The sequence below is a fragment of the Eumetopias jubatus genome, unplaced genomic scaffold (assembly GCF_037043125.1).
Source record: "Eumetopias jubatus isolate StellerSeaLion01/CBP00866 unplaced genomic scaffold, mEumJub1_p1.0 scaffold_12, whole genome shotgun sequence".
Classification (NCBI taxonomy): Eukaryota; Metazoa; Chordata; class Mammalia; order Carnivora; family Otariidae; genus Eumetopias; species Eumetopias jubatus.
Window position 1 is genome coordinate 58191017 of NW_028274818.1, and position 64832 is coordinate 58255848.

The following is a 64832-nucleotide window of genomic DNA, read 5'->3' on the forward strand; positions in this document are numbered from 1 at the left end:
GCTGAACCCGAGGGTTAGGTCTGTCATGTCTCTAGATTCCTGACAGAAATGCCCCATGTGCCTGGCATCACCCCACAGTAGCCCTGTAACATCCAGAGTTTTAGCATTAGCTACCGGGTGTTTGGTGCAAACAGAAATTTAAAAAATGAGTCTACCTCTCTTTAAAGTACCATTAAGTTTCAACCTGAATTCATAGCTGCACTCTTAGCCAACACTGAACAAGAAGCAAGAGCCAAGACTGGCCTTAAAAATTAAATGCAGCATATATACAAAAACATAACAGATTATAGGGGCGCTCGGGTGGCTCAGTGGGTTAAGCTTCTGCCTTAGGCTCAGGTCATGATCTCAGGGTCCTGGGATGGAGCCCCACGCCATCGGGCTCCCTGCTTCTCCCTCTCCCTTTGCCTGCCACTCCCCCTGCTTGTGCTCTCTCCCTCTGTCAAAGAAGTAAATAAAATCTTTAAAAAAAAGTAACAGATTATAGGTAAAGCCATAAACTCCTAGACACATCCTGGAAATAATCATTTGCTCCCTTTATTACTTCTGTAGGCAGTGCCATAAAGAGTTGACCCTATTAGGGTTTGCTAAATAGTTCTTCTAGACTAACCAACACACGCCAGTATTTATGCTCTATTTATAGACTCGACATTAAACCTACACTGTCTGCCCAAAGCAAAATGCTCCAAAAGTTAGTATTTGAGAGGGCTTTAGAGGCGAGATGAGACATCTCTGAGAGCCAGCATTTTACTATCATAAGCATTCATAAATTTTTAGAAGGGTAGCCAGAGTCGTGTACTCAATCATTTGGTTAACATTTCCAGCCAAAAACAGAGCTAAGTTTGGGGACAATTAGGGACAGGTAAGGCAGACGTATAGATAGCCCTTGTCAAGTGGCTCAGAGACTTGTAACAAATCAATGTAATAAAATGCTATCTGTGCTGTCACAAAAATATATTTGGGACATACAGAGTCCTATATGAAAGAAGAGGTCATTGTTCTGGGTGGGGGTGGGGAGAGGTAACGAGGAGAAGATTTACAGGAGTGGTGATTTTTGAGCCAAGTCCCCACAAATGAGCAAGAATTCACCAAAATGAGGGGGGTAGGGCACAAAGGGAGAGATACAGATGGGGCAGCATTCTAGGCAGAGAAATTAGCCCCAGAAGAGGCACAAAGACGTTTGGGGAAATGCAAGAAGGTCGGCCTGGCTGGGGAATGGAACTGGGCCTCTCCTGCATGCATGCACCTGTGGCGGAAATGAGGTACTGCTAGAGAGTGAGCCAGGGCTGTAACCGAATGCTGAAAATGGCCAGGAGGGACACGAAAGGAGACAGAGAAGCCAGCAGAGGAATCCTGTGGTAGTTCAGTTGGGAAGTGATACGAGCCAGAGCTAAGAGCAGCTCAGGTATCACCATCTCTAGAAAGCCCTCCCTGGCTCCCTGGGTCAAATCTCGGCAGCTGCCCCTCCCTGAGCACCTCTTTCTCCATGCCCTATTATATTATCAGTTCACATGTCTGTCTGTCTGGCCGACCAGTGAGCTCCACCGCGGCCCCAACGTCTGTGCGTGCTCAGAGCCCAGCCCAGGGTGTGAGCAAGGCTTAGTCACTGAGGACGTGAGTCCCATGGTCAGGGACAATAGCCACAGAGACAAAGAGGAAGGGGCCAGGAAGGGGTGGGCACCAAGCCATGGTGAGTAATATACAGGGGCCGGGGCTTGGACACCCAGCACTCTGAGGCCATTGACTGAGATACAAGGGAAGGCGGCGGGAGAGGAAAGGTCACGGAGTTCAGGTTCCAGGGGGCCATGTAGGCCGAAGTCAGGCCAGCACTCCCAGCTGGGAGCAGGACTGTTGCTGTCTGCACACAGTGTGGCTGAAGCATGAACTGCACTTGATCTGGGCTATCCGTGTACCTGCAGCATGCAAAACGGGCTGCCACGGTTCCCTTATATGTAAAACCTCAACAGTAACTTTATCCCAGGAGATTTCAAAAATAAACTAAAATAAGGGCGCCTGGGTGGCTCAGCTGGGTTAAACATCTGCCTTCGGCTCAGGTCATGATCTCAGGGTCCTGGGATGGAGCCCACACGCCTGGGCTCCCTGCTCAGTGGGGAGTCTGCTTCTCCCTCTCCCTCTGCCCCTCCCCCCATGCTCTGACTCTGTCTCTCGCTCTCTCAATAAAATCTTTAAAAAAAATAAAAATTAAAAAAATAAACTAAGATACAAAAATACTGGGAGGAGTGGGTGACTCAGTCAGTTAAATGTCCAACTCTTGATTTTGGTCATGATCTCAAGATTGTGGGATCGAGCCCTATGTCGGGCTCTGCACTCACCTCAGAGTCTGCTTGTCCCTCTTCTTCTGCTCCTCCCCACCCACTCCTCACTTGCCCTCTCTCTCTCTCAAATAAATAAGTTATTTATTATTTACTTAGAGAGAGAGTACACAAGCAGGGGGAGGGGCAGAGGGAGAGAGAGAAGCAGACTCCCCTGCTGAATGGGGAGCCTGACATGGGGCTCAATCCCAGGACCCCAAGATCATGACCTGAGCCAAAGTCAGACACTTAACTGACTAAGCCACCCAGGCACCCCAATAAATAAAATCTTAAAAAAAAATACTAAAACTTTTTTTTTAAAGACTTTATTATTTATTTGACAGAGAGAGACACAGCGGGAGAGGGAACACAAGCAGGGGGAGTGGGAGAGGGAGAAGCAGGCCTCCCGCTGAGCAGCGAGCCCGATGCGGGGCTCAATCCCAGGACCCTGGGACCAGACCTGAGCCAAAGGCAGACGCTTAACGACTGAGCCACCCAGGCGCCCCCCTTTTCAGTAATTTTTAAAGAGGAAATTTTTTGAAAGGAAATTTAGCATAGGGTTCTTAGCATTTACCATTCATTAACTTTATATGATAAAGTTGGATATGATATATTTTAACTACATTTGGTGAGAAACCAATCCTTAAAACTATTAAAGCATCCTCCTTCACCTCCCTCAAGCACAATCCACACCCATTTTCCCATCTAGTGATTGGCTATGGTTAAATTAAAAAAAAAAAAAAAAAAACACCTGTTACCTCCCAATTGATGCGATGTTACCAAAGGTATAAAACACTGCAAAGAGGTATAGTCCCTTCCTGGGCACCCAGAGCAGAAGAGTTCCCTGGAAGATAAAGCACAGGGCGTTTGCACAGAGGACCCCTCCTACAACAGTCTACAGCCAAGAGTGCACAGAGACACCCAGTCCCCTCCCCACCCTCCTCAGCACCTCCCTCTCTCTCTCATCCATGCATCCCATGAAGAGCAAGAGAAAAGGAGGTGGACAAAAGGGGAAAGACAGAGGGAAGGAGGGACAGGGTGGGGAAAAGACAGGGGAGGAGAGGGACATCTTACCAGCAGTGAGCAGACAATTCCTGTAGCAAAACATGCAATGAAGCCTTTTATTCTGGTACCCCAGCTTAATGAAGATGCCTCAACAACCTGAAATTTTTAAAAAAGGGATTACATACACGTATATGCATGTTTAAGCACCAGAAACAAGGGAAGCACATAATTAGATTGAGCGTGTGAGTTTGACCTGTGGAAGGCAGGAACAAGAATCCGACTCACTCATAGCTACAAGAGCCCTCCTGAGTCATGGAATCCGGCTCCTTATCCATCCACAAATCCCCTCTCTGGCAGCAGATAAGAGGTTACCGAGCCTCTAGGTGAACATCCCCAGAGGTATAAACTCTCCACCTGAAGCACACACCATTTCACACACAGCACAGCAAGGCAGTAGACCCTAGAGTAGCCCAAGCCCTTACACAGCCCTGGCCGGACAAGGACAACCAGGAAGCCATGAGCTCCGCCAGGCAGGGACCCAGGAAACGGGGGCCGGTCGGGGGCCGGCACTCAGGGGGCTGGATCCACCGGGCATGGTCTCCTACATCAACCAGCCCAACTTGGGCAGTAGCTACTCCTATCGGCATCTCTGAGATGCCGAAGGACTAAGGCTCTCATCTGTGTCAGGGCCCTGAGCTAAATCTATTCATGCCGTGCTTCGAGGTGCTGGCATCAGCCAAGTCACGCAAGCATGAGACAAATCCTAGGTAATTCACTACAGCCCTACTCATCTGACTCTCCGCTACCATAAGTAACCCCTCCCAAAAGTAAAGCTCCGAGGATGCCAACTTTTCCCAAGACAACTCTGCTAGAACAGGAGAGCCTGCAAGTAGCTCCCAAGGGTTTTTCCCCCGTGTCAAAGAGGACAGCCCGGAACTTACGCCAAAGACCTTCCTAGTCTGTCCACATCATGAAAGTAGCCACAGCTGCTCCAGGCTGGGGACAGACAGCTGCCACTGAGACCAAAGGCCCTGCCTCCTGCCCAGGCAACCCAGTGTATTCACACCAGGCTCACCTCGTGTGGCCAGCACAGTCTCCCTCCCGCAGTGGGGGAAAGCTGCCAGTAACATTTCCACCCCCTGATGAACGAAGGTGGTGGCAGAAGCTGCAAGGGACACCGGACTGACAACTCCTTCGGCCTTGACTGCTCCCAGCTCAGGGACCTGTCTTCAGCCCTGTCTCCAAACTTCCAGTCAAACCAGACCGCCTGGAAAGAAGGAACAGCGGCTCTCCCAGGTATGGTCAGCATTGCTACAGAGGGCTTGATTTCCATTCAGGAGAAAGGCAGTCTTAAGGGCAGGTTATCAAAAGGGGTTTTCCTCCTCCCGCATTTATTCACACTTTTTATTTTTTCTAGAGAGGGAGAGGGAGAGAATCCCAAGCAGGCTCCACACCCAGCACAGAGCCCAACGCCGGGCTTGATCTCACGACCCTGAGACCATGACCTGAGCCGAAATCGAGTCGGACACTTAACCGACTGAGACGCCCAGGCGTCCCTGTTCACACATATCTAAAGTGGGCTCGTAACACTGCAATCCCCCACCACAAACAAAGTACTTGCGGAAACACAGGGCACCGTAGGACACTGCACAGAAAGGCGCCATCGGGGATGGTAACCACGCCGTGGGCACAGGGTGTCAGGACCTGACAGATGGACCACCTGGTTCCGTGCTGAGGCACAGCGCACCTCCCAAATGAGCCACGTGGTGCTCTGTTAGCAGGCTGCACTGGCAGCCCCCACAATCAGGTCAGCCTTCTGACTAACATGTTCAACCTCCCACCAAGAAGAAAATAAAATCAGAAGCCACCACTCCTCCTACTCACGCAAGAAACAAAGAACTTACTTTGCCAGGTAGAAAAAAAGAAGTGAGCTACACGCGGGGAGAAAAGTGTCGGAGCAGAACCGGACCGGATTCATGGCTTGAGCACTACTTGGCATCAACAGGGGTATTTTAAGAGATTCGACCTTTTTTATTTTTTTTATTTTTGTGTGTGTGGAGAGGATAACCCATAAGGTTAAGTGTCAAGTGTGAGCTGGCCTTGGCATTTACAGAACTAAATATGGTGTCCACGTCCCAGTCCTCGTAAAAATCAAACTCATGGATGAGAGGACATAGTTCTGGTTTCTTTCTTCGGAAAGGAGAGTGACGTGTTGGCTCTACAAGTCTCTCAAGCTGAATTTCCACCCAAATGTCACCCTAGTTGGCAAAATGGGGGGAGGGGGTGCAGATAACCTTTCATCACTGTGTCTTCCCACTCTGTGTCATCACACTTCTTTTACCAGCTGGACTCAGTGAAGGCTAAGCCCTTCTTTTTGCCAATTTATAAAAACGAACTCAGTTGATATAAAAGGCCTCTCTAAATTCATGGCTGCTGGGGCACCTTCTGGAAATCAGAGTAGCTAAAATAGTCCCTGGCTAGAATTTACAGGCGATCTGCACCCAAGCTGTCTGACTGGCAGTTAGGAACAAAGGTCCCTTTGACTTGGGGATGTGGAGAGAAGAAAGGTGCTTGCCAAAATGAAGTAAAGCTAAGAACTGTTGGAGGAAACAGGGCTGGTAACCAGAAGAAGGTGAGAAATGAATACTGCTTCATACCTGTGCTTTCAAACCAGGTACCACTCATCCCTTCCTCATCCCGGGAATCCTCTATGAAAAAAATAAAACCTATACTTTAAGAAATACGCCCACTAAAACTAAGGGTTGAAGGCGGATTTATGAAGGTGAGGTATCAATTAAAAACCTCGTCAGGAGGGTATTGGTGATTAGGCATTGCCAAGTAGTTTTTATACCCAGTTTCATATGTAGGAGAAACAGAACTAGCCATGCTTTTATTGTTTACATTAAAAGGATATAAACTTGAAAAGCACTCACTTATGGTGACCTCTGACAACTTAATTTAATTTGAAAAGCCCATAAGGCCACGTAGTCCAACTTACCACACAAAACAGAAATTTCAGCACACAATTCTCTTTGCCAGCTTCAAAGCCATGGGAAATGTGAAACCACTCAATACCAACATTTTAAAGCCCTTCACTGCGTCCAACGCAGGCAGGCACCACTGTAGGTAAAAACAAACTCAGCGTTTACATCTTCAATCCACACTAATCATTCACTCTTACGCGTCTGCTTCATGGATTTTTTTCTAAATATATATCTGCATCATCTCGCTGTCAACACTCCCCCCCCCCCAAGAGGCCTCAGGATGATAAAGTGTCTCCCTCTTGAACCCTAGCTGCTTGTAAAAGCCTGATGACAGTCCACAGGGCATAATGCTTTTAGATCCACATGACTTGTCAACTACCTGGGTATTCTTAGGCCTGGCCTGGGGTTTGACTTCAGAAGCCAGAAATCAAAAACAAAGAAATGCATGAAATTACTCCTGAGCTTTGACCAACTAATAAAGGCAACCAATTAAAAGGAACCCACAGAGCTGTTTTGAAATGTCAAAAAAATAAAACCCTATGATACTCAATTCCAATTCCTATAATGTTGCTTCTTCAAAGTGAGGATTAAGAGAGTAAGCTTTACAAGTTCTGAAATCTCACAGAGGGGGTACCAGTATCACACAAAATGCAGAAAAAAAATCGGCAACCACAAAAGTGGGTGAAAGAAGATGCTGAGAACAAACCACGAGAGACACTGATTAAAGTTAGAAGGAAAACGTGGGTTTAGAGTTCAAAGAAGCTGTATTCTCTTGTTCAACACCCTCACTTTATAGCTGGGGAAACTGAGGCCCGTGCAATACACACCAAAAAGTAAAATGTTATTCTGTCATCCAGAAAGGAAAACAAAAACAAGAGCGAAAAAAGCACTCGAAACAGGAAATGATCATTCTGTATGGCTCTAGAAGACAGGGCCCGAGCGCCCAGATTCCCGCTCGACCCAGCCTCTCTAGCGAAACAGTCACACAAACACGCGCGGGCAGTCCCACGAGGTCCTGGGTGTCTACAGCGTCTACGGACGGCCTGGGGGCACAGAGAAACAAGAGTGAGCCCTGCCCTCCGGGAGTTCACGGTTCCGCGGTGGAGACGCGTCACAACCCCGACAGGTGCCCAAGGTCGGGTGGGAGTGTCACACCGACAACCAAGCCCCGCCGTACGGGGGCAGCGAGCAGGGGAATCTGCGGGCCCCTCGCCAGGCCCAGGCGACCTACCCGGACGCGGGTTCCCTCCGCCAGGCTCTCGGGGCCCGCCCGCCCTGCCCGTCTCAGCCCCGGAGCTCGGGAAGGCCGGCGGGGCTGGAGGGACCGTCCGGGACGGCGCGTGCCCCCGCGGGCGTTCCCCGGGTTCTGCTCCGGCTCCGCCCTCTCGAGTGGGCCGCTGGGGCGGGGAGGGCTGAGGGGGCGCCGGGCGACAGAGCACTCACAGGCCGACCGCCTGGAGCCGAGGGCCCGGCGCGGCACCGGCAGGGGCGCGGGGAGCGCGGGGCCCGCCGCGGGGAGGACGCACGGGCGCGGCGCCGCTTTCCAGGAAAGCCTGGAAGTCCCGCCCGGTTCCCGGGCACGCTCACCTCGGCCAGGCCGCCCCGGTCCTCGGTGTCCTGGCCGCTCAGCACCTTCTTCAGCTTGTCCATCCCGGGACGGGTCCACACGACGCAGCCCCGCTCGGCCGCCTGTTGAGCTCGCTGAGTCGGCGGCTCTTCCGGGTGCCGGGCCCGCCGCCGCCGCCCGCCAACCGCGGCGCGCTCCGCCCAGGTACCTGCCCACCTGGCGGCCGCCCGCGCAAGCGCCCCGCCGCTTTCACCAGCTGGCCGCGGGGGCGGGAGGCGGGAGGCGGGACGCCCTGGGGGCGCGGGGGTTAAAGTCCGCCCAGCCTCGCTCGGCGGCCCGGCCTCCTTCCCGCGCCGGGGTGGAAGCCGGACCCGCCCCCCTCCCGGCCCTCCTGAGTTCAGTCAACAAACGCTGCGTGCCTACCGGGCCCAGGAGTGTTTTTCTTGTTAATGTTGCCACAGAGCTTGTTCTAGATGGAACTTATTCCGGATGGTCTCAAGTGGAACGATTTTTTTTAAAATTCACTTGTAACTTCAGTCTAGACCAAGCTACTGTGATCCCAGCTAAAAATGCTTCTAGAGGTATGATTTGGGCAAAAACTCGAGGAAAGAGTAGAACTTGGATGAGGAGTAGAGAAAGGCATAGTAGCTTGTTGGGCCGCCCTCAAAGCGGATTCCAGCGCTAATGATTTCCGGTTGGAGAATCCGTGCAGCCCGTTTAAACCCCAGGACGGGGCCGGAGACACATAGGCTCACATCTCGGACTGCTGCCTGGGAAATGTTTGAAAAGCTATCTTCAAGATTAGATCGGCTCAGAAAAGCAAATCCACAGCGAGGTTGTGCGGAGCACACACTGGAGAATCTCCCCGCTGTCTCCCTCACCGCTCCCTTCTCCAAGAACACTTGTGAAAGAGTAGGACTGTGTGTCTGGGCGGAGAGAATGTAGATGTTACCTAGAACTTGGGCCTCTTGGGAATTATAAATCAACCAGCAAAAGGGATTTGCACAGGACCCTATTCAAGTTAGTCAGATGGCTGTAATTATGTGACCTCATCTTTATAGATACTCAAACATGCTCAGCCATAATTTTAGCTTATGTCTCAGATCTCCAATAACAAATGCTGTTGTTTTTCCCCTGTTGCTCTTACGCCCTTGTTCCACTCAGGTAAATTCCTACACATCCGTCAAGACTCCTAATACCAAGACACGGTGGAAAGCTCATCCATTGTGAAGTTAGGAAGGTCTGGGAGGTGCAACTCTAGAACCATCACTTACCAGCTATGTGGCACTGAACAAGTTACCTAACCTTTCTGGTCCTCAATTTTCTCAACTGTAAAATGGACATAGAGTACCTCTGAAAGATTTTGTGGGAAGTACACGTGACAGTATGTGAGGAGAGCCTGGAACATGGCAGGCATTCTGTGGCATCTATGGAAGCTAGTATTTACTCCACCATCTCCTCTGAAACCTCCTCTAGCCCAGTCCACACTGATGTGGCAGTTGCTCCTTCCTCCCACAGCATTTTAAACCCCACGCTATTGCCATTATTCATGTTCAAGTCTGTCCCCTATACCTCGTGAGTCCTCACAGTTCCATTCATTTTTTACTCTGCCAACCCAGAAAGGCACCTAGAAGATAGTGCTCAGTTAATACCATTAAGTGAATGAATGAATGAGTAAATGAGAGACTTTGGGTCTGCCTTTTTTTTTTTTTGAAGACTTTATTTATTTATTCATAAGAGACAGAGAGAGAGAGGCAGAGGGAGAAGCAGGCTCCCTACTGAGCAGGGAGCCTGATGCAGGACTCGATCCCAGGACCCTGGGATCATGACCTGAGCCGAAGGCAGATGCTTAACCATCTGAGCCACCCAGGCGCCCTTGTGTCTGCTTTTGCGATAGTGTGAATTGTAACAGACAGATGGGCAGATGGGCAACACTTAAAATGGCCATGCTGGCAAGTCAGCAGATATAGATAGGCTTGTTTTTGTCAGCCAAGTAAGACAATTGGTCTGCCCTCCTCCTTCACCTCCACTCCCTGCATTCATCAGAGTAAAAGAGGTCGTTTGTTTATTTGTTTTAAGATTTTATTTTTAAGTAATCTCTATACCCAGTGTGGGACTCGAACTCACAACCCGGAAATCAAAAGTCTCACACTCCACAGACTGAGCCAGCCAGGCACCACCCCTTGTCACAGTAAAAGAGGTTTTGTTCAGAAAGGCCTTATCTGTAATCTCAGCTCAAGCGTAAGAGCAGTATTTCTTTCAGAACTGGGCAGGATGGCCTCTCCTCTCGGCCCATGCTTGTAGGGGAGCCTGCAAATCACACACACACACACACACACACACACACAAATGTGTGAAAGAACACATGGCTCTTCTTTTACTTGAGGTGTGGCACCAGCACCAGGATGCCCCCTCTCACAAGTAACACCGTTTAGACCCCAGGGCACTCCTTCTCCATGTCTCCTGCCCTCTGCCCTTGAAACAAAAGGCATGTGAATGTGTGGGGGTTGTGGGTTGTGCCACTACCAGTGCCCACACACTGCTTCAGAGGGCCAGTGGGATAGGAACTGTGGAGGTGATTCGGTACAAGACAAATCCAGGGGCGCCTGGGTGGCTCAGTTGTTAATCATCTGCCTTCAGCTCAGGTCCCGGCTCCTTGCTCCATGTTGGAAGCCATCTTCTCCCTCTCCCACTCCCCCTGCTTGTGTTCCCCTTCTCCTGTCTCTCTGTCAAATAAATAAATAAAATCTTAAAAAAAATAAAATAAAAATAAAAGACAAATCCACCTGTCACATCCCTCCACTGAGACACCTTGATTGCAATAGATCCTTAGGTAACGACATGCCATTTCTGCCAGTGCCAAGTCTCCATTTTCCTGTTTCTCTAACACAAAATTCCAGAGGGACTCCCAAAAATTAGTGCAGTAAATGCAACAGTTCACGTGGAGGCTAAGGCATATTTTTCATCATGAAACAATTCATATTACTCTCTCATGTGTATAGATGTATGTCTAGGCATAACATACATGAAACATGATACTAAGTCAAAGACATGGAACACTAGAATCACAAATAACTTCTTCATAATCATGTTTAATAAGATTTCATTACATTCTCAAAAAGTCAAGTAAAAATTTTAACTGTAAATACTTGAAATTTAATTTTTCACAGGTTAATTATCAATTATATGTCTTTCCTTTAACTTTTGTAGATAATTTTGAATATTTTAGAAAAATAGCTCTTGAAAGCATAAAAAATATTTTGAACTGAATTTATTCAATTTATTTTGAAATTGAAGTTATTCAATTCATTTTGAAAATGAATTTATTATTACCATAATATATTCCAATTTTGTAATAATAATTGAATTTAGTCATCTTTGATATTTTGCCAACTTTTAGTCATATAAAAGCCATAACTGTACACCTATTTGTCAATGTAGGAGGATCAAACATAATTTATTTAACAACTGTTTGGCTTGATTTACAGCTTTTAATATTTAGGCATCTGACTTAGAGGCTCCCATTTTCTGTTTTCCAGGCCCTGCAAATTTTGGGGTACACCTGCCTGTAACTACCCTGGTCAAAGGACTTGGGTTGCCTAAGTGGAAATGCTAGATTGATTCAAGATGTAAAAATACAGGGATTTTCTGCAATAAAAAGGAATGGAATAATGACATGGATGAACCTTGAAAACATTATGCTAAGTGAAAGAAGCCACACATAAAAGGCCACATATCGTATGATTTCATCTGTATGAGATGTCCATAATGGGCAAATCCAAAAAATAGATGGGTGGTTTCCATGCGTTGGGGGCAGAGGAGCATGGGAAGTGATGGCTAATGGGTACAGGGTTTCTTTTGGGGTGATGAAATGTTCTAAAATCAATTGTGGTGATGACTGCACAACTCTGTGAAAATACTAAAAAATGTTGAATTGTATGCTTTAAATGAGTGAATTCTATGATATATAAACTATATTGCAATAAAGCTGCTTAAAAATGCTTAGCACAGTGTCTATGCATATTTCCCAATCCATGAATGTTATTTATTATATAATGTAACAGGAGTCCACTCTTATCTTGCCTAAATGTGTCTAAGTTTGAACCCAGAATATCGGACTCCTAATTTATCTACAGATACATTGGCCAATGTATGGGTGACTCATTGTGACATTGTTTATAATACCCAAAGATCGGAAACAACCTAAAAGTCCATTGGTGGGAAGAATGGTTACATAAATTATGATACATCCATTCATAAGAATGTAAAGCAATCGTTAGAAAGAGAAGAAGAAGGAAGCTCTTTACATACTGATATGAAACCATCTCCAAGATATGTTAGGAGAAAAAAAATCAGATCCAAACAGGTAGATGACAGATACATGACAGACAGAACATGTGTGTAGACATATCTATATTTACCTATATATGCATAAAACATATCTGGGAGGACAGAAAAACAAAAATAAACAAAAACTACTGAGGTTACACTTTACCTCAGCGAGGGAAACTAGGTGACTCTGCAGCAGAGTACTTTTCACTGTGTATCTACTGACTTTTCAGTTATGAACCTTGTGAATGTACCTGCTCTTCAAAATAAATAGACACACAAAAGGTTACATATCATGTGATTCCATTTATATGAAATATCTAGAACAAATAAATCCATGGAAACAGAAAGCAGACTGATGGTTGCTAGGGGGAGGGAGGACTGGGGAGAAACTGGTCAAGGAGATGAAAATAGTTTGGAACAAGGTAGAGGTGGTGGTTGCACAATACTGTGAATATATTTTTCACTTTGAAATGGTTAATTTTGTGTTATGTAATTTTCAGCTCAATAAATTATTTTTTGAAAGAAAATGAGGGTGAGGAAAAGGAAAAGAGGAAGAAGGAGACAGGAAAGGAAGGAGAGGGAGGGAGGGAGGGGCGGGAGGGTGCAGAAGTTCCATCCCAGAGCTGCAGCTGGCCTGGAGGGTTTTAAACAAACAGCTTTGTATGCAGAGGCCTGTGCTAAGTAAGGAATTGAGAGAGGAGACAGTTGTCACAGTGATCAAGAAGTGGGAGTGAGAAGACCAGGCGCTGGCTTGGGCACCAGAGCAGATGGGTGCACGCTTCCTTCTGTCTCCTGGGCGCTCCCCTCCGATGTCCAGAGCCTTTGTTTGAACTACGGGCTCATCAGTCGGAAAGTATGAAAGTACTTCGGCCTCCCTCCACCTGCCACCGCCATCCCCATGCCAGGGCCATCGAAGGACCCTTCCCACCTCCGCCCCTCCTCGGAGCCACCCTTCGTGGGCTGAACCCTCACCCACCCCCAACCCCTCCGGCACTTGCGGCCACTGCCTGGGGCTGCCTACAGCCCCGTCCTGCCCAGGCAGCCACTTTTAACAGTTAACGCACAATAACGCTGATTATTGCCCCAGGACCGTAGGGGTGGAGCCCGATGGGACCCCCAGAACTTCCAGTCCCCACAAACATTCCGCGACTCACTCCTCCCAAGGCCAGCAAGGCGGCTGACACCCCCACCACCAGGGCAAGAAAAACCTGCAGTGACCCTGCCTGCATCTCTCCCAAGTTGTGTTGTTACAACTCTGCCATCTGCCCTGTGAGCCTACCCTGTCCCACACTAGCTCTCTGAAGGCAGATTCCCTGCAAGTTCTCTGCCCTCCATTCCACCCGCTTCCATCCCCACCACCTCACAGACGGAAAGCTGCACTGGCTTCCTAAGATGGCCTCCCTGCCTCCGCCATGCTTCTCCCTCAAACCCAACGGTCCACTGCCACAGCTGGGATCGCCTTCATGCGCCCTGCTCATCGGGTCACACCCCTTACTCCCACGCTCCCACCGGCTTCTCACTGCCTTCACCCTCGAGTCTGAAGGCCTCACCCGTCGCTGGAGACCCCTTTAAATGGGGCCAAACGGACTTTCCGGTCTGGTCTCCTGACACAATCACTCAAGCCCCGCCATCTGCACATAGCTGCTTAACTAATCTGTACTGATTGACTGGAAACACCACGCTTTTAAAATGAAAAATGCAGGGGCGCCTGGGTGGCTCATTAAGCGTCTGCCTTTGGCTCAGGTCAGGATCCCAGAGTCCTGGGATCCAGCCCCATGAGGAGTCAGTCTCCCTGCTCAGCGGGGAGGCTGCTTCTCCCTCTCCCTCTGCCTGCTGATCCCCCTGCTCAGATGTGCACTCTCTCTCTCTCTTTCTGTCAAATAAATAAAATCTTTTAAAAAATTATTTAAAAAAATAAAAATAAAATGAAAAATGTATTATTCCTGCTAAATATGTATGAAGTTTAGAGTCTAACATCACTGTCAGGCTCTGAAAGTCCAGGAGAACATTACTGGTAGGTGATTTCTGCATTGGAACGCAGCTAAAACATCCCACCAAGAACCTGGAATTCTGTCAGGGCCACACCCCATGCCTGTCTTTGAGCTGACTGGTTCGCCAAGCCGGGTCAGAGGCCAGTGGTTGAAATGTGCCCCATCTCACCGTTTTCGAGTCATCTGTGCTCAGGAGCCTGATTCCAGAACGCGAGTCAGAATCTGCATGCTTTGTGGAGGACTGCTCATGCACCAGTCACCTGGCATGTGTCATATTTTGCACACTCCTTCCGGCAGGCCCAAAAGGTAGGCACAGCTGTGATAATCCAGCTTTCACAGATGAGGAAACTGAGGCTTGGCATCACGCAGTCAGACTCCTGAGTCCCTCCCTGAGCCCACCCCCCAGGCTGCCCCCCTGGCTAGGCATGATCGCTTTGAGCCACCGGTCCACCGAGCTGTGTCCACCGAGCTGCGTCCACCGAGCTGTGTCTCACCGGCTTCAGTAATTGTTCCTTTAGATGCGCCCCACCACCCCCTGAAGGATCTTTGTGAACTACAGTCTACTGAGTTGTTGCCTTGCTTAAAGTCTCCCGCAATGTGGAAAACTGAAAAATGACCCCACAAAACATTCGTGTCTAATCTCCGGAATCCAAGAATGTTATCCTATATGGCAGGGGAAGAAAAAGGCGTTTGCCGATGCGATTAAGAATCTTCCGACGGAGAGATTATCCTGGTGTATCCAGGCTTCTTCTGCTTCTTTCAGCAGAAGAAGCTGAGAAAGAATTCTCCCCTGGAGCCCCCGCAGGAGCGCAGCCCTGCCAACACCTTGATTTTGGGCTTTGTGGCCTCCAGAACTGTGAGATTGCATTTCTGGTGTTTCAAGCCACCAAGTTTGTCGTAATTTGTTACAACAGCCCCAGGAAGCTAAAGCTTGTGGGTCCACACAACGTACAGATGAATTGTGACTGACTTCTCGACGACACGTACCTTCTTTTTTGGACTCACCTCTCTGCTTTTGCTCGCACACCCCAGCCTCCAAGCATAAGAAAATGTAGTTCTTGAACTCATTCCCCACCTTGTCCTCCTAGAAAACACCTGTTCTCTTCTCACCCTTGTCCCTTCCCTTCCCCCGACACACAATCACCACACTCTTACCTCTATCCTAACAGGACAGTACGCTCTGGTTGTTCATCCGCTGTTTCTCCCATTCATACAAAGGTCCCTGCAGGGCACGGACCCTGTCTTATTTCTCTTTGCATCTCCCAGCACCAAGCACAGTGCCTGGGACGCATAGCAGGTGCTAAATAACCTACTCTAGTCGCTGCCTGGAATGCTTGCTGTTAGTCATTCTCCTCGCTCCCCACTGTGCCATGAAGAAGCAAACAGGTCCTCCAGGCTGAGCCACGCACCCCTGCACAGCTTTTCTGCACATCTCTCTTGCCAAGGTGGACAAGCAGGCGGCTTTTGATGAAATTTTATGCGTGCCTTGTTAAATCACAACCTCCCCTCAGCAAGAACTTAAAATGGTTTTCGGAATCTCTAAGGAGTCTTTAATCAGAGAGCAGGAAACAGGGTGGTCCTGTGAGCATTAATGCATGAAATTAACATAGAAATAACTCAAGCAGAGATACGCATTCTTGGTGATTTTATTTTATTTTTTTTAAAGATTTATTTATTTATTTTGAGAGAGTGAGAATGAGAGAGAGAGAGAGTACATGAGAGGGGGGAGGGTTAGAGGGAGAAGCAGCCTCCTCGCTGAGCAGGGAGCCCGATGCAGGACTCGATCCCGGGACTCCAGGATCATGACCTGAGCCGAAGGCAGTCGCCTAACCGACTGAGCCACCCAGGTGCCCGAATTCTTGGTGATTTTAAAGAAAAAGGCCTTAAGATATCAAGATTGAATGTCTTAAGAGGGAGGGAGGGCAGGAGAGGGAAGTCCTCAGACTGGTTAATCCTAGAGGCTAGAAAAAGGAGAGTCTAAGGCACTGTTGGCAAACCCCAGTTACTCACAGAGCAGGTAAGATGGGATTCGGGTGCCCAGGTTCCACCTGAGGCAGGTACATCCCCATCACAATTGTGAGAGCCTAGGGCTGTCGACTGTACAAATCCTGAACTTTATTCCAATGTTCTGATCTCTTGCTTCCCAAGCAGCCTCCTGCACTATAACCTGTTTCCAGGAGGATACCAGTCCTCTGCATTGTCTCAAGTTAGACCTTGGACGTGTGGCGGGACTATGGAGGACTCCTCAGGGTTGTGCCACCCGGTGGGGATTTGTCTGGGCAGCCAGACTTTCCTCTCTCTTTCCAATGAGTATTCTTGCCTTGTCTCGAATCTCCCACATGAAGTTAATAAATACAGTAGGAAAGGGGCCCTTGTTTAACCAACCAGGATAGTGATTCTTACTCTATTTTGGTGTCACAGACCTTTTTGAGAATATGATTGCCATAGAGCCTCTCTCCATGTGCCCTCATGCAGAAAAGTTACCTAAAATTTGAGGGGGTTATGAAGACCAGAAGTTCAGCCATTGACTGTGGATCCCCGATTGAGAACCCCAGGCTTAAGGAAAAACAGACACCTACCACCTGTCTTTTTCTCTAAGCGCTAGATTGCTTTGTGTGTTCACTTGATTTTAAGGGGTGGTGTGAGAGTTTAGATAATTTTTCCAAAAGCTTTCTGGGGAGAGGCATGATCCCTGAAAGGTAGGAAAGGCTCCTGAAGAATAATGGCTTGATGTCTAATTATCAGTCTTCGGGTCTTTTCCCTACCCTGTAGGCCCTTCAGCAATTACAATCCAGCTTGCTGATAAAGGGAGTTATGTGGACAGAAACCGAAGAAACCATTAGTGTTCAGGAGGACACTGAATTGAGTCTTCTGGTCATCATTGCAGGGGGATACCTTTTGCAATACATAAATTTGGAGGTTGTAACATGGGCTGTGTCATGATGCCCCACCTCATATTCCCTTACCTACCTGAGTCCACCTGCATCTGTGGTAGATGGTAGACATCCTCAAGCACCTTCTTGTGTGTGTGCATGTGTGTGTGAGTATTGGGTGGGGTATCATAAGGGAGCTACCATCCTGGCCCCCGGATGGGGAAATAAATGGGATGGGAGTATACGTGGCCCAGCCTCCTCTTCTCCGGCGGGACAATCAGAGGCACGGTCCACACAGTATCTCAGAAGTCTCCAGCAATATTAAGCCCGGGTGATCACAGCAGAACCCCTGCATGCAGTACCCCACCTTTTTGCCTTTTCTCCTTTATCTCTTCCCCACTTTTCTGACACGTTCCTCCTGAGATTACCTTCCGAACTACTTGCCTCCTGGAGCTTGTCTCAGGACAAGCTATGCTTTGGAGGGCATCCAAATCCAGCCAGGCGGGGCACTTGCTATAATGGGCTTGTATTTCTACCCGTGCCGGATTCAGGTCTCACACCCGTACGGAGGCCTGTCACTGCAACACGAGGTCCAGTCTTCAAGTCCAACTAGGTGTTTCCTCTGCCAGTGGCCTAAATACGTCATTACTAGGAAAACCCACACACCTGAAGATGTTGACTGGCGACAATACCAGGACAGGCAGGTTTTCCACGAGCACCTCCTGACCCTGCAGTTAGAATGCAACTCAGTAAAGCCCGAAAACAAGAACAAGCCTGGCGTTTACATGAGGATGAATGCCAGCAACGGCGAAGTGTGCCCTCACGGGAAAGATTGGAGAAAGCATTTGGTGTCTGTGAATCCCTCAGCGAAGCTAGGTGGACAGGCATGTAAGGAAAGAAAGGAGATTATTTCTGGTTTGTGGAACCTTGTTTGGGTAGACTTAGAAACAATTCTTCACGGGGCGCCTGGGTGGCTCAGTTGGTTAAGCGACTGCCTTCAGCTCAGGTCATGATCCTAGAGTCCCGGGATCGAGTCCCACATCGGGCTCCCAGCTCAGCGGGGAGTCTGCTTCTCCCTCTGACCCTCTTCCCTCTCGTGCTCTCTATCTCTCATTCTCTCTCTCTCTCAAATAAATAAAATCTTAAAAAAAAAAAAGAAAAGAAACAATTCTTCACAAAGTTACTGTGAGAAATGGTTGACAATCATGAAACATGAGGCTTTTAATTCCCTTAGTTACAGTAGCACTGCTCACTTCACTGGTTATCCCCTGTCTTGAAGCAGCCCTCTGATCCCTGGATGGTCCTCACAACACCCCAGCTGCCAGCCCGGTCCTATTGAAACTCCTATCTCCATGTTTGGTTTACAGGGCCCCATCTGGCCTCTCCTGTCATGGCACATGCTGCCCAGAGAAACTCTGTCATCTTACCTTAAAGCATTCAACACAGGTGATGACTCCTTTTTATATATTTTTTAAAGATGTATTTATTTGAGAGAGAGAGGGGTAGGGAGGGAGAGGGAGAGAAAGTCTCAAGCAGACTCCCCCCTGAGCATGGAGCCCGACACAGGGCTCGAACCCATGACCTGAGGTCATGACTGGAGCTGAAATCAAGAGTTGGGCGCCCCACCGACTGTGCCACCGAGGCGCCCCACAACTCCTTTTGTAATCTTCCCTTGGCTTCCATGACACCACATTCTTCTGGTTTCCACCTACCCACTGGCAGGTCTTTCTTTCCTCTCTGCTCAGGGCTGCTGCCAACCAACGCCTTCTTCATTTCCTTAAAAAAATTCTCAAGGTGCTCCCATTCACTGCTGTGACTTTCAGTGGGACTTGTGACCAGTTTTTTTCTTCAGGTCGGACGTCTCCTGAACCGCACACTCCATTACCCAGTAAAGTCACATGAGACACATCCACATTTCCATGTGGATGGCTCATAGCCATTCCAGGCCCATTGTGTTCACACAGAACTTACATTCCCCCCAACCCGTCTCTCCTGTCTGTCTCCACCCACACCTCCCAACTTGGGGAGGCAAAAACCTAAACATCCTCCTTTATCCCTCCCTTTCCTTCATTCCTCACACTGAATGTATCAGGAAATCCAATAAATTCAGCCTTCAAAATATATTTTGAGTCTAGTTTTCTTCGTAGGCAGTGCTGCAACCCTGGTTCAAAAGGCATCACCTGGCTGTCCTCCCGCCTCCTCCCTTGATGCCCTGCTTCTCCTCCTAACACCTTCCATCCATCCTCATGTTGCAGCTAAAGTGAATTTAAAATATAAGTCAAATCAATTGCCCCCATGCTTACCTTCTCCTTGTTCTTCATTGCATCAAACTCTGTCTTCCTTAAAAGAGGGCCAGAAACCCCTCAGTGGGTCTCAACTGGCCTCAGCTGGTTCCTTTGGTCTCATCTTATGCTCCATCCACTTCCGTGAAAATGGCCATCTGTCCTGCCTTGAGGGCTTTGCTCATACTGCTCCTCTCTTTGAAAGCCATTCCCACCCTGAACTGGCATGGTTCGATTATTTTCATCCTTCAGGTTGCAACTTCACTGACATGTTCTGACAAATATATATGGTTGTATAACCACCACCAGATAAAAATATAGCATATTCCATCACCTTTCCCAAATTTCCCTCCTATCCCTTAGTGCTCAGTAACCTCCCCTCCTCTTGCCACCACTGATCCTGATCTGAATTCTGCACAATAGTGTTGCCTTCTCCAGAAGGCTATTGTGATGGTTAATTTTTTGTCAGCTCGACTGGGATGCAGGTCGCCCAGGCACGTGGTCAGACATTATCCTGGTTGTGTCTGTGGGGCTGTTTCTGAAAGAGATTAACATTTTGAACCTGTCCGCCCAGTAAAGCAGATTGCCCTCCCTCCCGTGGGTGGGTCTCACCCAGCCAATTGAAGACCTACATAGAACAAAAAGTCTGAGTGGAAGTCAACTCTTCTTGCTTGTTGAGCTGCAACAAGGGTCTTTTCCTACCTTTGTCCTTAAACTGAAACACTGGCTCTTCTTGGATCTCGAGCCTGCCGGCTTTCCGACTGGAAGTCCCATCATTGACTCTTCTGAGTCTCCAGCTTGCTGACTGCAGATTGGGACTTCTCAGGATATATGTGTATATATAACATATATACACACATACATATACATATACATATGCATATATACATACGTCTAGGGAGGAGATACATACATTGGTTCTGTTTCTCTGAAGAAGCCTAATACAACTATATAAATGAAATCATACAGTATGAATTCTTTCATGTCTCACCTTTCACTTAGCGTGATGGTTTTCCGATTCATCCACTATTAGCAGTTAGTTCCATTTTATGGCTGAGGGATAAAAATGTACCACAGTTTATTCCTCTGGACATTTACATTGTTTCCAGTTTTCAGCAATTATGAATCACTATAGTTGTTATAAACATTTGTATACAGGCCTCTGTGTGGACGTATGTTTCACCTAGGGGTAGGATTGCTGAGTTGAAAGGTAAGTGAAAGTTTACCTTTATAAGAAACTGCCAAACTGGGGCACCTGAGTGGCTCAGTCAGCTAAGTGTCTGCCTTCGCCTCAGGTCAAGATCCAGGAACCCTGGGATCGAGTCCCGCAACGGGCTCCCTGCTCAGCAGGGAGTCTGGTTCTCCCTCTCTTTCTACCCCTCCCCCTGCTCGTGCTCCCTTGCGTGTGTGCACTCTCTCAAATAAATAAAAATCTTTAAAAAATAAATAAACTGCCAAATTGTTTCCCAAAGTGGTTGAATGATTTTACATTCTCACTAGCAATGTATGAGATTCCAGTCGTTTTACACCCTGACATTGATCTTGTCCAGTTTTAAATTTTAGCCATTATAATGGGTGTAGGGGTATCTCATTGCAGTTTTTATCCGCATTTGCCTCATAGCTGATGATTTTGAGCACCTTTTCATAGGTTTATTTATCATCCACAACTTTTACCCATTTTTAAATTGGGTTATGTTTTAGTATTGTGTATAAGAGTTCTTTATGTATTCTAGATACAAGTCCTATGTCACATACGTGTCTTGGAAATATTTTCTCCCAGTCTGTGGCTTATCTGTTGATATTCTTTAAGAGTGTCTTTCAAAAAGTAGGAGGTTTTTTATTTATTTTTTTAATTTTATTTTTTTAATGATTTTTTTTAAAGATTTTTTTTTAATGTATTTATTTGAGAGAGAGAGAATGAGAGCACGAGAGGGAAGAGGATCAGAGGGAGAAGCAGACTCCCTGCCGAGCAGGGAGCCTGATGCGGGACTCGATCCCGGGACTCCAGGATCATGACCTGAGCCGAAGGCAGTCGCTTAACCAACTGAGCCACCCAGGCGCCCAGGAGTTTTTTTATTTTAATGAAGGCCATTTTATCAATTTTTTCTTCTGCTTAGGGCTTTTTGTGTTTTATTGGAGAAATCTTTGCCTTCCCCAAATGCCTAGGATTTTCTGGTTTACTTCCACAACCTTTTTAAGTTTTACATTGAGGTCTCTGATTCATTTTGAGGTAATTTTTGTACATGATATGAGGTAAGGTTCAAGATTCACTTTTTGCATGTAATGTCTAAATGTTTCAGGACTATTTGTTGAAAAGACTTTCTCCATTGAATTATCTGTGTCTTGTTCAAAATCAAACATATATGTGTAAATCAATTTTCTAAGTTTATTCTTAATAATCTCTATATCCAACATGGGACTCGAATTCACAACCCCAAGATCAAGAGCTGCATGCTCTTCAGACTGAGCCAGCCAGGCGTCCCAGTGTAGGCCAGTTTGATTCACTATTCTGTTCAAGTGATCCTTATGTCAATCCTAACACAGTTGCCACACAGTCTTGATTACTGTAGCTCTAAACTAAATCTTGAAATCAGGTAATTTGAATCCTCTAACTTTTCTCTTTTACAAAATTGTTTTGGCTACCTAGATTCTTTGGATTTCCATATACATTTTAGAATCATCTTACACGTTTCTAATGAAAAGCCTGCTAGGATTTTGAATGGGATTACATTGACTATAGATCAATCCAGGGAGAATTGGCATATTAACATCTTGAGTCTTTCATTCTACAAACATGGTATTTGTCTCCGTTTACTCGTTTACTTCCTTAATTTCTCTCATGGTAAGTTATTTGGGATTTCCCAGATGTCTTTCTGTTACTGGGTTTTACTAGTTTGTTAGGGTCAGAGGACAAACTTCATATGACTTCAAGTGTTGTCTGGCCTAGAATATTCTCTCCCTTGGTGAATGTTCTATATACACTTGAAGACAGTGTGCATTATACTGTTGGGCGAATTTCATGCCCACCCCACCATAGGAGCAGATCTTTTTGTTATCCATGTAGGATCCTGGGCCCACGTTTTTCTGTCCCTCCTCCAAGGTTGGAGGCTATTTGTACTTCTTCTCCAGCAGTAATGGTTCTTTGCCTGTGTCCAAAGGCAGAACATTTCCTACTCCCCGGAGGCAAATGGATTTTGTCTTTATTCCTCCCCTAGAAATAATAGATTTTTGCCTGTGCCCTGGTAGGGGTGATATGATTTGGTGCACCTCCCTCAGCAGCCTAAAGTTTTTACATCCTTCAAGAAAAGGGTCTGGGGAAGGGGCAGGGTTTCCTATCTACCTATACATCAACAGTAGCCAATTACCTCCTGCATGACTGAACCACTGACAGGAACTTTCTGGTCCCCTGCTCTGCACCCAGGGTTTCTTATGAGCTCTTGGTGTAGGCCATTGGGAAAGAAGTGTGTGTGTGTGTGTGTGTGTGTGTGTGTGTGTGTGTGTAGTCCCCTTATTTGAAACTCTCAGCTATTCCAAATTCTTAAATTCCTTTAGGAATCCCACATTCTAGATTATGTTTAGTTGCTTGTATAGTGGCCACTTGTGTCTTTAGTGTTCTTTCTAAAATGAAACGTATATGTCCCACCTCCTGTTGGGAGGACTTATCATGCTTTGGGATTCAGTTTGCTTTGTCCCCCAACCTCAGTTCTCTGACATGGTCAACAAAAGCTGTAACTTTATAGATTCTCCAGTTTTCCTTGTGAAGTTAGGAGTGACAGTCTCTTGCAGCTTTCTACACCCTGTTCAGAAGCAGAACTCTGACTACCTCTACTAACGGTGATTTTGTTATTTTCTGAAATCGGTATTATTGCCATCATTATACTTATTAAAATTTGTAATTATTTTTACTTTGTCTCCTCCATTAATCTTTAACTCTGTGAAGACATATACTATGGCTCTTCGTTACTGTAATGCCTTCTGCCTAGTGCCATATTGGACACATAGCACTTAAAACTAAATGGAATGATATTAATGGCAGGTATCTCTATTTTCAAAAACACTAACTCATCATACAGCAAACACTGGCTGATTAAAACATCCACAGAAGTAGTGGGAGGAGAGGGCTGAGAAAGAGGAACAAGAGCCCAAAAGCCAAACTGGGGGATTATGTTCTGGACTATCTTTAGATTTTCATGATAATCTGCCAGCAGAATCTGGCTATAATGCTGACCAAGTTCAAAACAGAGCACAAATGAAAGAAGTATACCAAACCATTTTTTTAATTAAGCTTCAGGAAAAACGGAAATAAATGAAATAGCAAAACATAGATCAGGAATTCCTTATTGTTTATTCTTTTCTTACAAAAAGACACTTGAAACAAATAAATATAAAATGGCATATGTCTTATTTAGCAAAGGGCAAATACAGGTTTTCTGGGTATTCTCCACAGAAATAAACTAAAGGAGCTTCCAGAAGTACACTCATCCTATCAACTTCCCACCCTCTATAAAAAAGGTCAATTCTTTTAATTTCCCACAATTTTTAGCAATAGATTCTGAAAATAAGTCATCTAAACCGACTCAGAGACTAAGACAACTGATTCAAGTTAAGAATATATATAATGATGTTGCCCAGAAACTTCAACTAATGAATATTCTTACAAGTTTTTCATTTCTTATATCTAGTATGAATAGTCTATTCTGTTCAAATCCGCAAGGCAAATAAAATACAACAGAAGGCTGAGCACAATATATACACTTTTCTGTCCTAAGAGAAAACATTAAATACAGGTATATTTAATATACAGCGAACATGCCATGTATTTTCTTAAAGCCAACAAAATCCTGATTTCCTATACCTTGCAGGTGATGTAGCAGAAGGCAAACAAATACCAAAATCACTTGTGACAAAATTTAGCTAATAAAATTAGCTAGACAACAATACAAATTCAATATCCAAAGGATTTATTCATTCCAAGGTTGCATGGAAAATGAAGTAAAAAACATCAGTACAAGTAGAACCACACATAAGAAAAAGCACCTAAAGATGGAGGAAGGACAGCTCTGACATCCTACCTGTGGCTGGCAAACCATGTTCAGGTGTGTCCACGGAGAGAACACCTTCAGTTTCCCAAAACCCTAGGTTATTTAGTTCTGTGTCTGAAATTTTCTCAAAGGCTTCAAAAGCCAATTTAAATTTAGAGGGGAAATATTTTTTTCTTTAATTTGTGGGTAAAGATCATTAAAGTACAACACCAATTTCCTAAAAGGCAACTCAGGACTCTCCATAAGTACGAATAAACATCAAAAAGCCCAAAAGTAAAGAGCTGGTACATTAACATGCACGATCAGGAATCCCGTGAAAGTCACAAGGTGCTGTGATTCTGTGATTTACATTAACCTCCTCATGGTAGAAGACAGTGTTTCATGATGGATGCAGATTATGCCCACTGCTCATGAGACATACACACATCACTACTAGTGAGATCCCACTTTGTAATAATTCAGAAATCCAAATTTAACTCCAGAAAATATAAATCTGGAATATGAATTTGAAGATAGACAGTACAAACAGCAGCTGAGTGGAACCTGCCTGCAACAATCCTTTATTTTTTTTCCTTTAAGGCTACAGAAAATCTGCACATAAACAAGGCGATTAATTCTCATAATAAAAATACCCCCTCCAAATAGCTAAGGTCTCCAGTCAGATTCCATGGTGAGTATATGTTGTATCACATTCTATCCCACTAGTGTACTTTCTTGTGAATCTGCAGGGTCAGGATCAATTCTTTCTGGAAATAGTAGCTTCTCGCAAACTGCCTCCTTTATCGGTAAATACTGTGATATTTCATTAGGTTCCGTGAAGAGGGAAGGTGAAACATGCTGGGAAACACATAAATCATATTAGCACATATTCACTTATCTCATTGGTACCTTTTCGAAATGCTTTGGTTCAAGTATTCATACAGCAAACCAATTTTATTCTATTTTTTAAAGAATTATCTATTTATTTCGGAGGGGAGGGGCAGAGAGGGAGGATCTCAAGCAGACTCCATGCTGAGCACAGAGCCCGACGTGGGGCTTGACCTCAGGATCTGAGAGCATGACCTGAGCCAAATCCAAGAGTCAGATGCTTAACCAACTGTGCCATCCAGGCGTCCCAACACACCAATTTTAAAATGAGCTGTAATATATGTATGTGAGGAACATCATAAGGTGTTTCTAATGGTAACAGGTATCTCTTGTTACCGAATTATGCAGCCCTCTTACTGAATGATTTCCTCAAAACTCACAGGGATATGTTATTTATAATGCTATCACAGATGTATTAAGAATTTAATACATCTTGAGGTGCCTGGGTGGTTCAGTCGGTTAAGCATCCAACTCTTGATCTCAGCTCAGGTCTTGATCTCAAGGTCATGGGTTCAAACCCCATGTTGGGTTCCATACTTAAAGAAAAAAATTTACTCCATCTTAATCTAATCCCCTCGATGTTTTTGTACCTTGAAAGCACTAGCTTCAGATAGAGCCAGGCTGTGTTCTACAATGGATTCTAAGTAATGTTTCTAACCCACGTATACTCTACACCCACATAGAAATAAGCACTAGGGGTGCCAATCTCTCTAAATCACAGTGATATTTGCAAAAAGGTATCACTTTTGAAGCAACCTATTATAGAATCCTACAGATTTGCAGAAGCCCTTTACAAGTCCCAGGGGAGCAAAAAAGAAAGAAAATTAGGCCAAAACAAGGTCTGGTACAAAATTACCACATTTTAAGAAGGAAAAAGTAGACTGGGTAGAAAGAAATTACAGGGTGACAAGGTGCTAAGTGAAAAGAACAGTTGCAGACCCACCACCAAATAGCTCTGTTACACACACCTCTGGGTCTGTTTTTCCAGAATAAAAAGTGGAAATTAGATTAGATGATGGCTCTGGTACCTACAACAACTTTAACTGGTTTTGTATTTGAGGTGAGCTCAGAAAAGTTACGCTCCAGTAGGATTTATCTTTTAGAGGCTTATTAGGTGAATCGATAGATTTAGGGATGCAGATTTGGGTAGAAACATACCAAATGAACATTAAAAGTCAACTTCTAAAAACTGATATTAAAATACTGTACCATTAAATTAGCAATTTTGCTCTCTCGTGATGTATATTCTCGTAACATGTAGGTCTTGTCGGCCTATGTTGAAAAATAAAAAAAGGTTGCAATAAATCTATTTCTATTGTTACAAAAGCAGCATGAAGTCTGACAAGAATATCTCATTCTGCAATGAGATAACAAATTCTCACCAAGAATTCTTAATTATTAAGGCGAATCTCTATAAATCACAATGATATCATATGTAAACAGATTTAATAATTACTGTGTAAGAGAAATACAAGCAAAAGTTTTACTTTGTGTGAAAAAAATATGCATATCTGCAAATGATATGTGCAAGAGATTTTAATATTACTTCATGTTTGGAACTACATCTTCTCCTTAAGCTATGTTATCATCTACCTACATAACCATGGCTACTCTCATGTTTAAAAAAAAAAAAAGCTTAAATTTTATTCTCTCCCATTTCCATAAAATTTTTTTTTAAGATTTTATTTATTTATTTGACAGAGAGAGACACAGTGAGAGAGGGAACACAAGCAGGGGGAGTGGGAAAGGGAGAAGCAGGCTCCTCCTGAGCAGGGAGCCTGATGTGGGGCTTGATCCCAGGACCCCGGGATCATGACCTGAGCCGAAGGCAGATTCTTTATGACTGAGCCATCCAGGCGCCCTCCATAAAATTCTTGTCAAATTGCTTATCTAATAAATCATACTTTTAGTGCTTTAACTTCTCCCATTTCAAACTTTTTAAAGTTAGGTTTTAGAAAACAATTTATTACAATTTTTTTTTTGGTGAAACATTATTCAATAAAAGAAAAATCACACAAGAATAAACTCCCTTAAGAAGTTTAATCTTTTCTATTAATAAATACAAATTTTAATCTTAAATCAATAAAAACAGATTAATGCTCACTGAAAAAAAAATCAGATAATATAGAAGTATAGAGTGACCACTGCTTCTATAGATATCACTATCCTTAACATTTAGAAATCTCTATACGGGGGCACTCTCCCACTCCCCCTGCTTGTGTTCCCTCTCTCGTTGTGTCTCTGTCAAACGAATAAATAAAATCTTTAAAAAAAAAAAAAAGAAATCTCTATACAAAATCTTATATATGTTCATACTCACTTTTTAAAATTCAACACTGAGATGCATACCTTTACACATCAGTTCAATGTAACTCTCTGCCACTCATTTTAATTTTAATGGATGTGTACTTTTCTACTATATGGATGTAAATTAAATAATTCAAATCAGTGCCCCTGCAGTGGGCATTAAGCTCCTTCCTTCTCTTTCTGCGATTATAAACAACAGCATTACCACAGACGTCCATCTATATACATAAATATATATATGTAAATAACTCTGTACAACTGCCTGATTAATATTTGTGGATCACTGTACATGAGAATATTTTTAGGCTAAATTCCTAAGAAATACTGTTGATTTAAAGCATAAGCATTTTTAAAACTTAGATTTCAACTTTTCTGAGGCAGAAAAATGCAGTCTATCTTTAGTACTTTGCTACCACTTTCAAAAAGAAAAAAATCATAGTTTTTCCAGGAAAAAAACCCACCCATCCTTAAGTGCAGGATTTGGGAACCAACTCCATCTTACTGGATTCAAATCCCACTTGCACCACTATTAACTGTAGAACTTGGGCAAGTGACCTAATCTCTTTGCTGTAATAGCCTCAGCTATAAACAGAGATAATATAGCACTTATTTCACCGGGTGGTTGTGAGAGTTCAGTTATTACCATTGCCCTACTGATTACTGGCGGTCTCTTCTCTAATTCACCATTCTACACAATCACAAATCAGAGGTTACAAATCCATTCCAAAAGGACAGGCCGCTATAAGCTACTAGAGGAATTTCCATGATTCAAGTTAAGCCTCCCCCTTTTCCAAACACTTTTTTGAAAACCTTGTATGTCAACAGTTCCTTCAGATGGAGTACAGAGCTTTCAAACTTTAGAACAACTGTCAAAATGATTATGTAATACAAACTTTCAGGAGGCCATGTGATTGGTATGTTTAATATTAAGACATTATATAAACAATACATATGATAAAGCTAAGAGTTAAGGGACAGTTTTCTTAAATACAGATTAAGTACACATGAGGGTTTTTTTAGAAGCATCAGACATCCCCCACTGGGGAGTATCTTTTAGAAAACATTTTTAGCTACCAGAACTTTCAGAAAAGATGTCCTGTTTCGTTAACTGTGCAGTCAACAGTGAATGCAGAACACCCAATCTTAAAGGCTAGAAGGACTGCCATAAAATATAAAGCATTATTTCATTTCAAATTCTCAGACAATGAAGCAACATGAACAAGCCCAACATCAACTAGTATATTCATTAAATAAGAACAGATACCTCGTGGTAAAGTCTTGTGTCATTCATTCTGATAAGCACCCCATCGATTCTCAAGAAAAATCGCAACAGCAGGAAAAAGCTAGAAGGCATTACTCTCTGAAAAAAATAGTAAGGTAATATTTTAATGAAAATTAAATATGTTATTACTTTGCTAAAATAAAGTGATTTTTTTTGAAAATAAATTTTTTTAAACGCATCAGGGGAAGGCTGAATTAGCAGTATACTGAAATCTCTAAACTAGAGGTTCTCTGTCATAGCTTCAACTAAGGCACAATATATTATATTATAATATAAACATCCTGGCTTTGGGTTTCCTACAATAGAAAAATATTTTTTAGGTCAAAAGATATTGAGGTTAAAAAGACTTAAAAAATACCTAAGTAATGTGAAAATTACAATGTTCACTTTAAAAATTGACAGTACTTACAGTAGATGTCAACATCAGTAATACCAAAATGAAAGAATAACCTATTTCTTTGTTGTTACTTGTCTCTTATTCACTTTACCTTAAATAAAGAGAAGAGACCTTAAATGGAATGGTTTAACTCAGTGCAACGAATTAAGTACTATCTCATACTGCCAGAGACTGGTTTATCAGATCATTATAACATGTTCTTAACATCTTTCATCTGCATCACCTACACATTCTCCCTCAGCAGGGAGCCTGCTTCCCCCTCTCCAACTCCCCCTGCTTGTGTTCCCTCTCTCATTATCTCTGTCAAATAGATGAATAAAATCTTAAAAAAGAAAAAAGACACAATCCCAATGGTCAGGAAGTTCATCAAAGACGGAAACAGAGAAACAGGATGTGGTAGCTATAGTAATGGGGGGATGCACAAAGCACTCAGAGAAAGAAGTATCTCATCTGCTGAAGAGAGTCAGAGAAGGCGGTGGAAAGCTGACCATGGGAAGAAGAGCTGGGGGTGGGGAAGGAGAATTCCAAGAAGAGGAAAGAGCATGTATAAAAAGTTCTGAGACATGAAATAGCAAGATATATTCAGGGAACTGCCTGCAATTCCATACAAGCACAGAGCAACATTAATGAAGAGTGAAGAAATAACAAGATAACCCATTAATAACAGTGGCTTTACTGCCTAGATTGTCAACAGCCAGGGGCCAAGCTCTCCTTCCTTAGCACCATTTTTTTTTTAAGATTTACTTATTTATTTGAGGGGGGAGGGAGAATCTGAAGCAGACTCCTCACTGAGTGCAGAGCTCGATTTGGGGCTCGATCCCAGGACCCTGAGATCGTGACCTGAGCCAAAATCAAGAGTCAGACGTTTAACTGGCTGAGCCACCCATGTGCCCCCTGCCTTAGGACCTTTACACACCCTGTGGCCAGACCTAATGCTTACTTGTCTTCGGATCTCAGTGTAAATGTTACTTCTACAGATAAGCCTTTCCTACCATTCCATAATCACAGATTTCTCCTGTTATCTTCTCTCCACTCCCTTTATAAGCTAACAGATTTATAATTACATCCATTTATGTGTTTACTTGCTTAAAGCCCATGTCCCTCCACCTGACTGTAGGCTCCATAAGAGTGAGAATGAACAGTGAACAGTGTTTTGTTCATCACTGTGTGTCCCTACTGCCTTGACAGGTAGCTGGCATACAGTGGGTGCTCACTGAAAGAGAGCCTAGCACTATCTTTGCTGGAGAAAAGGCTCACAGTCACATTGCAAACTGATGGGATTATCAGCAACAGACTTAAAAGCAAGACTTAGAATAAAGAAAAGCTTGGAGGAAGAACCTGACCTATGACAACATGCTGTGTCACAGCAAACTGACTGGGAAGCACATCATTACTTGACAGAGTGCTACTTGTAATTACTGAAAAGACTGATTGGCAACATTTTTTCAAATTTCCAAATTAATTATTAACACTCACACTGGGCCCAACACAGGAAGCAATCATTTCAGCATGGCAGAGGGGAGACTAGGAATTAGAAGACCCAAGTTCTAGTCCCAGTTGCATAATTCAACTGTGTGGGGATGTTTGGAAATTTCTGAGGGTGTTTTTCTCACAATGATGAGCAACTGCAATATTTAGCAGTTGGAGACCAGAGATGTTAGATGTTCTATAATGCACAAGACAATACTACACAACAAAGTCCAATCCTGCATCCCAGAAAACTTCCAAATATCTTACTTGGCATTCACATGGCTTAAAACAAAACAATTTATATCGATCTGACCTTAGAACCGAATTCTGTTTTACATATAAATGCAAAATTCACTCAATTCCCAGGAACACAATTACTTTGCAAATGAAGGAAACATTATACTTTGCTTCACTTGGAACTTAAGGGCTGTCCACCATTTTTGAAAAATTCCATCACCGATGGCAGTCCTGATCGTGTCACCGGAGTCCTTCACTGACACCCGGCACCTCTGCCAGCCCACGTCTAGCTCTAGCTGCGGCTTCACAGTGAGTCAGTATGCAAATATATGTACCTGACTACTTCGTTACGTCTTTTAGTGCAGTCATATCATGCACTTACATACTGAAATACCTATTTTATTCTAAATCAATGTCCTTTTTTATTTTATAATTAGGACATTATGTTGGTTTATTGGAAAGAAGATGGGTTACATGATCTATGAATTACATTTCAGGGTAGTAAAAGGGAGGGGATGCTTAAAGTATTTGGTAAAAAAAACAAACAAACAAAAAAACCAATGGCGCAATGTGTATAATTAGGTTGAGAACCACTAATTTAGAGCAAGTTACTAAACCACCCAAGGTCTCCTTCTTCATCTATAAAAATAGGGGACGTGAAGAAACAATTTCTTAGGCTCTGTCTCTGTAAAATATGGCATTTCAATACGACTACATTTCAACGAAAGCTACCTCTGCACAGGCATTGTGGGACATTTTGTCCCCAGAGATGAAAGATATGTTCCTACCTGGTATACTTGGACTCTTAAGTAAAACATGGAAGTAGAAGGTAGACAACATTCACTCCTGACTACTCAGAATGGAACTAACCATTAGCTGTAAAAACCATTACAGAAGATAACAGCATTGTCAGTATTTGGGAGATAGGGAATTTATTTCCTTTGAAAGCTAAAAACTTACATATTAGCATGAAAATAGGTTTCCTTTAGATCTTTGTCAGAGGAGTCCTATCAGCTGTAAACCCTACCAAGGGCAGTATATTAGAACACAAAATCCTAACCTAAAAACAAACATTGCTGAAAGAATCTAATTTAGAAAACAAATCAGAGACCCCTGGGTGGCTCAGTCAGTTAAGTGGTTGGCTCAGGTCATGATCCCAGGGTCCTGGGATGGAGTCCCGCAAGGGGCTCCTTGCTCAGCAGGGAGCCTGCTTCTCCCTCTCCCTCTGCAGCTCCCCCTGCTTGTGTTCTCTCTCTCTCTCTCTCTGACAAATAAATAAAATCTTAAAAAACAAAACAAAACACAAATTAATTTCTGAAATATCCTGTAATTAGATATAGGTAATGCTACTCACACAAAATTATCAAAACTCCGAAACAAATCCAAAAACCACCCAGACCTCATGGTGCACAGAGCTCTAAATCTACTCTTTCTTCCTGGGGATCTGTGCCATAGGAAACTTTCTTTTTTTAATTAAAACTGTCTAGGTTTAGAATTAAAAATTAAGATGGTAAAAACACTTCAAAACCTGAAACAAATAAATTAAAAGCAACCTAAAAGGCTCTATCTAACAGTATCAGGAATCTAAAGTAAATTACTTTGTTTATATAAGCAGCTTCCACATTGCAGTATCATTTCTTTTGAGTGTTTTATAATTATTATGGAAACCAAAAAACCAAACATTCATAAACAACTAGATTTACAATTCTACAGACCTTTTTAGCAGTTTTCTGGCCAAGATTAAGATACCAAGTAAAGGCAATGAATATTATTACCATTATCCCAGATAATTCCAAGAACGTTTTGAAAGTGAAAGAAATCTATACAGTTGTCCCTTGAACAACATGGGTTTGAACTGTGGGAGTCCACATATGCTGATTTTTTCCGATAAATTTTCTCTTCTCTATTTTCTCTGCCCTATGATGTTCTTAATAACATTTTCTCTTCTCTAGCTTACTTTATTCTAAGAATGCATTATATAAAATTTATAAAATGCAAACTATGTATAATCAACAGTTTATGTTATCAGTAAGACTTCTGCTCAACAGTAGGCTATTAGTAGTTAAGTTCTGGGGGAGTCAAAAGTTATACAAGGATTTTCAACTTTTTTTTTTTAAGATTTTATTTATTTGAGAGAGAGAGTGCGTGTGCACACAAGTAGGGAGTGTGGCAGAGGGAAATGGAGAAGCAGGTTCTCCGCCAAGCAGGGATCCCAACGTGGGGCTCGATCCCAGGACCCTGGGATCATGACCTGAGCTGAAGGCAGGTGCTTAACTGAGCCCCGCCCCCAAGGCACCCCAAAGATTTTCAACTTCTGAGGGAGGGTTATTGGTACTCTTAATTCCCACACTGTTCAAGAGTCAGCTGTTTATTCCATACCCCCAATCAAAGTCCTAGCCATGGGGAAAGATATAAGGTAGTCCTTAAAATTTTATACTTATTTTTAGAAGTTCCTCAGAGGGCTCTGTTAAACTAAAAATAATCTGAGACGGTTCACATTTTATCTGAAAGCAATTGGGAAAAATGTAAAGTCAGAAAATGCTCTAAATTAAATGGCCTCAAGTGAGCTTAAGTGGAAAGGGCCCAGCAGGGGCTCCGGGATGGTGGTGGTCCTTCACACTCAGGCGCAGGCTGGTGACTAGACAGCCTGTACTACTGGCACAGATGTCACAAAGAGCCCGCCCAGAAAATACCTCCCTGTCACTGTGTTCTACCACCAGCCCTCTCTCTGGCCTGGCTGGACAAACTTACACACGTAGAACTCAGATCAGGACCACCTCCTCTAAAAAGCCTTTCCTGCCCTATTCTCTCCATTCCCATGTGTCTAACCCAAGTGTACTATGGATAGTCAAACAAGGAATATTCTTTGTCCCATTGTGTTAAGAGATAACTAAATCTCTAATCTGCCTACGTAATTCTGCTAAAACTCCAGGTTTGGGCATCACTGGACTAGCGGTAGGCTTACCTACATCCTGTGCCCCTTTCCTCCTATCACCACGGAAGAAGCATCTCTCCTGTCTAAGGCTAATCCTTCCTACCATGAGCTAGATCCTAGAAGATTATGAGCAGAGGCAGAGTCAGACTGATCCACTGTGTGACTGATCTCGGACAAGTTAGTTAATATCTCTGACCCTCCATTTCCTCTCACTGTGTAGAATTTCCCCAAGGATAAGAAGATAATATAGACAAGTATCTAACATGGTGTCTGTGAAATAATAGAAAATATATATATTGGTCTCTGTTTCTGGTTCCTGACAGAGGGCTTCTGAAACACTTGTAAATTCCTAAGTGATAAGAGCACTTAGGAACATCTTTTGTTCTAGTGAAGCAAATCTGGATGGGCACCTGGGTGGGGATGGTCCCCAGAAAGACGAGGCCATGATTAGAAGCTTGGATTTTCAGTTCCAACCCTCATTTTCCAGAGAGAAGAGAGGAGCTGGAAATGGAGTTAATAACTGACCACGCCCATGTGAGGAAGCCTCCATAAATCCATAAAATCCTAAGAGTATGGGGTTCAGAGAGTTTCCAGGTTGGTGAACACCTCTATATACCCCAGGAAACGGGGGCCGGTCGGGGGCCGGCACTCAGGGGGCTGGATCCACCGGGCATGGTCTCCTACATCAACCAGCCCAACTTGGGCAGTAGCTACTCCTACCGGCATCTCTGAGATGCCGAAGGATTAAGGCTCTCATCTGTGTCAGGGCCCTGAGCTGAATCTATTCATGCCATGCTTCGAGGTGCTGGCATCAGCTAAGTCACGCAAGCATGAGACAAATCCTAGGTAATTCACTACAGCCCTACTCATCTGACTCTCCACTACCATAAGTAACCCCTCCCAAAAGTAAAGCTCCGAGGATGCAGAATTCTTGGTGCGGGGGATAAAATCTACACATCTGATGTCAGAAGCATTCTGAGTGTGAGAGTAAAGGAGAAACCTAGGAGGAGAAGACTGGAGTTCTTCCGACCCAGTGTCTCACAGACAGTAAAGGCTCAAAGCCCTCCCTTCCTCCCTGCCTCCTCATCCTCTGAAACCTCACTCCATTCATTTTTTTCCCCTCTCTGTAAAATTGACTCCTTCCCGTGAGCACCTGAACCTGCTAGTCTTCCCCATATATTTTTTAAATATTTTATTTATTCATTAGAGAGAGAGTGAGGGGAAGGGCAGAGGGAATAGCAGACTCCCTGCCAAGCAGGGAGCCCCATCCCCAGGACCCCGACATCACGGCCCGAGCCGAAATCAAGAGTTGGATGCTTAACCGACTGAGCCACCCAGGTGCCCCTAGTTTTCCCCACATTTAAAACACACACACTTCTGTTCACCTCACATCCTCTCGTAGGCACATCTCTGTTTCTTCTTATCCAGGAAGCTTTTTGGAAGTTTGGTCTACTCCTTGTCTCCAACTCCACATCTTTCACTTACCCCCTCACCGTGTAACTGAAACTGAGCTTGTCAAGATGAATAACAGTATCTTACTTGCTAAAACCAAAAACAAGGTTTTTAGTCGAGTGGACACCATCCCATTCTAAGATTCCATTCTAAGATCTCCTTACAGCATGATACTTTCATGTCCTTCTTGAAAAGTTCTGCTTCCTTAGCTTCTCAGGCACCACATTCCTGGTTTCTTACCTACATTTATATCTACCAGGCTAATCTTTGCTTCTATAGAAGGAACTTCATTTGGGGGCACCTGGGTGGCTTACTGGTTGGGCATCAGACTCTTGATTTCCACTAAGGTCGTGATCTCTGGGTCGTCTGATGGAGCCCCGCATGGAGCCCTACCTCTGGCTCCTCGCTCAGCATGGAGCCCGCTTCTCCCTCTCCCTCTGCCCCCCCCCCAACTTGTGTGCATGCTCTAATAAATAAATAAATAAAATCTTTAAAATAAAAAGTTAAACAAGGTAATGGGTGCCTGGGTGGTGAAGTCAGTTCAGCGTGTGACTCTTGGTTTTGGCTCAGGTAGTGATCTCAGGGTGGTGAGCTCAACCCCCGCATGGGGCTGTGAGAGCTCAGAGTGGAGTCTTCTTGAGATTCGCTCTCCCTCTGCCCCTCCCCCACCTGTGCATGTGCTCTCTCTCAAATAAATCTTTTAAAAAAAATAAAAATAGGAACGCCTGGGTGGCTCAGGCGGTTAAACGTGTCTTCAGCTCAGGTCATGATTCCAGGGTCCTGGGATCGAGCCCCCCATCGGGCTCCCTGCTCAGCGGGGAGACTGCCTCTCCCTCTGCCTGCCGTTCCCCCTGCTTGTGCTCTGTCTCTCACTCTCTCTCTCTCTCTGACAAATAAATACATAAAATCTTTAAAAAAATAAATAAAAAATAAACAAAAATACAAAATAAAAAGTTACACAAGGTAAAATGAAAGAACATGTTAGGACGATGTTGTTCCTCACTGAGACTTAGCTACTATCTACAGTGGTACACACATAATACATTTATGCCCATCCTCTCCAACTCCTTCACTCACAAAAACACATGGGCTCCCCATATAGCCACCTATTTGGATACAAATGCATACTCAGATATGCAAACCCACAAGGAACATTTCACACAGTCAGTTAGTCATAGTAGGTGGGTGGGCAAGTAGAAAGGTGCATGACTGGATGAGTTGGAAAGTGAACAAATTTAAATGACAAAAGCTTAATTGGGGGAGGGTTATAGGTGAACAAGGGAGTAAGGTGCTAATAAAACAATTATCTAATGGCAGAATAATGATAGATATTAGATGGTACAAAGAAAACTGTCATTAATTAGTTTCATGACCTTAGATAAACCAAACTTTTGGGCCTTGTCTATAAAACACAGAAGCTAGACTAAGGGATTCTCTACACATTCGTTATCATTCCGAAATTCTGTGATTGTATAGAAAAACCTAACTTTAAAACATATTGTTGTTTTGATCTATTGTTTTCATTTCTTATCATTTCAATCACAACACCCACAGCCATTATGCTCCAACCACAATTTCTGATGCTGGGGCCCTGCCTTTGACAGACCTAATGATAAGTGCTATAATCAAGGGGTTCAAAAAAAAAGTACTGATAGGGCTCTGGCAGAGGAATATTTAACTCTGCCTAGGGGAGCTGTTGTGTGCCTTACAGAGGAGATGACATTTTAGCTGGGTCTTAAGGGATAAGGCATGTAATACAAAGTTTCAGTTGAAATTTTTCTATAAAGTGTTAGAAACCCAATTATGACCTAACAGTAAACACATATGAATAACTGCTAATGAGCTATGTATTATTCTTTTTAAAGATGTCCCACCAATAACACTGTAAATGGAAGTAGTCCTCCAGACAGAAAAGAATACAAAAGGAGAAGGGAATTCACACGTGTCATTTCTGTTTTCCATTTCTGTGCTCAAGATGCAAGTGCAGTTTCTGAGACACCGAAATTCTAACATCCATGCTGCTATCTGCAGATCCTTTCAACAGAATCTTTAATTCAAAAGTGAAAATTAAGCCATAATTTTCATTCAAATTAAATAGTAAGCAGACAAACTACAAAGTAGCCAGGCAGCTCTTAAAAGAAAATGTTTGGCTAAAGTTTAGGAATATACTAAGGTTTTGTGAACTTTATAATGGATATGAAGATGTACTCTAGACCCAAATGATACTTCACATGATAGCATGTTAAGACAGTGTGATTCTAAGTGAGTCTTATATTTCTGACCAATGGTAAGAATGGAAGAAGGAAGTTAATTTTAAACAAAAATCATAGTACTCACAATTTTCACACTCAGGCTTGAAACTCCATGATCATGAAGTTCATCCTCAAACAGGAGAACTTCTTCAAAAAATTTAATCTGTTCTCTGGCTTTCAATTTCTCTGTATCTATATGATCTGTTGTAGGTACAACCTGAAAGAAAAAAATTCAAGAAGGAACACATACGAATTTAAAGAGCTAGGGTCACAGGAAAATAGTTTTCCTACCAGCCTTGTCTTCATAGCCAGAGCACACAGTTCTACTTTTGGGTGTCATCAGTAGACATGAAAGATGAGATATGCAAAAAAAAAAAGGGGGGGGCGGGGGGCGCCTGGGCGGCTCAGCGGTTAAGTGTCTGCCTTCGGCTCAGGTCATGGTCCCAGGGTCCTGGGATCGAGCCCCGCATCAGGCTCCCTGCTTAGCGGGAAGCCTGCTTCTCCCTCTCCCACTCCCCCTGCTTTTGTTCCTTCTCTCTCTCTCTCTGTCAAATAAATAAATAAAAATCTTTAAAAAAAAAAAAAAGACGAGATATGCTCCTTGTGCCTGAAAAACTTAAGGAACTACAGCTGGCTGGTGCTGGAGCTTCACAAAACACAGAGTAAAAATTCATCATCTTTTATAACAGTCAAATTCAAATCAAGTGTTCTGTTGTGATTATGAGAAAATTAATCATCTGAAAATTAGTGTGATGAACTACTATCATAGATGTCCCAAGCAGTTTTGTGCTGTGAAAGTCCACCTTTAAGACACTGGTTTGGAACTCAAAAACTTCCCATTAGAATCTTGTTCTATATTTTAGATTCCCAGCCTCACTTCCCCAAACCTACCAACAAAATAGTGTTTTAAGTAAGGAGGTAAATAAGAACTTTCAGAGAAATTCTGAGGGAAAAACTCTAGCATTCCAAAGGGCTTTAGAAGATGCTGGCCATTTCTCCACTGTATTATTTTGTAGCTCAGAGACACACATATTCACAACCCAACAAGAGCATCATCAACAATGTTAACAAGGCAAATCCTATCAGTAGCTTACTAAGTCCAAGCATCTCCTAACAGCTTAAGAGTAGGATCTGAGATATCATTCTTTACTCCACCCAATTTCACTAAAAGATGTTCAGCTTTTCTATTCTTTGACATAGTTGTATCATAAATACACACAACAATGCTTGTCAAACCACAGGTGTTCAGTAAATGGCAGCTATTATTTTACTTTCCTCAGTAGCCATGATGAGGTAATTTGACTCATGGACAGAATTACAAAATGGAGAGTAGTTTGAGAAAACTGGACAAGAATTAGAGGAATATGATAAAGGATGTTCAAGAGACTGCATGGATTGGGGTGGGGGAATAGTTTAAAGGAGTATTATGTGATGTAGGGGGAATAGATTATGATGACAAGTAGCAGTGTGCACAGGAGTCCCAAGAGGTGAAAAAAAATGTCCAGAGTTCTTCCATGTTCGCTCACAGATAACACTTTAGCCCTCTGCAATTTTTTCCAAAATGTGTCTGGATGGGCGCCTGGGTGGCTCAGTTGGTTAAGCGACTGCCTTCGGCTCAGGTCATGATCCTAGAGTCCCGGGATCGAGTCCCGCATCGGGCTCCCCGCTCAGTAGGGAGTCTGCATCTCCCTCTGACCCTCTTCCCTCTCGTGCTCTCTATCTCTCATTCTCTCTCTCTCTCTCTCAAATAAATAAATAAAATCTTTAAAAAAAAATGTGTCTGGAGCAGACCTGAGACCACATACAAAGGTGAAAATTGGGAGTGGGAAGGGAGGTGAGGGGAGGCGATAGAGCAGCACAACCAGCGCCTTGTGTCACTTGCATGTTTGTATTCTATTTAAGACAAAAGCTGGTGCTTCTAGGACTGCCAAGAGCATAAAACTTCAGTCAATATAAACACAACTTCTAAGCTCCCTACTTTTTATTTAGCTTTAGTTCAAAGGAACACATCGTAAGATCCTCCTTATAGAAATATCTGACTTCCAAAAAGTTAACCAATCGTTATATCCATTTTCTCGTTAGTAAATGGCTACTTCACTAATGTTTCATATAAACCTTCACAAGGGACTGAAAAAAATGAATCTGTTTGCCATTTACTTGTTCTTACAAAATACTTGAAAGACAGAAAATAATTAGATAAAACACGGGTTAGGGATGTTCATCATATTTAATTTATACCTCCTTCTTCATTTGCAAGGACAAATATGTTTAAAACATATTTTCTCTTCCTCAACTCTATTTATGTCCTCCCTAAACTCAGGCATCTGAAAAGAAAGGGGGAAAAAAACCAAAACCAACAGCTCAGTTGAAAACAGATCAAACACTTCTGGCTTCTAGTACTATCAGAATAAGTAACCCAGACAAATCCTCTTGCAGAAGACAACTTAAAAGCTGAATGAAAAAACAAAAACTTTTTTTTTTAATTTTTAAATTTTTTTAAGATTTTATTTTATTTTGCGAGAGAGAGAATGGGAGACAGAGAGCATGAGAGGGAGGAGGGTCAGAGGGAGAAGCAGACTCCCCGCTGAGGAGGGAGCCCGATGTGGGACTTGATCCCGGGACTCCAGGATCATGACCTGAGCCGAAGGCAGTTGCCTAAACAACTGAGCCACCCAGGCGCCCCAAAACAAAAACTTCTTAAAAAGTTTTTTTAAGAAAATGGTCATCAAATGGTCAAGATGCAGAAGCATTACTGGACTGAGACCTGAAAAAGGACTGGAGCCCAGAAAAAGGGCAAGGTGAGCCTGTAGTTGGCTGGCTGGGGCCTGGAGGTATCTGGAACAGCTGATCCAGGGGAAAGGCTGGGCTCTGCTCTTTTTTGGCTCCATCACTGTTCAGTGCTCACAAAGGACAGGGACCTTGGAGAATTCCCTGCGCCCCTCCCAATTTTGGGATGATACCCTATAATGCTACACTGGTTTCACAACTTCTTATATTACAGGCCTAGAAACCTCAAACTCTGGTCCCAAACCAGAGGTTAGCAAACTAAGACCTGTAGGCCAGATGTGGCCAAATGTGGCCCATCACCTATTTTCGCATGAATTGTGAGCTAAGAATCATTTTTACATTTTTTAAATGATTGGAAAAAACAGTTAAAAAAAGAATATTTCATGACACATGAAATTCAGATTCATTATACGAACATATATATGAATTCATATATATTTCACCATATGAAACTCAAATTTCCATGTCCCTAAGTAAAATTTTACTGAAACAAAGCCATGACCATTCATTTACTTGTCATCTATGGCTGTTTTCAACTATAATACCACAGCTCAGCAGCTGCAACGTAGACTCTATAACCCTCAAAACCTAAATAAAACATTAGCTATCTTGGCGCACCTGGGAGGCTCAGTCGTTAAGCGTCTGCCTTTGGCTCAGGTCATGATCCCAGGGTCCTGGGATCGAGCCCCGCATCGGGCTCCCTGCTCCATGGGAAGCCTGCTTCTCCCTCTCCCACACTCCCCCTGCTTGTATTCCCTCTCTCTCTGTGTCTCTGTCAAATAAATAAATAAAATCTTAAAAAAAAATTATTGAAAGTAGTGCATGTGTGTGTATATACACGCATAAGATATATATTTATCTTCATATATATATAATATACATAAGAAAAATTTTTTCTTTTTGTTTCTATAGTACATACCGTTAGTGAAATTACTGTTACGTGGTGATTTTTTTTAAATGAAGACATAACTTCTATACTATACAATTCACCCTTTGAAAGCGTACAATTCAGTGGTTTTTAGTATTTTCACAGGATTGTGCAGTCCTCACCACTAACTCTAGAACACTGCATCACCCCAAAGAGAAACCCCCATACCTATTAGCAGTAACTCTCCATTCCCCCCTTCCCCTAGCCCCTGGAAACCACTACTCTAATTTCTGTTTCTATAGATTTGTCTCTTTTGCAAATTATTCTGGAATCACACACGTGTGTCTTGTGTCTGACTTCTTTCACTTAGCATGTTTCCAAGGCTCGTCCACGTTGCAGCATGTTATCAGCACTTCAGTCCTTTTTCAAGGCTAAATAATATTCCACTGTCTGGATACACCAGTTCTGTTTATCTACTGATGATTATTTGGGTGTTTTCCACATTTTAGCTATTATGAATAATGCTGCCCTGAACAGCTGGGTACAGGTTTTTGCATGGGTACAGGTTTTTCAATTCTCTTGAGTGCATGCCGGGGGGAGGAGGGGAGGTTGAATTGCTGGCTTAGATGGTAACTCTATGTTTAACTTTTTCTTTTTTTTTTTTTTAAAGATTTTATTTATTTATTTGACAGAGAGAGACAGTGAGAGTAGGAACACAAGCAGGGGGAGTGGCAGAGGGAGAAGCAGGCTTCCCGCTGAGCAGGGAGCCCGATGCAGGACTCGATCCCAGGACCCTGGGATCATGACCTGAGCCGAAGGCAGACGCTTAACCACTGAGCCACCCAGGCACCCTTAACTTTTTCTTTTCATTGCAGCCAAAAATATGTAACATGAAATCTACCATCTTAACCATTTTTAAGCATACAATTCAGTAGTGTTAACTATATTCACATTATTGTCAAACAGATCTCTAGAATTTCTTCATCTTGCAAAACCGAAATACTATTAGAATTGTTAACTCATACCCCTGTGAAAAACAACTTTATCAACTAGGGTACAATACCTATGTGCAGTTCCTTTTGCCTTTAGACTTAACAAAGCCCATTCACTTCCAATGTTTAAGTTTGCACATTTCTCCCTAAAAATGTACTTTGAAAAGCTCAAGATACTGAAGATGATATAAAAATGGCCAATAAGCATATGAAAAGATGCTCAACATCACTAATCATTAGAGAAATGCAAATTAAAACCCCTCATACATTGCTGATGGGAATGTAAAATGGGCAACTACTGTAGAAAACAGTACAGAGGTTCTCCAAAAGATTAAAAATAGAATTGCTGTGTGATCTAGCAATTCCACTTCTGGGTATATATCCAAAAAACTATAAGCAGAATCTCAAAGAGGTATTTGCACACCTCTGTTCATAGCAGCACTATTCACAATAGCCAAGGACAAGCAACCCAAATGCTCACTGACAAATGAGTGGGTACAAAATATGGCATATACATATACAGAAATATTATTCAGCCTTAAAAAGAATGGAAAGTCTGACACGCGCTATGTTGATGAACCTTGAGGACACTACGCTAAGTGAAATAAACCAGTCACAAAAAGACAAATATTGTATGATTCCACTTATCTGAAGTATCTACAGTGGTCAAATTCATAGAAACAGAAAATAGAATGGTGGGTTGCCAGGGACTGGGGAAGGAGGAACTGGGGAGTTATTCTTTAACAGGTACAGAGTTTCAGTTTTCCAAGATGAAAAAGTTCTGGAAATCGGTTGCATAACAATATGAATATACTTAACACTAACTTAATATACACAGAAATTGTTAAGATGGTAAATTTTGTGGGGCACCTGGGTGGCTCAGTCGGTTAAGCAGCTGCCTTTGGCTCAGGTCATGATCCCAGGGTCCTGAGATCAAGACCCACATCGGGCTCCCAGCTCAGAGGACAGCCTGCTTTTCCTTCTCCCTCTGCCTGCAGCTCTGCCTACTTGCGCTCCCTCTCTCTCTCTCTGTCAAATAAATAAATGAAATCTTTAAAAAAAAAAAAGATGGTAAATTTTGTTATATGTTTTTTTACCACAGTAAAAAAAGAGAGAAAAGCTCAAAATATTAAATCACACTGAATAAGTTGGCAAATGTTCCAACATACTTTAAAAAAGCATGCTTTTTTTAGGGGCGCCTGGGTGGCTCAGTCAATTAAGCATCTGACTCTTGGTTTCAGCTCAGGTCATGATCTCAGGGTCCTGTGCCAGGCTCCAGACTCAGCGAGGAGTCTGCTTAAGGATTCTCTCTCCCCCCTCCCTCTACCCCTCCTCCAGCTCTCACACTCTCTTTCTCTTACTCTCTGTCAAATAAATAAACACAACTTTTAAAAAAATGCTTTTTTAAATGTATGGACATTATACACATTTTATTCCTAAAAGGCAATATAACTAGAAGAGGCAGTCTTCCACTTCTATTCTCCTGCAAAGTCAATTTATTTATTTAACAAGAATGAAGAAAATAACCCACATGTTGCCAGGTACATATTAGGCATCTGACCTCATAACATTCTTTTTTTTTTTTTTTTTAAGATTTTATTTATTTATTTGATAGAGAGAGACATAGCGAAAGAGGGAACACAAGCAGGGGGAGTGGGAGAGGGAGAAGAAGGCTTCCCGTTGAGCAGGGAGCCCGATGCAGGGCTCGATCCCAGGATCCCGGGATCATGACCTGAGCCGAAGGCAGACGCTTAACAACTGAGCCACCCAGGCACCCCTGACCTCATAACATTCTACACCATAATCTCGGAGATGTTCTGAGGGTGGCCCAGCTAATAAATAGCAAAGCTGGATTTGAATCCAGCCAGTACAACTCTATGACTGGCTCTCTTCTCTTGCACTATGCTACAACTCAGAGTAATAGGTAAAACAACACAAAAAGAGTGAGAAAACACTAGACACACACCAGCAGCAGCCCCCGACAATTAAAAGGCAAGAATTTAAGGGCAAAAAAAAAAAAAGGCTTCATTCTAATGCCTCATTCTCTGACATTCTTACCATTTATATAAAACATATTCTCCTCCACAGGCATATACTTCCTATATACACCAGGGCTTTTGTTTTCAGAAACGGGGGAAGAACTGAATAACTTAAAGCCCCAAGTAATATTATAGGGCAAAAAAATCCTTAGGTATCAAGAAAGCCAAATGCAAAAAATGTTCCAATGGAGTGATCTTCCACATACAACAAACATGCTTAACAATAAGCTACAGCATTGGTATTATGTTATTAAGAGAAACATACTTTAAGATCTTGAACCCATTTCTTCATCCACAAAATGAGGATAAGAATGCCTATGACACAAGGTTATTTTGAGGATTTTGCCTAGAAAATGGTTACTCAATTTTTTAAGGCAATAAAGGAACATACTCATCAAGTCCATTTAGACCATAAGGCAAAAATAAATATTTAGACAATATATCTAGTCTTGGTATTTCAATAATACTTAATATATACTTTTCTATAATATCTTGGTATATATCTAGTCTAACATTTTAGTCTTGTTATTTCAATAATATTAACTTAGTTTTCCTGACATTTGAATATAATATTATCATAATAATAATAGCAGCTACCATTTATGGAGATCTTGCTGTGGAACAGACACTGTGCTAAACACTTCACATATGTATTCTTAATACCTTACAACTGCTATTATCCAGTTTACCAAAGTGAGAAACAACGTTTAGCAAGATTAAATTGCTTTTCCAAGTTAAGTGATGGTGTTGGGATTTGAACCCAGGCCTGCCAAAGCCTGAGCTCATTACCACCAGTGAGGGGTGATCACACTGACATTTTCAACAACACCTCAGAACAAATTACATTACAGGTTAAAGTGTCAGTAAGAGTACTGAGCACACGCTCTTCACCTCCTACAACTCTCAAACTCCCCATTTCTACTGCTGTGTTTCTTGCTTATTGGTCACAGCTAATGCTACTTCATAACCCATAGGAGGCTTTTTGTAAGTCATCATTCCTACAAAGGGTTAAAACGAGTTCCCATTACCTCACTCCCAGCAATGAAATATCAAATGAACTATGTTCTCTACAAAGCTTTTCACTCAGAAGAAGAAAGGAGAATATTAATCTATGAAGTATTAAGGGATTGAAAAACCTTGCTCCCCATTAGACTGTAACAAACGGATTTTTGTCTGTTCTCTGCTGTATCCACAGCTCCTAGAATTAGTGCCTAGCTCAGAGGAAGAGTTCAAGAATGAATGAGTGTGTGAGTGAGTGAGTAGAGTGAATGAATGAACGAATGAATGCATACGTGTTCTCTCAAAAAATGTGTATTTGTCTTGGAAGCAGCAGAGAAAAATAGTTAAAGCTTGGATTATAGGACTGACAGAAAATTAAGAGAATGGAGTTCCTGCTATGAACTTCTGTCTTCCCAAGACTCTAAAAATCTCTGCAGAGACAAGGAGCCCATACACAGCTCTATCTCCTTAACATTTCTGCCTAGGCACCAACATATGATAGAGGGTCTCCAATAATTACTTTATTTACACTAAAATAATTTTGTTCTCTGTAATTGAATGTGATAGAGACATGCAACCTAAGGCAAATTTTCTTCATTTCAGTCAAACTGTAGGATGTCAAAATGCAGCTAAGTTCCCAATATGAGACCTACCAATTCCACTTTCCCAGCATCATTCACCACAAAGTGAATCTCTTCTTAAGCATGGTTTACACAGATGCATTATTAACATGGAGCTTTAGAATTTATCGAGAGCTTTCCCACAGATTAGCTCCTATCAAACCTCTGATGTTGAGGTCACTATTTCTGTTTTCCCAATTTACTAATAAAATTGAGACTCAGAGTAAGTAACTTGCCTAGAGTCATACCAGGTTCGCAGACAGAGCAGGCGGGACAAAAACCTAAGCTGTCTGACCAAAAGTCCTATCTGCCCACCTGCCTGTTCATCCGTAAAACTGTAAGCTACTAACTAGCAGGTTCTATCTAAATCACCTAATTCATTACATCAAGGGCAGATACACATTTTAATGCTTCTTGAGAGTGATAATGATAACATTAAGGCAGTTTGCTATTGCTACTAAACATACTTTTGAGAATAAAAATTGTTCCCCTATGGCCTTATTTTCTGTTTATAATCAATAAGCAAAATCCCTTCACATCAGGTTCTGAAGCTTCCCTCAATAGAAAGTAAGTGAGATGAAAGTAGTAGCAAAAATAAGCCATTATTAGAAAGTTCTAATGCTGAGACTGTCCAAGACCATTAATGACTTTATCATAAAAGCAAAAAATAAGATTTACCTTTAACTTAAGTGATTCTCCAAGTAATGTTCCCTTATAATCTGTTGTATAGGTCCAATCGTATGGTTTAATAACTTCTTTGGAGTGTTCACCCTCCGTCCTCAAATATCAAAATGAGAAGGATCAGATTTAATGATGCAGAATATAGATCATCTGTATTCATATATTACACCAAATTACATTCTACAAATAATACAAATATCCTAATAAATACATATACTTGTCATAATTCACTAATATAAGATCTTTCTTGGGTTTTCCGCATATTTATTGTTATTAAACTTGTCATATGCTGATAGAGTCTCTCCAATTAGTCTGTATACTGCCTAAGGACATGGTTTAAAGGCTTGTACTTCTTTCTTTCCTCCAAGGCACCTAGTACATAATAGGCACGAAGTAAATAATTGCTGATTTGATTATCAAAGAAAATACATTTTTCTCTATTTCAATGCTCCTAACACACAATGCAAATCACAAGTAACCATTTTTCTTCAAAAACAGGAATAATAAAGTACACAGTATACTGCCTCTTCACTAAAGAACACTGAAAGCTCAAAAATGTAAACCTTACATAGCTCAGTTCAACTGTAATTCAACTGATTTCAATTCAAGAGGTGGGGAAACTAAGCTCCATTTTATGGATGAGAAAGATGAATCCAAGAATGATCCAACTATCAAGTTTAATAATACTTGCCTTTCATTCTAATAAAATACACATATCATGACTGAAGATTTCTTTCAACTCTTCTTTTTAATTAACCCATAACTGCCCAGATTCTCACCTGCTTTCCTGCCACTCTTCAGCACAGGCTACTTTAAGCATTCCTTGATAGTTGTTAACACATCTTAATGCATCTGTAGCATTGAACTCAATCCCAAAGCCAGAGCCATGCTGGATTCTTAAAACGTTGTCTCCAAACATCATTTCAGGGAGAGATGGCATATGTAATTCATCGGCTAACCTATGCATAACCAAAAGTCAGGTAATAGTTCCAATAAGGTTATAATTATAAAGTGGGCAATAGAGGCAAAAGTTTAAATATGCTCTGAGTGAAGTTCTAAGGGAACACAAGGAAAGCACAGGACTTTAGTGCAAGTGTTCTACGATAGCTACTTTAGCAGATCAGAAGGCTTTCTTTTCAATTTTCTTTCTTAAGGCTTCTGGATTTTTTGAACAGCTACACAGCTATTATTGTTAGGTAAGGGAAAATAATACTATATTAAAAAATATATTGTTACATAAAGCCAACATAGGATCTATGCATATCCTAAGACCACAATTACCTTCTTTCCTATTGCTTTAGATCTATTTCTAATCAGACATAGCAATCAAATCTTGCATATATATTAAAAGCAAATAAGCAAAAAAACCCTCATGAACAAACTAAACAATGGAAAAAATACTGATTCTTATTAGAAACATCTATTTCATTCCTGGATCACAAAAGGCCCACCACCATCAAGAATAAATATGGGTTCTAATCCTAGGAGAAGACCTAATGTACCATAGTCTCATGTTTCCATAAGCTTCATGTTTCTGGTAGACTTTTTGTTCTTACACAATTATATTAATTATAGTTATGAAGAAAAGACAGCTTAAACAGATTTAAAGAGTCTGTTTCTTGTAGGAAAACAACCTTTCCAATATATTTCTCAACTTGTTACAAGTTTTAAAAGGTGGTAATGAAGAAAGCAAAAGCATCAACACTGATGAGGGAAACCAGCACTTGCTTACATGGATTTCTGGAAGGACTGTGTCAATTTACATCCTATCCCCTGGGGCACCAATTAAGCAAAAAGTACAAGGAATTTAATCAAATTTATATCCTGACTCAAAATATCAGTTTTGGGAAATCTATAATAAAGAAACAATCTCCAATGCAGAAAAGAGCTATACACATTAATACTCATAACCATCTTATTCATAATAGTAAAAAAGAAATACTCAGAATGTCCAATCATAAAGAAATAAATGGTCATGTATACTACAGTATATCCATACAATGAAGTATTACAGAATCATCAAAAATGCTTAAAGAGAAAATACAAGAAAAATGATTATGATTACAATAGTAAGAAAAAAATGGGCACATATACTTATTACATCCGTGTGTATATATGTATGCACATTATCACTGATCTAACATTTAAAGTTGCACATCTTTATTTTTTTTTTTGAGATTTTATTTATTTATTTGACAGAGAGAGAGAGAAAGACAGCGAGAGAGGGAACACAAGCAGGGGGAGCAGCAGGAGAGGGAGAAGCAGGCTTCCCGCCAAGCAGGGAGCCCGATGCAGGGCTCGATCCCAGGACCTTGGGATCATGACCTGAGCCGAAGGCAGACGCTTAATGACTGAGCCACCCAGGCGCCCCAAGTTGCACATCTTTAGTATAATATCTAATAATGTTATTTTTTCATCACAATTTTAAGTAAAATTTATTCTTAGTTCTTAGGAGACAGAAAATATTAAGTACTAGAGAAATTAATACTCCTATGTTCATTGCAACTCTACTCACAATAGCCAAGATGTGGAAACAATCTAAGTGTCCATCCACAGATGCATGGATAAAGAAAATAGGGTTTACAGATACAATGGAATATAATGCAACCTAAAAAAAAGGAAAGAAAGTCTGCAATATGGAACAACATGGATGAACCTTGCGGGCATTATGCTAAGTAAAATAAGCCAGTCACAGAAAGACAAATACTACATGATTCTACTTATATGAGGCATCTAAAGTAGTCAAATTTGGGGGTATCTGGGTGGCTAAGTCGGTTGAATGTTGGACTCTTGATTTTCGCTCAGGTCATGACCTCAGGGTTGTGACATCAAGCCCCAAGTTGGGCTCTGCACTCAGCACAAAGTCTCCTTGAGATTCTCTCTCTCCCTCTGCCTCTGCCCCTTCCCTGCTCTTACACACACACTCTCTCTCTGTAAAATAAATAAGCAAATAAAATCTTTAAAAAAATAATAATAAAATAAAATAGTCAAATTTATAGAATCAAATAGTGGAATGGTGGTTACCAGAGGCTGGGGAGAGGGGAAAATAAATTACTAATCAACAGACATAAGTTTTCAGTCCAGCAAGATGAATAAGCTCTAGAGATCTGCTGTACATCATTCTACCTATAGTTAATAATAATGTATCGTACACTTAAAAATTTGTTAAGAAGGGAACTACAAAAGATCCTGAATAGCCAAAGCAATCTTGAGAAAGAAGACCAAAGCTAGAAGTATCATGCTCCCGGATTTCAATCTATACTACAAAGCTATAGTAACCAAAACAGTAGGGTGCTGACACAAAAACATACACATTAATCAATGAAACAGAATAGAAAGTCCAGAAATAAACCCACACTTATGGAGCACCTGGGTGGCTCAGTTGGTTAAGTTTCCGACTCTTGATTTCGGATCAGGTCATGATCTCAGGGTCTTGAGACTGAGCCTCACATGAGGCTCTGCAATCAGCGGGGAGTCTGCTTGAGATTCTTTCTCTCCATCTCCCTCTTCCCCCACCCCCTGCTCGAGTGTGCCCTCGCATGATCTTCCTCTCTCTCTCTCTCACAAATAAATCTTCCTCTCTCTCTCTCTCACAAACCCACACTTATATGGTCATTAATCTTCAACAAAGGAGGCAATATACAATGAGGAAAAAAAGTCTCTTCAATAAATGGTGCTGGGGGAAAATGGAAAATCACATGCAAAAAAAGGAAACTGAAACACTTTCTCATACTGTACACAAAAATAAATTCAAAATAGATTAAAGATCTAAATGTAAGACCAGAAACTATAAAACTCCTAGAAGAAAACATTAGGCAATAAGCTCCCTAACATCAGTCTTGGCAACATATTGTGGATCTGTCGCCTCAAGCAAAGGCAACAAAAACAAAAAGAAATAAATGGGACTATATAAAACTAAAAAGCTTTTGCAGAGTGAAGGAAACCATCAATAAAGTGAAAAGGCAATCTACTGAACAGGAGAAGATATTTGCAAATGATATAACCGATAATGGATTAATATCCAAAATACATAAAGAACTCACATAACTGAATATAAAAAAACCAATCTAATTAGAAATGGGCACAGCAGCTGAATAGACATGTCTCCAAAGAAGACATAGAGACACATGAAAAGATGATCAACATTACTAATCATCAGGGAAATGCAAATCAAAACCACAATGAGATATCACTTCACACCTGTGAGAATGGCTATTGTTAAAAAGACAAAAAAATAACAAGCGTTGGCGAGGATGTAGAGAAAAGGGTACCCTCCTACACTGTTGGTAGGAATGCAAAATGGTGCAGCCACTCTGGAAAAGAATAAGGAGTTTCCCCCAAAAATTAGAAAAAAACTACCATACAATCCAGCAATTCTACTTCTGGGTATTTATTTGAACCAAACAAAAATACTAATTTGAAAAAACATGCATACCCCTGTTCACTACAGCATTATTTACAATAGCTGAGATATGAAAGCAATCTAGGTATCCACTGAAAGATGAATGGATAAAGATAAATATATACACACACACATACTTCCAAGAAAAAAAGTACAAACTTCCAATAAAAAAAAAATTGTTAAGAACATAGATCTCATGTTAAGTGTTCCTACTATAACAAAACAAAATTTTAAAAAATAAAATATTAAATACTTAAAAAATTTAATAAGATAAAGATTAAATGTATTAGAATAAATATTTCATAAAAAAACATCCAATTAGGGGCGCTTGGGTGGCTCAGTCATTAAGCATCTGCCTTCGGCTCAGGTCATGATCCCAGGGTCCTGGGATCGAGCCCCGCATTGGGCTCCCTGCTCAGCGGGAAGCCTGCTTCTCCCTCTCCCACTCCCCCTGCTTGTGTTCCCTCTCTCGCTGTGTGTGTCTCTCTCTGTCAAATTAATAAATAAAATCTTTAAAAAACAAATAAATAAAAAACCATCCAATTAAATAAATTTTAACTACTTTACTGAATAATGCATATGAAATAATATAAGATGTGACTCTCTGAACTTGCCCCAATATATCTGGGGAAATCTGGTGGTCCTACAAAATATTCCAATTATATATGTAAAATAGTCACTAATCTACACTGCTAATCATCCCTTCATGACTCTCTTCCTTGGTCACTTCCCTCGGCCTAAATCTTAAAATACCAGTGCGCCTAGGGTACTATCCCATAACCTTTTCCCTTTCTTCTGGATGACTTCTATAAGATCTTAGTTCACTCCCAAGGCTCCAGGTATCAACCAGAAGCTGATGATTCCCAAACCTGAACCCGTGGACAGTCGTGTTCTTTGAGTTCCAAGATAAATGCTTATTACATCTCCACTTATGACCCACACACAACTCACATTTCAACCATCTAAGCTGTTCCTCTATCCAACAACTGCCCCAATCTGTTCCTCCTCCTGTTTCTACCTTGTTCAGTGACAAAGCTTCCCATGCAATAGCCCAAGCCAGAAATCTTGTCATCAGTATAGATTGCTCCTTCTTCCTCCCTCCTCCTGTCAACTGGCCATCAAATCCAGGTACTCCCCTTCTAACTAGTCTCCTCACCCAGTCCTGCAGCCCCCCCAATCCATCCTCCACATCACCTTCAGAGAAATCTTTCAGAGTGTACATCTGACAATGTCACTCCTTTGTACAAAATTACACCGGTGGTAGTCACGTGAAATACAAATTCCTTAGCCTGTCATACAAATTCTCTCAGTATCTCCACTCCCCTGGGGCCTACCTCCCATTTCCCGCTACTCCCCTCTGGTACATCATGCTGCAATCACACAGGAACGGTTCTTCAAACAAATCCAGGCTCGCACTCTCCCTGGCCTCCCGGCTTTACAAGTGTCCCCTGACACCCCCAAACTCTGTTCAGATTCAGCTCAGGCATCACAAACGCCTCACATCTCGTACCATGCCTGGCCTCCTGGCTTTACACGTGCGCCCATTCCCACTCCATCCGACCGACTTTATCAAGATTTACCCAGGCATCCGAATTTCCCGGACGCCCTGTCCCTCTCAAAGATCTCAAATAACCCCGCGTATACATCTCTATCAGATATGCACATGGCCTGTCTCTGTCATAAGACTGCATTCCTGGAAGCAGAGGCTCTTTCATCTTCCATATCTCAAGCGCCTGGCACAGCACCTGACATGCTAAAAACCAAGCCCGTGTATCATCCCCACTACGAACCCCCAAGAGAAGAGGTCACAGACACCCAGAAAAAAAAAAAAAAAAAAAAAACGGTCTAAAGGTGTCTCATGCTGGGGCAGGTAGAGACCTAGGGCGAGGGCAAAGTCCACCAGCACAGTCATGCTCTGCTCAAACCCGGGCGGAGTGACAGTTGCACGGACGCAGGGCCAGGCGAACCCCCGCCAAAGGACAGGAGGTGGCGACAGGATTCTCTCCCGATGTCATTCAAGGGTCCCGTCCTCACGCACGGAGCCTCCGCCCTGGCGAGGGCTGGGGCTGCGCGCAGCTCGCCCTGCCTCCCGCCCAGGCCCAGCTCCCCCGCCCGCGCCCCGAGTCCCGAGTCCCGGAGCCTCACTTCTCCACATCCGCGGACTTCATGATGTGGGTCTTGGACGCCGTCAGCTTCCAGGGCCCGAAGGAGAAGTCCTGGTGGCTGCTCTGGAAGCCGTGGATCATCATGGCCGAGGCGGCGCCGGCGCGGGCCTCACGGAACACGCTGGAGCAGCGGCGGACACCGGTTCCTCCGCCTCCGTCCGGCCCAGCCCCCTCGGCTTCCGAGCCGTTACCATGCCCGGCTCCTCCCCGCCCCGCCCCCTGCCGGCCGACCCGGACGCGGGCCCTCCTTTCCTCTTTTTCCGCCCCTTCGACTTTTGCTTCCGGGACCAGTTGCTAATGTTGCGTGACCTACGTCTTACGTCACGATGCACCGGAAAACAGAAAAGGGGAGCGACAACTGAGGGGCGGGGCTTCTGCCGCAGGGGGTGTGGCCAGGGACGTACCGCCCCTCTCGCTGGACTCTTTGGATGACGTCATCTGGGAGTATTTTACAGAATGCCAGTGATGGAGAAGGCGAATTCGGCAGGATCTTTACAGACCTCGCAAAGCAGTGTCATTACGTCGCATGTTGGCGAATCAGTGTGCAGAGGAAATGTCCTATATTTTTCTGTCGAGGCCAAAAAACAGAAACCCCTTAGAATTTAGGAGGTCCAGCATTGAGTGTTACATGATTCAGAAGTGGACATCTAACTACTGCTGATTAAGACAGACTCCAATCAAAAATTTCAGACTTCGGACAGTTCAAGACTTTCCTAATCTAGGCCCCTGGAATAGTGGAAGCAACACTGGAGAAACCGGTATTAAATCCACTTTTGCAGTGCTGTTTTGGGCATCCTTCGGCAAACCTCTTCACTAATGATTTTGGCTTCAGTTGCCTCAAAATGAGATGACTTGATGTTAGGAAATCTCCCAAATCTGTCTTTCTGGCCTCATTTCCAGAAGCTCCCTCTCAGCCCTATCCACGTGCACTCAGCCCTACTTCTAAGCCCTTATCCTTGCTGTTCTATCTCTTAAACCTATTAAGTATATTCAGACGTACCCTTTTTCAGACCCAACCTGGCATCTTTGGAAAATATAGATTCTCCAGCCCCCCTGCCTTGCCCTAGCCAAGGAATGATATGCCTTGAATGGATACATCTTCAAAAGACTTTTCCTAAACCCTGGATTTACTTAACTTCTTCCTCTGAGCCAACACGTTGATTTAAGTCAACTTCAGTGTCCACTCATTCATCCAAATGAGTATCAAAATGTGAGCACCTGCTGTTTGCCAAGCATTTGTTTTATAACAAAATAGTATTCTCACCCTATCTTGTAATGGAGACTGACAATGGAGTTCTGAGACATGATTTCAGTGATACAAGGCAGGACCCCTTTCCCCTCAAAATGTATGTTATCTACCTATCCAGTTTCATCTAAAATTTCAATTGCTTCAAGTAGGGCAATGGGCCACTGATTTGCTTAATCAGTCATTTACAAATTAGTCTAAATGATTTTATTATATCATTTTCTATGAGCTGGCCTTGATAGAGAAGTACCAGGCCACACTATCCAGACCTGAGTCAGTGCTTTCCCACCTACCCTTTCAAAACATTAGTCTCCTTCCCAAATTTTCCTAGGCAGGCTACAATGAAGACTTCCTATTAGAAGGATATTTTTGTTTAAATTTACAATCTAACAATTAAGCACTTTATCTCTGTGGTCTCCAATTCAGCACCTTATTAGAAACTTTAAAACTAAAATTCTTTAAGGGTACAAAGAAATAAATCTTTAAAGGTACAATTTAAAGCACTCACACATTAGAAAGAGAGATATTTAGGCATTAACTGGGTATTGTCTGTGCCCATTCAAGTACTATCATGCAACAACTATCTGCTTTATAAAGCTGGTTCTTGAGAAGAAGTAATACCTGGGAACTTGATTTTTCGACAGATTGGACAAAGGATGTTTGAGCCACCAAATCAAACCATCTACTGTACAAGTTTGTCAAGATTCAGTTTTGAGGGATGCGTGGGTGTCCCGGTCAGTTAAGCATCTGCCTTGGACTCAGGTCATGATCCCAGGGTCCTGGAATTGAGTCTTGCATGCTGCTCCTTGCTCAGTGGGGAGCCTGCTTCTCCCTCTGCCTGCCACTCCCCCTGCTTGTGTGTGCACCCTCTCTCTCTCTCTCTCTCTGACAAATAAATAAATAAATAAATTTTTAAAAAAATTTTTAAAAAAGATTCAATTCTGAGAACAACCAAGTGGTTATTAGAGAAGTTTGCTCAGGGCGCCTGGGTGGCTCAGTGATTAAGCGTCTGCCTTTGGCTCATGTCTGATCCCAGGGTCCTGGGATTGAGCCCCGCATATGGCTCCCGGCTCAGCGGGAAGCCTGTTTCTCTCTCTCCTGCTCCCCCTGCTTGTGTTCCCTCTCTCGCTGTTTCTCTCTGTCAAATAAATAAATAAAATCTTTTAAAAAATTAAATTCGCACATTTTCTCATGACACCAGCTTTGGGGGGCACCCACTGTGGTGCCAGAATTTGCTTTAGATATAAGGACACAACAGGGAATAAAACAGGCAAGATAAGATCCCTGTCATCTCAGAGCTCACGCTATAATGAAGACAGGTAAAAAACAAATAAATTTATGACTTCAGACAGGGATAAGTTCTGTGCAGAACACTGAGCAACTTAGGTGGAAAGGGTGACATGTGTGCTTGAGTGAGTGAGTGAGTGTGTGTTTGGGGATAGAGAGCAGACCGGTATAGATGGAGTGATCAGAAGGGCCCATTACTGGGAATGTCTGGGAGATGAGTCGAGAAATGTAGGCTTGGGACAAATCAAGAAGATGATGTCATGCTGAAGAACTTGGTACTTTTTTCAAAGAATAATTAGTGGCCATTGCCTCGGTGAGAGAACATGATGGCCTAAACTTGTGTCTTCGAAGTGAGATACACATCCGTATCATCATACTGCAAAATGCACAGGAGGGAAGGAAGAAAATATTAATACTTCTATTTATATTTATTTCATCTTTTTTAGTTCTATTTTTGTGCATGTTTCCTAATGTACATAGTGTATCTCATATTCATATGCATTTGATTTGCAAACAAATATTGGGATGCATGCTTGATTTTTTACAGATATTAATGGCAAGTGATCAAATGACTTTGTGGACCATTGGCCTAGTTGAAGGCAGGAGCGGAGAGTGAGAGAGAAAAGGACAGATATGGGAGAGGACTAGGTGACTGATTGAATGTAAGGGGAGAGACATCCAATCTGTGGCCTGGAGATCACAACACCATAACCAAGATGCCTGTCAACTGACCTGTTGAAAGACAGGGACCACCAAGAGAAAAGACATGGTCATATAAAAAGAGAAAAGAAGAATTTTCTGAGGAAGAGCCTGTGGCAACAAGTCTGACTCCCTTTGTTCCTCCACATGTGAAATCCCATATGATGCACATAGGCACGGAATGCTAGAATCTATGCAATGTGGGGGCATTTCTGAAAGAATGATCGTGGTCATTAAATAAAATCAATATTGTTCAAATCTGTATACTGCATCAGTTGTCATTTGGTTTAACTGTCTCTTCTGTCTCAGAATGATTCCTTTCTGCACTGCAGAATAGCATACAGAACTGCAAAGAGGGGTGCCTAGGTGGCTTAGTTGGTTAAGCGTCCGACTCTCCATCTCAGCTCAGGTCTTGATCTTGGGTCATGAGTTCAAACCCTTCGTTGGACTCCACGTTGGGTGTGGAGCCTACTTAAAAAAAAAAAAACTGCAAAGAATTTGGCCAAATTGCCCATCCACAAGGCTACCCAGCTTTCCCTTCATTCAAGGGGTTCAGAATCTGTGCACTGACTCAGATCTGGGAATTAAGGAGGGGCTATGGCTTTCATGGTGATACAATCCAAGTTTTGTTTTTGTTTTTGTTTTTTTGTTATACTCAGGGTTGTGTTGGTAGCACAGATCAAGTAGAACCTTAATGTATTGTTCGTCTATTTCTAGCCTAGGGACTCAACATCAGTTACCCCTACCCAAGATCTCTGTGGGTCAACCCATTCTGATGCTCACTCTGTCCTTGTTGCCTATTATAGTTATCATACTCACATTGCCTCTGGTCAATTAAGTACTCCTATCTGGCTTTTGTGTCTTGGACATCACTATAACCCCATGGAGATCACTGAGTCGATTCTAATGGAACGTCTCCCATCTCCATCCCTGCATTGCAGAAATCAGCCAATGAAGCACCTTTCAAGGGTGGTGGTGTCCCTTTCATCAGTGTATTTCTTGGTAAAGGGCAGATACTCTAGTCCTCTCAGGGGACATAATTAGGAGGTAGATGAGCAGGTTACATGAGAGAAATCCATTCTAACATTCTTATCTCCCTATGTCTTTGCATTACTTCTACATTAAGCCAAAGAAAATCTATATCTCTACTTCTGGCATCAAGGGTCATGGTTGAGATCAAGTTTCCATAAGCCTACTAAACAAACAAGTCCCAGCTGTTCACACCAGCACATCGAATCCAAATATCAAAGCATTGAGCTCTCTCCAAAATTACATTCCTCTTTTGCTGGGCCAGCATCCTCAGTGGGGAAATAAAAATTCCCACACTTGGGGCGCCTGGGTGGCTCAGTCAGTTAACTGTCTGCCCTTGGCTCAGGTCATGATCCCAGGGTCCTGGGATCGAGCCCCATGTATCCAGCAGGGAGTCTGCTTCTTCTTCCCCCTCTACCCCTCCTTTCTCCCCACCCCACCCCCCCCGGCTCATGCTCTCTCTCTCTCTCTCAAATAAATAAAGTCTTTAAAAAAATTTCCCACACTTGCTTTCTGGAATTTTGCAAATATAAATGAGCAAAATACTGTGATTTGTTTGCTGTTTTCAAGTTCTGGATTTGATTTTGCATCTTGTCCTCTGGATGCACTGACAGTGAATGTAGTTAAGGATCCAGAAGCAATGAGAAGTTGTAGGTGGTTCACAGGGAGAACTGGCATCCTCTTGCAAAGGGTCTGCCTCAGATGAGGTCATCCTAGAAACCTGAAGCAAATCAGGACCATCTTAGAGAGAGGAAGGGGGCTGGAGATTGCGGGATCATGGTACCTAAGTTTTCCCAAATCTCACTGCCTCAACTCTAAATGCCTCACTCTTGGTCTAAATGTTCTAAAGTCACATAAGAGGCCTGCAAGCCTGCAAATTAAACCTATGTTGAAAGTCAGCCACCTGCAGGGCCATTACTGTGGCTCATTTTGTGCTCTTTTGGCTCAGTGGCTATGAGAGGCCAGAGACACTTATAATAGGCGATTGTAGCTTTCTCGCTTACAATGAGCTAAGCCAAGGAGTTAAGTTATATATTCTGTTCCTGTTCAATGGTTTCCCTGACATTTTCAACATGCATGCTGAACAAAGCCTATTCATTTCTATTACTACCCTCCTCTCAAACACAATAAGGGCTTGGAATGCTTTCATTTCGACCACCATCTCATTTCGTATGTTATTTTCCTCTTGAGCTTTTTAAAAAAATCCATTCTCTGGCTCCCCATATTCACTAGCTATCTAAACCAATTTTTTTTTTCAAAAACCCTCAAAAGGAATTGTGCTTATATCAAAACAAAACAGAGGAGGTGGCAGTTGGGACCCTTTGCTCCATCCTGAAGTAGGCAAGGAGAAGAAAAGTTCTTATGGAAGGTGGAGAGAAGCTGCAGATGTGTGAGATGGCTGGTGGAGCCCCAGCAGCGAGAGAGCAGCTCACAGGGGGTTAGCCTGAGGCCTAGAAGTGTCTCCTTAAAGGCTACAGGAAGCCTCAGTACCCCGCAGCTTATTGATGAAGAGAACACTGAACACAAAAACACATTCCCTAAGGAGCATCTTAGTCAAGTTACTCTTGGTTGAAAGGAACAGAAACCCTCTTCAAACTAGCTTTAGGAAAGTACTCTATGTTATGTGTTTAAGAATCTGGGGTTACCTCATGGAATGTGCCACGAACGTGAACAGCCGGGCCTCGGGAAGAGAGGAATGGGGAGTTGGAAAGCCTGGGGTTCTGGTTGGCCCTACTCAGTCTCTCTCCATGGCTCCTAGTCTCTCTCTTTCCCTTTGCTCTCCTGTCTGTGCATCTGCTTCCTTCTCCTCTCTTTGCAGACCAGCTCACTCTACTTCTCTTTGTATGTGGCCCCCTGAGCTTCCTCGTAGACCTCTTGATAGCTGTCTCTGGGTTCACATTTTAAATTTCCAGAAGAGGGAATCTGACTGGCTAAGCTTGAGTCAGGTGTCCGGCATGGCCCAGTCAGCGTGATAAATGGGGCCATGTTGGTACAAGCCTTCGACTTTGGAGACCATGGATCTCGGAGATAGAGATATACTGCATGCCCCGCCCCCAAAGTCTGTAACAGTGGGCTTTGGGGTGATTAGGGGAGGAACAGAAGGGTTTGTAACTGTGTGGTACTGTTAGCTTAGGCAAGACCCAGTGGGGACAGAAAATATTAGCAGAATGGGATATGAAAAAAGAACCTGAAAGAGAAGTTGCAGAATTTAACTTCTACCCACTTTACAGTTTTCTGTGACTAAACACAGATGTCTAAACAATACCTGGGCAAGGTTTGGGGACCCACAAAAGGATGGATTAAGGGTGAGTGCTAGGTTATTTCAAAAGTCAAAATTAAAACTATGCAGGCTCACCAAATATGTGAAACAAGGGCGTATCTACTTATAGATCAGTCTGCAAGGTCTTTCATAGCTCGTGATAACCCAAAATACACCCATTTGGTTTATGAGAAATCCAACTTATGAGAATTAACACTCCTACGTAGGCTTCTGAGGCATTTCTTTGAATTTATGGGGAGGACTGATGTGAATTTTCACCTGCTGGGAGAACTGCTGAGCCCCAGGAAGCAAGAGCCACTGTGTGGCCTGCCAAATAGTGGTCCCTACCTTTGTTGAGACTCTCTCTCAGAGCACTCTAATGGCTGATAGTGGAGGTGATGTGGGGAATCGGTAGCATTGTTTGTACTACTTTTTTTTGTCTTTGATGTTAGTTTCTGGCATTAAAAATTTTCATTACACAAATATTGTAGTGCTTTTTGTATAATATATACGATATCTTTTGTGAGTGTAGATTTAAGTGTATGGCATGGGACAATGGCAAAAAAAGCTGATGGAGTAACAGTAAGTCACATTATTTTAGGATCATTTATAAAGGGAATCAGTGGTACTATATCTTTGCAACAATTATTCATGTTAACTGTTGGAGTAACTGGTCCATTTCATAGAGAATTGGTGTTGCTTTAGTATAAATGAGCATTCATTTGGGGACTCGGGAAAATGTAAACACAAAAGACCTTGATTCAAATGTTATCTTAAAAGATTGTGAGAAAAATTACTGGATAATTCCTCAATAAGACATATTATACTCTCAAAAGTGTTTTTATAGAATAGAGTCTAGTAAAGGTAGATTTTTGTATGTGTGTTCTTTAATTCAGGCCACAGAAAGGCTAAGCTATAAAACTCCAAAGGATGCACAGATTTACTCAGGGGACTACCGTATGCTAATTTCTGGAGACAGAAATGAGCAAGTGAACTGTGGATCTTAAGACAGCTACCCAAGAAACACGGATTAAACAAAACAAATGGAATCAGTACAGGAATTCATGCTCTCTTTGTTCAGGGATACTGTATGGCCAGAATATTTTTCGTTCTTTTTCGTGCTTCTTTTGGGGTCAAAACAAGGATAAAAGACACTGAGGCAAGTTACACGCAGAGAACTTGAATGGACAAACAGACTTTCTTTCTGAAGGTATGAGGAGGGGATGAGCTGGTAGAGGTGGGATGAGGGAAGACAGGGCTGAGATCAGAGGGGATTCTCAGTCGGATCAGGCATCTCCCTTGGTGGGCACAAACAGGAGGCAGCACGTCTAGTTGTGGCCGGGGACCTAGAAGCAGAGCCCCATCACTACAGTGTGAGTTCCAAGGCTGATGTTAAAACAAAAAGAAAAAAAAAAAATCCCAAGGGATTACTGCCGTCATTGGGTGTGATCAATCAGGCTACCCTGAGAAGAGAACAAAAAAGGATTAAGCTTTGGCAAGTGGACTCTTCAACATTTACCTTGTAATGGGAAAAGTCCAGACAGGCTTTTGAGGGGGAACATAAATGGATAAGCACGAGGGATCTGGAGTCAGGCTGCCTGAGCTCCAACCTTGTCTCCTTGCTTGCTAGTTGTGTGGCCTCTGCCAACCCTCACTTTGCTCATTATTTTTTCTCATTGTTATTCCTAATAATGGCATACATCATGGGATGGTCAGGAAAATTAAACGAGAGAATATATGCAAGTATCCAGCACAGTGCAAAGCATTTAAAAGTAGTTCATTTTTGGTTTTTTTTAAAGTTTGGACCAATGCCTGGACTTATTCATGGATTCGTAAGCATTTATTGAGAGTCAACCATGATGCAGGCACTTGCTATCTCCTAAGGAATCAAAGACAAGTAAGACAGGGTACATATCCTTAGAGAACTTAATTCTATACCTAGGAGACAGACACATAAGCAGTGTCCCTAATGCCAATAGACACATGTGTGAAACACTATGAAAATGCAAAGAAGGGGGCCACAGACCAGACTGGAATGATTGCAGGATTCTCATGTGAAAGCAGACCAAAAAAAGAAGCTATGAATCCCTCATGGAGAAGGGAAGAAGGAACAGTGTGACGTCTTAGGTAAACTACAGGGAGTTTGGGAGGAGGCTAGACCATATCAACATATCTTATTCTTATTTAAAAGCCATCAGGGTTTTTGTTTTGTTTTGTTGGTCATGCTACACGTTAGCAGTTAATAAAAGTTTAATCTCATTAGGATAAATAATTTTATAACATATTTCAAAAGAGAGATTTCTGACAGTTATTCTAAGATCTCAATACTGAAACCACATTTCTAATAAAACAAAATAATTTGGAAGTCCTTTACATTTGGTTTCACTTTCCCTGAGCAAACTCTGATGGGCGAAATGCGCCCCAAGAATCTCCTAAGTGTGAGGAAGAGCCAGCTTAGATCTCAACTCACCTTTCAGAATCCCCACGGCGAAGAGTACCCGCGACACACGTATGGGAGGACTGGGGTTAACGGTCTACGTAAACACAGATAAAACAGGGCGCCTGGGTGGCTCAGATGGTTAAGCGTCTGCCTTCGGCTCAGGTCATGATCCCACGGTCCTGGGATCGAGTCCTGCATCGGGCTCCCTGCTCCTTGGGAGCCTGCCTCTCCCTCTGCCTCTCTCTCTCTCTCCTTCATGAATAAATAAATAAAATCTTTAAAAAAAAAACACACACAGATAAAACGACCCAGCGCTGAAAATATTCCATTTTGTTCAATTTCCTGTGAGTCTCAATAGGAAGAATGAGTAATAAAATAATTGCTTTGTATCTTAGCAGTGTGATTCTACCTTCCCAGTGAGCCACACGGAACCAAACTAGAGCTCTCCTGGGCTGTCTTTACATAACCTATGTCACCCTCAGGTCACAAACGCTCCTTCCTACTTCCTCAGGTCCATTCTTGTCTTCACGCTCCCCATTCAAAATAAGTTCCAACCGCTCACCGATCTACCCATTGAGTTGAAGCTATTATCACAACTCCTCCATTTTGAGCTTTCCAAGGGCAGAGGCCTTTGTCTTACTCATGTCTCTGTCCTCAGAGCCTGTTGGCGACTGTGAATGGCACAAGAGTCATTTAAAACACCATTCAACGGAACGGACAGATGATCCAGGGCTTGGGCATTGATAGGAAGGACAAGGCTGGAGACTGGCTGGACTCCCAGGGTCAAAACAGGGATTGGGATGGATTCCAGAGGTAGTTGGTGGGAAGAAGCCCATGGAGACAGGGACCCCCTCAGGAGAAATCTAACAGTAGACAAGGAGAGAAACTCCTGCTCATCTGGGAAGCACACATGGGTAGGGCGATCCAGGCTGAAGATCCAGTCACGGATCTGAGGGACTAAGAGCAGGACTCAGGTTCCACAGCAGTAAGAGAGGAAGGCAGGACCCCATCCACAGAAAGGTGATGTGACAAAAAAAAAAGAATGGTGTCAAAGCATGAGACACATAGGGAGAAAAGAGGGATCCTCACATCATGAGGCTCAGTCATGGAGAAACAAGGGAAGAACGTAGCCCCTGAGCTGAGAGCACCCTTTCCTTGTCACGTGTATCATTAGATCAAGTCCCTCAGAACTTGAAAACACTTGAGAAAGTCTCCGTTCCTCACAACCAAAGAGCTCAGTGGAAACAAGAACCTACTTTCAACACCTCCTTGAGTCCCCCTATCCACAGCCCTTCATGCCCAAGTTTTCACATAAAATGTAAAAGGGAGGCCAGGTTCTGTGCAGGGGCGGGAGTGGAATGAGAGAATTCTGACTTTGAGGAGCTCAAAGAGGAGGGGAGGAGCATGCTAAGGATGAGAATATAAATATTAAAGCAAGGTAGGTGGTTAGGGAGTGGTCAGGGAGAGGGGATGTGGAAAGCCCAGAGGATTTGAGGAGCCGAGAGAAGAGCAGAGTTGATTACATCCAAATTTATTTTTATTTTATTTATTTATTTATTTTTAAAGATCTTATTTACTTATTTGACAGAGAGAGACACAGTGAGAGAGGGAACACAAGCAGGGGGAGTAGGGGAGGGAGAAGCAGGCTTCCTGTGGAGCAGGGAGCCTGATGCGGGGCTCGATCCCAGGACCCCTGGGATCATGACCTGAGCCGAAGGCAGATGCTTAACTGACTGAGCTACCCAGGTGCCCCCAAATTTATTTTTAAAAAAGAAACGTTGCCTACTCTCACTTGTACCATGACTTGGAAATAATTCTAACTCATTAATAAAGGAGAAATAAAAGCCAGCCATTGCAAATGCTCAGAGGCTGTCAGGGAAATATATTAGCTGACATAACTTGCACAGCAAATGAAGAGGCCCAGATCATATTGGGCCTCATTATTACCTCAACAAGAAAACAATTATCTTTTCTTAACAGAGCTAGAGCTAATTGATTTCTTCATAACCATAATTCAGTTTAACAAATATTTCCTAATAAAGACACAATTAACGAATCAACTCGATTGCAATTTCACATTGTTTCTCAGTCTCTTTCCTATTACCGACATCCCCACCCCCCCGGAAATGTCTTTCTTTTTTTTTCTCCTGTGAAGCACATCTCATGTGAAACCTGGGAGTTAGAGTGGTTGCTCCCTAAATAAATGACAAGGTGTTTGAAACCAAGGGTCGTTACTTCAGCTTGGCTATAAACCAGGTTTGCTAAGAAGTGACGGAAAGTAAAAACCTCTTTCCTCCTTAAACAATGAAAAAAATCTTTGAGAGCCAGATGAGGTGGACTTCTGGGAAAGTGCTGCAGGTCTCTGTGTGATGTGGAGAAACACAGGACTTAGAGCAGTTGACCTGCTAGTTTCCTAAATTTGCTACCGCCTTGCTGTTCCATGATGGCTCTAGATAATGTTTTCAATCTGGATTTTTGTAACATAACAGTAATAATAATCGTGATAGAATGACCTTCCCTTAGCTTCCCCCCAAATGTGGTGGCCCTCCATAAACCATTAATTGCTAGGCAAATATCAATTACTATAATGATTAAAATGTTCAAGCACACACTTCTGATTGTGAAACAAACGTGGAAAGATGCAGGGCACTAGTACTTGACCCTAACACAGAATTCTAGAAATCGTAATGATTTTAGCTCTTTGTTCTGCTAGAAATCTAAGAGTAATTGTGAA

At 42.7% G+C, this 64832-nt stretch overlaps 2 protein-coding genes across 2 annotated transcripts in view; both read right to left on the reverse strand.

The window, feature by feature from the left end:
• SFT2D2 (SFT2 domain containing 2) overlaps window positions 1-8038 on the reverse strand; it is a 15138-nt gene extending 7100 nt beyond the window's left edge. Inside the window, exons 1-3 of the mRNA XM_028111620.2 lie at window positions 7886-8038; window positions 3384-3470; window positions 3068-3153 (exon numbers count right to left, since the gene is read on the reverse strand). Coding sequence (XP_027967421.1) covers window positions 3068-3153; window positions 3384-3470; window positions 7886-7948 — 236 coding nt within the window. The 5' untranslated portion in view covers window positions 7949-8038. The remainder of the gene's footprint in view (window positions 1-3067; window positions 3154-3383; window positions 3471-7885) is intronic.
• Window positions 8039-23669: 15631 nt separating this feature from the next.
• TIPRL (TOR signaling pathway regulator) lies at window positions 23670-53319 on the reverse strand. The gene is made up of 7 exons (XM_028111909.2): window positions 53118-53319; window positions 47350-47529; window positions 46568-46667; window positions 37670-37801; window positions 28824-28919; window positions 26462-26524; window positions 23670-25222 (listed from the first exon to the last, which is right to left on the reverse strand). Exons 1-7 carry the CDS (start codon window positions 53219-53221, stop codon window positions 25079-25081), a joined length of 819 nt encoding a protein of 272 aa, XP_027967710.1. The 5' UTR covers window positions 53222-53319; the 3' UTR covers window positions 23670-25078.
• Window positions 53320-64832: the final 11513 nt, after the last annotated feature.

Bases quoted from the DNA above. Each gene is read 5' to 3' on its own strand.
- TIPRL (XM_028111909.2), bottom strand. From the start codon at position 53,221: ATGATGATCCACGGCTTCCAGAGCAGCCACCAGGACTTCTCCTTCGGG. The intron at 46,668-47,349 runs GTGAGAATCTGG...TTGATATTTGAG, and splicing joins GAAGAGTGGCAGGAAAGCAG to GACGGAGGGTGAACACTCCA. The intron at 26,525-28,823 runs GTATCTGTTCTT...TTTTCAACATAG, and splicing joins ACACAAGACTTTACCACGAG to GCCGACAAGACCTACATGTT.